Here is a 72,089-nt window from a genome sequence, read left to right as displayed (position 1 = left end):
GCCCATCGGGTGCGCCCGCTTGCCGAGACTCCTAGGGCCTCTCTATGTGAGTCTGCCCACCGTACGCATGAAGCCGTCCCGTGCCAGCACCCACCTCGTCACACATGGGTATTCGCCTAGGCTCAGGGGTCCTGCCTTGCGGGACCCATCCCGAGCCTCGTGAATGCCCTAGTGACACATGGGTACTTGCCTAGGCTCCAGGGAGACCCATCCTTGAGCCTCGTGAATGCCCAAGTCATGCATGGGTACTTGCCTGGGCACCAAGGGTCTCGCCTTAGGAGACCCATCCCCTAGCCTCGTACATGCCTATTTCAAGGTGTCATACATGGAAATTGGGTCGGGATAAAAGAAATATGATTCGACACTTATTAAAATATGAAGAAACCTAGAGAAGATATTTAGGTAAGCGGGACCACTTGGCATGAGATGAATGTACAAGCACGGGATGTACGACCTTGAAAAAGGGCAAAGGCAAGACTCTGACATCTGTCTCCTACAAGTAGTGGAGGTACGGGTTTGTACAGAGAGTGGATGCACTACATGCATATCTATGACTATGTACCAGGCCGACACCGTAACCTTCTGCCCCACCACAAGCTGTGGCACTACCCTGACAATGTAACTATGTACCATTTTGCCCCCTGGGACTACAATGTATGGGGAGTCTTTAGAGCTCCAGTATAAATAGATCATCACCCCTCCAGAAAAAGGGTTGGAAAATTGATATTTTGCTATCGCTGTGAAGTAATATACAATTTTGACTCCGTTGTAGTTCTACTTATTTACTCTTTCAAGTTTTCTCCATCTTCTTCTAAAATACCTTTGGCATTACAGTCTTAGTTCTCTAACCTTATATCGTTAACGAGATTTCACCGTCAACAAGTAGTAGTAGTAGTAGTAGTAGTAGTAGTAGTAGTAGTAGTAGTAGTGGTGGTGGTAGTAGTAGTAGTGGTGGTGGTGGTGGTGGTAGTAGTAGTAGTGGTGGTGGTGGTGGTAGTAGTAGAAGTGGTAGTGGTAGTGGTAGTAGTAGTAGTAGTGGTGGTGGTGGTGGTGGTGGTAGTGGTAGTGGTAGTAGTGGTGGTGGTGGTGGTGGTGGTAGTGGTAGTGGTAGTGGTAGTGGTGGTAGTGGTAGTAGTGGTAGTAGTGGTAGTGGTAGTGGTTGTGGTAGTGGTAGTGGTAGTGGTAGTAGTAGTTGTAGTAGTTGTAGTGGTAGTAGTGGTAGTGGTAGTGGTGGTGGTGGTGGTAGTAGTGGTAGTGGTAGTGGTAGTAGTAGTAGTGTGAAGGCCAAAAATTGACTAAAGCCATAGTCAACTCTCAAGAGAAAAATTGAGGGTTACCCTCACTATCCTCGGGCAAACCAAGTAACCCCAATTCTTACCCCACACGAGACCCATGTGTCATAGGAGGCCTTAGCGGAGGTTCCTAGAAAGACACAAGTGTCTCGCTAGGCGAGGCTGCCAACCATGCGCGCGCGTCTGCCAAGGACCCAAGTGCCACTCTATGCGAGGCTGCCCATCGTGTGCGCGCGCCTGCCGTGACCCTTAGATCCTCGCTATGCGAGGCAGCCCATTGTGTGCGCGCGCCTGCCGAGACCCCTAGGGCCTCGCTATGTGAGGCTGCCCATCGTGTGCGCCCGCCTGCTGAGACTCCTAGGGCCTCGCTATGTGAGGCTGCCCACCGTGCGCATGAAGCCGTCCCGTGCCAGTACCCATCTAGTCACACATGGGTATTCGCCTAGGCTCAAAGGGTCCCGCCTTGCGGGACCCATCCCGAGCCTCGTGAATGCCAAAGTCACACATGGGTACTTGCCTTGGCTCCAAGGGTCTCGCCTTGTGAGACCCATCCTCGAGCCTCGTGAATGCCCAAGTCATGCTTGGGTACTCGCCTGGGCACCAAGTGTCTCGCCTTGGGAGACCCATCCCCTACCCTCGTACATGCCTATTTCAAGGTCTCATACATGGGAATAGGGTTGGGATATAAGAAATATGGTTCGACTCTTACTAAAATATGAAGAAACCTAGAGAAGATATTTAGGTAAGCGAGACCACTAGGCATGAGTTGAATGAACAAGCACGGGATGTACGACCCTGAAAAAGGGCAAAGGCATGACTCTGACATCTGTGTCTTACAAGGAGTGGTGGTACGGGTTTGTACAGAGAGTGGATGCACTAAGAGCATATCTCTAACTATGTACCAAGCCGACACCGTAACCTTCTGCCCCACCACAAACTGTGGCACTACCCTGACAATGTAACTATGTACCATTTTGCCCCCTGGGACTACAATGTATGGTGAGTCTTTAGAGCTCCAGTATAAATAGATCATCACCCCTCCAGAAAAAGGGTTGGAAAATTGATTTTTTGCTAAGGCTGTGAAGTAATATACAATTTTGACTCTGTTGTAGTTCTGCTTATTTACTCTTTCAAGTTTTCTCCATCTTCTTCTAAGATACCTTTGGCATTACAGTCTTAGTTCTCGAACCTTATATCGTTATGAGATTTCACCGTCAACAAGTAGTAGTAGTAGTAGTAGTAGTAGTAGTAGTAGTAGTAGTAGTAGTAGTAGTAGTAGTAGTAGTAGTAGTGGTGGTGGTAGTAGTAGTAGTGGTAGTTGTAGTGGTAGTGGTAGTGGTAGTGGTAGTGGTAGTAGAGCTAGCAGTGGTAGTGGTAGCAGTGGTAGTGGTAGTGGTAGTAGTGGTAGTGGTAGTCGTGGTGGTGGTGGTGGTAGTAGTAGTAGTAGTGGTAGTGGTAGTGGTAGTGGTAGTGGTAGTGGTAGTGGTAGTGGTAGTGGTAGTGGTAGTGGTAGTAGTGGTAGTAGTGGTAGTGGTAGTGGTAGTGGTAGTGGTAGTGGTAGTGGTAGTAGTGGTAGTAGTGGTAGTGATAGTGGTAGTGGTAGTAGTGGTAGTGGTAGTGGTAGTAGTGGTCGTAGTGGTAGTAGTAATAGTAGTAGTAGTGGTAGTGGTAGTGGTAGTGGTAGTGGTAGTGGTAGTGGTAAAGGTAGTGGTAGTGGTATTGGTAGTAGTGGTAGTTGTGGTAGTAGTGGTAGTAGTGGTAGTGGTATTGGTAGTGGTAGTCGTAGTAGTTGTAGTGGTATGTGTAGTGGTAGTGGTTGTTGTAGTAGTGGTAGTGGTAGTGGTGGTAGTGGTAGTTGTAGTGGTAGTGGTAATAGTGGTAGTGGTAGTTGTAGTGGTAGTGGTAGTAGTGGTTGTGGTGGTGGTGGTGGTGGTGGTAGTTGTAGTAGTAGTGGTAGTGGTAGTGGTAGTGGTAATGGTAGTGGTAGTAGTGGTAGTGGTGGGAGTAGTGGTAGTAGTGGTAGTAGTGGTAGTAATAGTAATAGTGTAGTCGTAGTAATAGTGGTAGTGGTAGTGGTAATGGTAGTAGTAGTAGTGGTAGTTGTAATTGCAGTGGCAGTGGTAGTGGTAGTGGTAGTGGTTGTGGTAGTGGTAGTGGTAGTGGTAGTGGTAATGGCTCATAAATGTATAGCCGATCCTAGCGCACATGAATCTCAGCAATGCAGATCGCATATCCTACTTTTCGTCTCTGCTTAAGAAAGATGCTAGAATATGGTGGGACTTAGTTCAGCAGACTCACGACGTCGCCACCATGACATGGACCAGATTTGTGGAGCTGTTCCACAAAAAGTATTACAACTCGACAGTCATCACCACTAGTGTCGAGGAGTTCACTAGTCTGAAGTAGGGCAATTTGACGGTAGCGAAGTATGCTCGACAGTTCGACAAATTATCCAAGTTTGTACCATAGTTGGTTCCTGACTTTCTGAGGGTGACCAAGTTCGTTAGAGGACTTAGACCAAAGATTGAGTTAGGGGTTAAGCTAGCAAACCCAGGAATCACTACTTACGCCGATGCTTTAGAAACGGCTATAGAAGTAGAAAAGGCTTCAGGCGAATGTTAGTAAAGAGGAAGCTAGTAAACCTGAGCCTAAACAATAGAGTCAACCTCAGAATGGTTAGAACAACAACCACAACAGCCATCAGTCTAGCAACAACAATAGTAATGGTCAGAAAAGAAGGCATCCTGACAATAAGCAGTCCGATAACGATAAAAGGCCACGGACGAACAATGGAGCTAATAGGCTGAGTTATGTAGAATACCCACAATGTGCTAAGTGCCAAAAGAAACATCCTAGTGAGTGTCGTACAAACACCAAAGGATACTTCAACTGTGGTCAGGAAGGTCACCAAAGGAGGCAATGTCCCTAGCTCAAGCCAGAGGAGAAAAGGGACAGCAATATGGTTCCTTCTAGAGTCTTTGCCTTAACCCAGGGAGAAGCTGATGCTAGAAATAAAGTGGTCACAGGTCAGATTCTTATCCTCGATAGTATATGTTCTAGTATTGTTTGATTCGGGAACAACATACTCGTATATCTCGTTAGGAATGATAGAGAAATTAGACAATCCTTGTAGAACTAGGTTTGTGACATAGTTGCCTTCAGGTGAAGTAGTCCTATCATCAAGGATAGTATGGGGCGTACTGATCAAAGTTGAGGATGTAGAACTAGAAGGAGACCTGATAGAGTTAGAGATCAAATAATTTGACGTAATACTGGGCATGGATTGGCTAGCAAGACATGGCGCAACCATCGACTGCAGACGTAAGCAAGTGATGTCTGAGACTCCTGACGGTCAGAAACTATGCAATATGGAAAAAAATTTAGGACTACGTACGCCGCTTATTTCATCTCTCAAAGCTCAAAGGATGATAGAAAAAGGATGTCACACATTCTTAGCCAACATCACAGATGTGGTAAAGGAAACACCTCTAAAGGTTGGAGACGTCCGCATTATAAAGGAATTCCCAGAGGTATTTCCTGACGACTGCCAGGATTGCTGCCGACCCATGAGATAGACTTCACAATCGAACTAGAACCGAGCATCGAGCCTATTTCAAAGGCACCATACCGGATGGCACCGACCGAACTCAATGAGTTAAAGATGCAGCTACAAGAACTCTTAGACTTGGGTTTCATTAGACCAAGCCATTCACCCTGGGGAGCACCGGTTCTATTTGTGAGGAAGAAGGATGAAAGTATGTGGATGTGCATAGATTGTGACGAGTTGTATAAGGTGACAATTAAGGATAAGTACCCGCTACCCCGAATTGATGACTTGTTTGATCAACTTCGAGGGGCAACCATGTTTTCAAAGATTGATCTACGGTCCGGGTATCACCAGCTCAAGGTACGGGAAGAGGATATTCCTAAGACAACTTTTAGAACTCGTTATGGGCATTACGAGTTTCTAGTTATGTCTTTCGGTCTTACCAACGCTCCAGCCGCATTCAAGGATTTAATGAATAGGGTCTTCAAGGATTACTTGGACAGATTCGTCGTAGTGTTCATCGACGATATCTTGGTGTACTCAAAGGACAAAGACGAGCACGAGGAACATCTAAGGTTGATCTTGTTACGACTAAAGGAGCATCAACTTTACGCCAAGTTCAAGAAGTGTGAATTTTGGCTTTCACAAGTAGCATTTCTCGGGCACATAGTATCCAAGGAAGGAGTTGCTGTAGACCCAACTAAAGTATAGGCTGTGAAGGATTGGCCAAGACCAAAGAACGCGTCTGAGGTAAGAAGTTTTCTGGGACTAGTAGGTTATTATTGGAGGTTCGTAGAGGGCTTTTCTAAGATAGCCACTCCGTTTACCAACCTGACCCAGAAACAACAAAGGTTCAACTAGACAAATAAGTGTGAAGAGAGCTTCCAGTTGCTTAAGGATAATCTATGCTCAGCACCAGTACTTTTTGTACCGACACCCAATGATAAGTTTGTGGTCTACTGTGATGCGTTGAAGCAAGGGTTGGGTGGTGTGCTGATGTAGAATGACAAGGTAATAGCCTACGCCTCAAGGCAGCTGAAGGAATACGAGCAACGCTATTCAACACACGACATGGAGTTGGAAACGGTGGTCCTTGCGTTGAAAATCTGGCTCCATTATCTTTATGAAGAACGGTGTGAGATTTATACGGACCACAAAAGCTTAAAGTATTTCTTCTCGCAAAAGAAGCTCAACATGAGGCAGCGTAGGTGGTTAGAACTAGTAAAGGATTATGACTGTGAAATCCTATACCACCTGAGAAAAGCAAACGTAGTTGCGGATGCGCTAAGTAGGAAGAGCTATGGAAGTCTAGCGGCATTATCTGGGTTAGAAAAGCCGCTACAGCAGGAGCTGATTAGTGCTAGAATAGAAGTAGTCATCGGTAAGCTGGCTAACTTGTCTATCCAGTCAAGTTTGTTAGAAGAAATACGAATTGGGCAAGGGCATGATGACACATTGGTAGCACATATGGAAGCAGTTAAAGAAGGAAAGGCCACAGATTTCTCAATGTAAGGGCAGGGGTTATTGAGATATAAGGATTGGGTACGCGTGCCAAATGATCAAGGGATTAAGATCAAGATTTTAGAAGAAGTACACAATACGCCATACTCAGTTCACCCAAGGTCGACCAAGATGACTCATGACCTCAAGGCATTGTATTGGTAGCCAGGAATGAAGAAAGATGTAGCGGAGTATGTGTCTAAATGCTTAGTATGTCAGCAAGTGAAAGCAGAATACCAACGGTCTGCAGGCTTATTGCAACCGCTTAATATTCCATAATGGAAATGGGACGACATAGCCATGGATTTCGTGACAGGACTACCACAAACAAGTAAGCAGCACGACTCAGCTTGGGTAGTAGTAGATAGACTAACCAAGTCGGCTCATTTCCTGCCTATCAAGACTACGTACACAGCAGACCAATACGACTGCATGGAATCCCTAAGACTATAGTATCTGATAGAGGATCGGTGTTTACATAGAGATTTTGGGGAAGCTTGCAGCAAGCTATGGGTACCAAGTTAAGTTTTAGTACAGCATTTCATCCTCAGATAGACGGTCAGTCCGAGCATACCACACAGATTTTAGAAGATATGTTGCACGCTTGTGTACTTGATCATGGAGTAAGTATTTGCCGCTAATAGAATTCTCCTACAACAATAGCTACTACTTAATAATCGGGATGGCATCCTAAGAGTTGCTTTATGGAAGAAGGTGTCGATCGCCGTTTCATTGGGATGAGGTAGGAGAAAGGCAACTGTGGACCCGAAGCTGTTAGAGAAGCTCAGGATGCGGTAGCGCTGATTAGAAAGCATGTGTTCGTTGCTCAGAGTCATCAGAAAAGTTATGCGGATGCCAAGCGGCGTGATGTGGAATTCAAAGTCAGAGATCAAGTCTTCTTAAAGATATCTCATATGAAAGGTCTGAAGCAGTTTGGGGAGAAAGGCAAGCTTAGTCCTAGGTTTATATGTCCTTTTGAGATATTGGACAAAGTGGGAGCAGTCCCAGGTTTATAGGTCCTTTTGAGATAGTAGTATTAGTAGTAGCAGTGGTAGTAGTTGTAGTAGTGGTAGTAGTGGTAGTAGTGGTAGTAGGTAGTAGTGGTGGTAGTGGTGGTAGTGGTGGTAATGGTGGTAGTAGTGGTAGTAGTGGCAGTGGTGGCAGTAGTGGTAGTAGTGGTAGTAGTGGCAGTGGTGGCAGTAGTGGTAGTGGTGGTAGTGGTGGTAGTAATGGTGGTAGTAGTGGTAGTAGTGGTGGTAGTAGTGGTAGTAGTGGTAGTAGTGGTGGTAGTAGTGGTAGTAGTAGTAGTAGTAGTAGTTATGGATTTTGGTTCAAAATGGGACTTAGTAGAACACTTGTAGCAATAGTTATGGATTTTATAAGTTTAACATATAGTTTAGAAATATTAATTATAACATAAGGTTTAAGTTTTTTAGTAGTTATGATTATTATAGTATAGTATAGGTTTATGATATTAGTAGTCTTGTTTGTGGAAACGGGGGTGATTTCATAAGAATAAATTGATTATGATATTATTAAAAAGTGTTATGGATCGAGCCTACATAAAGCCCAAAAGCCCAAGAAGATTTTGGGCTTAGTAAATTCAAATTCAACCTAGGGAATTAGAGTTTGTTATTTTATGGTTAGTTAAGATATTTGTTGATTAGGTTGTTATTTAGATAATTAAATTGATTTTCCGTAACTTTAAGGTACTGTAACTTCTGACCTATTTTGACCCATTTATATTATGAATTTCGAGAAATGGTATTTGTAGAAAGTTGTAGATAATTGAATTATCTTTCTAACGGTATAAAGATAATCTAAATCGGAATCATAAAGCTCTATTTATGTAGATTTTACTACGGATGAATTTAGAGTTACGAGATTTAGGAAGTTAGAATTATGATTCTATTTTATTTAAATTTAAATTTGGATTATAGTTAGAATGAAATTAAGTATTTTTTTTTAAATAAAAGAAAGATCTAGAAACTCTAGAATCTTCCAGAACAACTAAGAGCATGACACTTGTCATAATCATGTTTATTTAAGAATTTAAGTATTTTTTTAATAGGATAGTTTCACTCCTCAAAATCTATAAATATTACCTAGTGCTCAGCCATTTTTTCATTCTTCAAGATGTGTTCAGAGCCTTCAAGCTGCTAGGATTTCTATAGAGTGATACACTTTGGTTTTGGGGAATAAATGCTTTATCATCTTAAGTTTTATAAACACTTGGGTAGTGAGATAAAGTGTGTTTTTGATATTGAAGTTTAGATCGGTTCTAGTTCATCCAAGGTAATATTATTCATAAGTTCTATTCTTTATGATTCCTTAGTTTTCCTTAAGTTTCTTTCTGATCCTAACTTTTGTTTATGGTTTCGTGGTTAGGTGTTTAAGTTCTTAAGCATTAAGGTTCTCGGTAAGTTTCCCTCTTTGACGATTTATTTTTCTTTCATCTTCTTTTCTATAGATACTCATATGTTTTTATGTTGGTTTTAGGAGTGTTCCAAATCCCGTCCTTGTTCTCAAATATCCCGGTATTGGTAAGGAAAATAGGATAGATTTTATGTTTTTATATGTTATGATATGTTTTTGTTATGATAAGTATATGATTAGTATGTTTTTTAGTCGCTTGGGCACATGACTTGCATAGACAAGCAAGCCCTGAGAATTTATGATTGGGCATATGACTTGTTAAGATAAAAAGCCCTAAGAATGGATGATTGGGCATATGACTTACTTAGATAAGGAAGCCCCAAGAAGTTATATTGGGCATATGAGTTGTTTAGCTAACAAGCCCCAATAGTTTATATTAGTCATTAATGTTGTAGTCATATGTGATATATGTTTATAGTCATATGTTTTATAGTATATGAATATGATGCAGTCTTATGTTTATGATATATGTTGTATGTTGACAGTAGATTTTCCTTACTGGGCATTAGGCTCACTCCTTTATTTTTAGCTTGATGCAGGAGAATGAGTATGGAAGGCGAAAGGAGTCTTGGCAGCTTGGCTTGTGTGTTGAGGATGAATGGAATGGATGGGCTACATGTCGATCGAGGATGATGTTTACTTTAGTCTTTTAAAATTATGCTTTGATGTAATTCCACAACTAGTTTTTTTAAAAGTTATGTTTTATGTGTTGTAAACAATGGGATCCCATACCATGTCACATTTTATTTTATAATTTACTCTATTTTGTATTAGTACAATATTTTGGGTTTTCAATAAAGATATGTCATTTCTTATGATTATAGTAGTGTAAATGTGGAAATTTCTCCCTTATGAATTCTATTCACAAGTGAAGCTCTATACTACGAGACATCCTAAAAGCTACCCATTGTCCGCACAAGGGGATAAGGACGTCACATGATGGTGAAGGAATTGGGCTAAGAGGGCCACCCTCGCTATAAGAGGGCCCTCGGCCACTTGCCAATCTGAACGTCCCCCTCGCTATGCGAGGGTCCCCGGTTGGCCATCTGCGTGCACCCCGTTCCATCAAACATATAGCCTCGCCTGCATTCGAGAGAAGAAGGTCAGCCTCGCTACGCGAGACACCCTCACTATGCGAGGGTGAGACCTTGTTGTGGCGCCCGTGCCCCGAGCCTCGCCACACCTGCACTCGGGAGAAGAAGTGCAGCCTCGCTATGCGAGGATGAGGCCTTGTTGTGGCAACCGTGCCCCGAGCCTCGCCACGCCTGCACCCGGGGGGAGGAGGGGCAGCCTCGCTATGCGAGGGTGCTGCCATGTTGCGCCGCCCGGGTCTTCAGCCTCGCTTTCATGTGACTTGCGTAGGCCAGCCTCAACTCCTAGCACCTTGGCTTGACATGGCACCTACAGGTTGAAGCCTCCTTGGCATTGGCATGAGGAGTACTTAGAGACACTTAATGGGAATGCCAAGTATGCATTGGGTATCAAATGGGGATTGATGAGGACGTCCGGGTACAAGTCACGTGTACTGACACGGGGCGTACGGTTGTGGAGAGAACAGGGGCACGGCCCTGTCATCTGCATCTGAGGAGTAGTGGTGGCATGGACCTGTACGAAGAGTAGTGGTACCACTTGGGCACCCCCGACCATACGCCAGAGCCGACAGTACTATGTCCTAGGCCATGACTCTGGCATTGTCAGGGTAGACACCACTACGCCCTGAGCCACTACACTATCAGAGTACCTGTGTACGTCCCTGTCGTCTGGGACTTGTTTGTATCCAGGGCCAATAGTGCCCCCCTATAAATAGGCCCCAACCCCTCAGGTTAAGGGGTTGGAAAAATTGAATGTATGAAAGAGACTTAAGAAATATATGATCCTGATTGTTTCTTTGGTTTTCTTCTGCTGATTCAAGTTCTTTCCATCTGATTCAAAGCTTTTTGTAGTATAGAGATTAAAGTTTTCTAACCATCAATCGTTGACGAGTTCTTACCGTCAACAGTTTGGCGCCGTCTATGGGAAGGTAAGCTCCAAGCTACTGTTCCACCATTACTTCCGGCAAGAGGAAATGCCGAGACGTTCGAAACGACTGAGGGAGCCACGAGAGGTGGAGGTCCACCTTAACGGAGTCCAGCTGAAGGCCTCCATGAAGGATCCACCTCCACCCCGGGACGTGGAGCCCCCAAGGGACCCTGAGGTCCGCGAGAATGACAGGGAGGTCTCATCACTGGCCATCCCCCCCGGTGAGAATCCTCCAAGGACAACTACCGCACCACCCGAGAATGCCAACGAGTTCCCGCCTCCCAAACCACCACAGATACCGAACTCCGGCTGGCAGGATCCGGGCCCCTCGACGCATAGACGTGATAAACAACCCCGGGTCCATTCCGTGAGCTCGAGTTCTAAATCTCGTTTCTATGAAGAGGAGATTTGTGAGTTTCACCGTAAGAACCAAAGGCTGGAGACCACCCTGGAGAACATGCAGGAGGTGCTGAATGGCCTGTTGCAAGGTAAGTCGAACGTGACCTTGCCCAAGAGGAAAGAGAAAGGTCAGGAAACCACTGTTCCGGTAGACGACGGGAGGACCAGACACTCCACCAGTAACACCCCCGGGAGAAGTCGCATAGCGTCCCGGACCATCGAGGCCACCCCAGGGGCCAAGGCAAGGGAACAATGTTGGTTCTCGCAACGACATCGAGGTCACCTCAAAGAAGACGCCCTCGGATCTACGAGAAGATCTCAACAAGAAGAGGGCGGATAAGAGGACTACCCCTCCTACTGTCCCCCGGGACGACAAAGGAAAGGAAGATGTCATCCCGTCCATGTTGAGAGACTCCCTGAAGAAGAGGAGGCAAGACCTCGATACAGAGATGAAGAGCCTGCGGAGTAAGATTGTCACCGCGTCTGGAGGGCAAAGCCTTGAGGAGGAGTTCGACCATGAATCACCCTTCACCAAAGAGATCCATGCCATCCGACTCCCAGCCAACTTCAAGGAGCCTCATATGACCCTGTATGAAGGAAGCACCGACCCCAAATACCACCTAGACGCATTCAATGACTTGATGAAGTTGAGGGGGATAAGTAGCAGGGCTAGATGCCACTGTTTCATAGTCACGTTGAAAGGACCCGCATACAAATGGTTTAAGAGACTTCGACTGGGATCCGTCAGGTCTTGGGAACAGTTTTCAGATGAATTTCTCCAACAACATCATGCCGTGCGTGATTATACAATGCCGGGCACCAGCCTTGCCAATGTAAAACAGGGCGAAAATGAGAGTCTAAAAAGCTACATCCACAGGTTTAACATGGAAGCAGCCAAAGTGGGGAGCTTGACCCGCAGAGAGTTAAAAATGGCCATCACTGCCGGGGTACTTCCGGGAAGCAAATTGTGGGATAATATGCTCAAAAGGGAAGCCATAGACCTAGATGACTTCTACGAGAGAGCGCAGAAGTATATTCATGTAGAGGATGGCCACGCGAACTTAAAGGCGGGAAAGTGTGAGTCCCCTGCGAAGCCCCCAACTAATGAAGGGTCGAATGGTGCAAAGAAGAAGAGGGCGCACGAAGGGTCAAGGGATGATCAACATAGAAAGCCCAAGCGGGGAAGCGACCATTGGCAAACGGCTTATACTTTCTATACGGGCCTGACGGATACAAGGGAGCATATCTACCTCACCAACGAGAAGCGGGTTCCCTTCAAGAAGCCCCCACCAATGAGGAAGGATCGGTCCCAGAGGGATCCAAATAGATACTGTCAATACCACAAGGATATTGGTCACACCACAGCAGAGTGTATTCATTTGAAAGAAGAAATTGAGGAGCTCATCCGCAGGGGGCACCTAGGCCGATATGTCAGGAGAGAAAGGCCAAAGTCGGAGGACGAACCAGTGATATCTAAGACGCAAAGAGAAGCTCCAGAGATCCAGGGAGAAGTGAGAACTATTTTCGGAGGTCTGGGGTTTGGGGGAGACTCCCGGAAAGGACGAGATAGGTACACTAGAGAAGCCAGGCGAAGTCCACCACCCTTTGTTATGAGTTTGGAACAACGACCCCTGAAAAGCTTCAATTTAGAAAATGACTCGATCACTTTCACTGAGGAGGACGCGCACAATGATCCGCTGGTGTTGACAGTTCAGTTGGCGAATATGCGCGTCCATCGAGTACTAGTGGACAACGGGAGCTCAGTGGACATCCTATATCGCCCTGCCTTGGAAAAGATGGGACTGGGCATTCGTCATCTGAAGCCCTGCCAATCATCCCTATACGGATTCACGGGGGACTCAGTGCAACCCTAGGAACTCACCATGGGGGAGCAACCCCGGCAAACTATAGTCATGGCTAACTTTGTCGTAGTAGATTGTGCATCAGCTTTCAATGCGGTATTGGGGAGACCATCCCTAAGAGAATTGAAAGCCATAACTTCAATATATCACTTGGTTGTCAAGTTCCCAACTCCAGGAGGGGTATCTAGTATGAAAGGAGAACAGAAAGAGGCAAGAGAGTGCTACAACACCTCACTCCGTGCGCCTGTGAAATCGCGGGATCCAATGGCTATGGTGGTACATGAGGAGCTACGTGTGCCCGCGGGGGGTCCGCAGGAGCTGGACCCTCGGGTCGTGGATGAGCAAGAGCAGAACCAGTGGAGGAAGTTACGGTGACGGAGGAACCATTAAGAAAATTGAAGATAGGGAGAAGCCTGCAAAATGACGTGAAGGAGGAGTTGATAAAATTTTTGAAGGATAATCTAGACGTATTCGAGTGGAGTCATGAGGATATGGTGGGTATAGACCCCGGTGTGATGTGCCACCATCTGAATATCTCCCCAGAGGCGAGGCCCGTCAGGCAGAAGAGGCGGGTGCTAGACCCAGAAAGATACGCAGCATTAAAAGAGGAGGTTGACAAGCTGAAGGCCAACGGGTTCATCCGTGAGTCTTTCTACCCTGTGTGGGTGTCGAACCCAGTACTCATGCCGAAGCCAAATGGAAAATGGAGAACCTGCGTCGATTTCACGAACCTGAATAAAGCTTGTCCTAAGGACATCTTCCCACTTCCAAGGATAGATCAGCTAGTAGATGTGACGGTAGGACATGAATTACTGAGTTTCATGGACGCCTACTCAGGATACAACCAGATCCCAATGAACCCAGCAGATGAAGAGCACATGTCATTCATTACAGACAAAGGGCTCTACTATTACAAGGCGATGCCCTTCGGGCTGAAGAATGCGGGTGCCACTTATTAGAGGTTGGTGAATAAAATGTTCGCTAACCAAATAGGGAGGAATATGGAGGTGTATGTGGATGATATGTTAGTGAAGACCAAGGAAACAACAGTGCTCAATAAGGACCTTGGTGAGATGTTCGACACACTTAGGAAATACCGGATGAAGTTGAACCCCGTCAAGTGCACCTTCGGTGTGTCCTCAGGAAAATTCTTGGGCTTCATGGTCAATTCCAGAGGCATTGAGGCCAATCCTGATAAGATAAAGGCACTAATAGAGATGAGCCCGCCAAAGAATAAGAAGGAAGTACAGTGCCTAACGGGAAGGGTGGCGGCCCTTAATAGATTTATCTCAAGGTCCACCGATAAGTGCCTCCCCTTCTTTGACATCCTCAAAGGGAGCAAAAAGTTCGCTTGGGATGAAAAATGCGAGGAAGCATTTGTCAAGTTGAAGGAGCACTTGGGGAAGCCACCCCTGTTGGCAAAACCTGAGAAAGGTGAGAAGTTATACCTATACTTGGCAGTGTCTGAGCATGCCATCAGCGCAGCCTTGGTTAAAGGAGAGAAGAAGCAGCAACAACCTGTGTATTATATCAGCAAGTGTTTGGTGGACGCGGAGAACTGATATCCGAAGATCGAAAAAATTGGCCTACGCGTTAGTTGTGGCTTCGAGGAAGTTGAGGCCTTACTTCCATGCACACACAATTGAAGTCCTGACGGATAGTCCTTTGAGGCAGGTCTTACATAAACCTGAGACCTAAGGGAGGCTGATGAAATGGTCGATCGAGTTGAGTCAATTTGACATTGTGTATACCCCAAGAGCTTCCATCAATGGACAGGTGCTGGCGGACTTTATAGTAGAGCTCACCCATCAGCCGAATGGAGAAAGGAATGAAGAAGGGGAACAGCCTGTTATAGAGGAAGAGCGAGGGGGTTTAGAGGAATGGAGTTTGCATGTTGGTGGGGCGTCTAATGAAGGAGGATCCGGAGCGGACATCATGATGACCGGGCCCAAGGGACACAGAATGTATTGCGCAATCCGGTTCGGGTTTGAGGCCTCCAATAACGAGGCAGAGTACGAGGCGCTCCTGGCTGGCCTACGTTTAGCCCAGGAGCTGAGAGTGATGCACCTTCGTATCTTCAGTGACTCTCAATTGGTAGTGTACCAAGTAAAGGGGGAATACCAGGCGAGGGGACCCAAGATGGCAGCCTACTTGGAGAGGGTGAAGGGCTATCTGGGACGGTTGGTGGCATATAACATAGAGAAAATCCCCAGAGAAAAGAATACCCATGCAGATGCACTCGCGAAGCTGGCGTCTACCAAGGATGGTGATATTTTGGAGTCGATACCCGTGGAGTACTTACCCAAACCCAGCATCGAAGGCGCGGACGTGCATATGATTAGTGTCCCAAGGGAGTCGTGGACTGAGCCGATCAAAAGGTACCTGGAAGAAGGAACCTTGCCTGCAGACAAAAATGAGTCCCAGAGGTTGGTGTACAGTGCCGCTAGATACACCCTGGTAGATGGGGTCCTTTACAAAAGAGGATTCTCAATGCCACTCCTGCGGTGTGTAGAAGAGGAGGAGGCATTGAAAGTGTTACAGGAGATACACGAGGGAGAGTGTGGCAACCACGAGAGCGGACCCTCCACAGCTAGGAAGGCCATGAGACAAGGATACTACTGGCCCTCCATGGAGAGAGATGCGCATGACTTTGCCACGAGATGCGACAAATGCCAGAGGCACGCCAACTACCCTCGGAAACCCCCAAGTGAACTGACCAGCATGACCAGTCCCTGGCCCTTCGCTATCTGGGGGATAGACTTGATCGGCGCTCTTCCTACAGGCAGGGGTGGAGCGAAATACACGGTGGTGGCAGTGGACTACTTCACTAAGTGGGTAGAAGCAGAACCCCTCGTGAAGATAACCGCCAAACACATCACCTCTTTCGTCAACAAATTCATTGTTTATAGATATGGAGTACCCTACAAAATTATTTCTGACAATGGTACCCAGTTCGAGGGAGGAGCTTTCAAGGAATATTGTAGGGAAAGGGGCATAAGGAGGAGTTTCTCCGCGGTCGTGCACCCACAGGCCAATGGACAGGTGGAGGCCATAAACAGGGTCCTTAAGAAGAACTTGAAGACAAGGCTAGAAAAGATGAAGGGAGCTTGGGTAGATGAGCTACCAAATGTGCTGTGGACTTACAGAACCACCCCACGCACGACCACTGGGGAGTCCCCATTCTCCTTGGCCTACGGATGCGAGGCCATACTCCCGGTTGAGATGCGAGTTGAGTCCCACAGGGTACAGGCATATGGAGACGAGGCCAACCGCTTAGCTTTGGCCGAAAGCTTGGACATGCTTGAAGAGAAGAGAGAAAAAGCACAAATGAGGGTGGCAGTATACCAACAGCGCGCCACAAGGTACTACAATTCGAGGGTGTGAGAGAGAACTTTCAGAGTTGGCGACTTGGTGCTGAGGAAGGTACTCCCTAACACGCGAGACCCAGGAGCAGGAGTGCTGGGGGCGAACTGGGAAGGGCCCTACCAAGTTGCTCAGTGCATACCCCCGAACACCTATAAGCTGGCGCGCATGGACGACACCGTCATACCTCGAGCGTGGAACGCGAAACACCTTAGGAAGTACTACCAGTAAGACTTCCACTCCCAGCGCAGGCAGTAGCTGTGTTTAGTTTGTTGCAGGTCAGGCTATCTTAGTAGACGAGAATCAAAGAGGTTACCTAGATAACCTCACAAGTAGACGCAAGCCTTTTATCTATTTATATATCGTTGTAATCTGACTACTATGAATGAAACTGTTTTCCACTTTGTATGTTACTTACTTCTTTATGTGAGTATCAACTAAAGTCCTCGCCAAGAAAAATCTGACCAGGTACTTGGGGGGTAGGATGACAAGAGTAAACAAAAAAAAAATCTCTTATATTCAAAAGGATTAGCTACCCTTATGAATATCAAGGGAACGGTTTAAAAGGATGACCTCTAACGAAAGGCCGACACCCCAAGAGGTGAGGCTATAAGGAGGGAACCACCCGATAAGTCTAGATCGGCCATCAAGCCAGCTAGCCAAAAAGGGTCTTACAAGGGACCCTTGAAAAAAAATAGTACTATGTATAAGGACGAGAAGGATGCTTCTCGCAAAAAGTAATAAGCGCGCGCAAAGAATATAAAAGGACCCCAACCGCCCAACGGGTTAACGTGTCCTTACAAGTATAATCAAGGTGCACCAGAAAGATTATCGCCATCAGATTAGAGAAAAATATGTAATCCACGAACAGCAGTAATAAGAGGGACTTACCAGAGCCCCTTAAGTTTGATAAAAAAAAAAAGGAGAAAAAGAGAAGAAGTGGCTTCAAGCCTTGGGGGTATTTATAGGGAAAGTCAATGCTCCCTAGCCATTGGATCTATCTCCCTATGAATGGAGGAGATCAAGAGTATGGGTAACCTTGGGATCCGCGATTGAGGATGATTGGTCCTTATGCAATCTTAGGAATTTTCATGGATCCCCCAAGTGTTAGGTGGTTGTTGTGTTTCTTTGGACACTATAAAGAAATACAACTCCAAGCCTCACTTCGTATTTCTTCGGGCGACGTGGTGAAACTTTCCTAGGCTAAGTCCCCCAAGGTTGGTCGTACATGTCAGGCAAAAGAAATAGAGAGAGTCTACAAACACACTTAAAAGTGTACTTATAGACTCGGGGGGAAGTGTAAATGTGGAAATTTCTCCCTTATGAATTCTATTCACAAGTGAAGCTCTATACTACGAGACATCCTAAAAGCTACCCATTGTCCGCGCAAGGGGATAAGGACGTCACATGATGGTGAAGGAATTGGGCTAACAGGGCCACCCTCGCTATCCGAGGGCCCTCGGCCGCTTGCCAATCCGAACATCCCCCTCGCTATGCGAGGGTCCCAAGTTGACCATTTGCGCGCACCCCGTTCCATCAAGCATCAAGCCTCGCCTACATTCGAGAGAAGAAGGTCAGCCTCGCTACGCGAGACACCCTCGCTATGCGAGGGTGAGACCTTGTTGTGGCGCCCGTGCCTCGAGCCTCGCCACGCCTGCACTCGGGAGAAGAAGTGCAGCCTCGCTATGCGAGGGTGAGGCCTTGTTGTGGCAACCGTGCCCCGAGCCTCGCCACGCCAGAACCCGGGGAGAGGAGGGGCAGCCTCGCTATGCGAGGGTGCTGCCATGTTGTGCCGCCCGGGTCTTCAGCCTCGCTTTCATGTGACTTGCGTAGGCCAGCCTCGACTCCTAGCGCCTTGGCTTGACATGGCACCTACAGGTTGAAGCCTCCTTGGCATTGGCATGAGGAGTACTTAGAGACACTTAATGGGAATGCCAAGTTAGCATTGGGTATCAAGCGGGGATTGATGAGGATGTCCAGGTACAAGACACGTGTACTGACACGGGGCATACGGTTGTGGAGAGAACAGGGGCATGGCCCTGTCATCTGCATCTGAGGAGTAGTGGTGGTATGGACCTGTACGAAGAGTAGTGGTACCACTTGGGCACCCCCGACCATACGCCAGAGCCGACAGTACTATGTCCTAGGCTACGACTCTGGCATTGTCAGGGTAGACACCACTACGCCCTGAGTTACTACACTATCAGAGTACATGTGTACGTCCCTGTCGTCTGGGATTTGTTAGTATCCAGGGCCAATAGAGCCCCCCTATAAATAGGCCCCAACCCCTCAAGTTAAGGGGTTGGAAAAACTGAATGTATGAAAGAGACTTAAGAAATATATGATCCTGATTGTTTCTTTGGTTTTCTTCTACTGATTCAAGTTCTTTCCATCTGATTCAAAGCTTTCTGTAGTATAGAGATTAAAGTTTTCTAACCATCAATCGTTGACGAGTTCTTACCGTCAACAAGTAGCTATGTCTAGTAGTTTTAATGGTCCAAGGTTTTAGAAATAGTTGGGTCATTACATTGTTCCAAAGTCTTTTTTAGCATTTTTGTTTTCCATCTAGATATTTTTTGGGTGGGCGAGTTTTGAAGTTTTTTGCTTGATCTATCTTTATTTTAGAGTTTGTCATGTTTATCCTTTTTTTAGTATTTAACTCTCATGAATTAGTTTGACTTATATTTATTAGGCTTGCTTGGTTTTTTTGTATATTGGAAATGGTACAAAGGGGAGATAATGTTGGTCCTTCTAAATGCCCTAATGATGTTGGCCCTTCTTTAAATTTGCGTCGTTCTCGGTACCTGTTAACAATGAAGCACCTAACATTAAGGTATTTTGGTTTCTTTAGTTTTATTAGTTTTACTTTTGTTTTTGTATTATTTGTCTGTATTTTGGTTTGGTTATTAGTTTGTTTTGTTAATTAGAATTATTCTCATATATTTTTTCTTTGGTATTCATATTTTTTATTTTATGTTTATGTGTATCAGGGAGGTAATGTTGGTCCTTCATCATCATGTTCATGTGCTTCTGGTGGTTTGCGTTCTTCACCCCAAAGTAAAGAGTGATCAAATTTCAAGAGCACAACTGCTGGGACAAAGAAAGATCATGGGAGTAGAGTTAAGGTACCTGTTTCCTTTGATATGGTTTCCATGTTTATATATCTGTTTTTTTATAAGTTCCAAGTTTCTATGTGTTAGGTAGTATTTTCTTATGCAATCCTTGGTTACTTGATATGGTTTTCCTTGTTTATATATCCATTTTCTTATAAGTTCCAAGTTCTTATGTTTTTGGTAGTGTTTTCATATGCGGTCGTTGGTCACTTTATATGGTTTTTCGTGTTTATATATATATTTTATAAGTTCCAAGTTCTTATGTTTTTTGTAGTGTTTTCTTATGTAATCCCTGGTTACTTTAGATGGTTTTCCGTGTTTATATATATTTTATAAGTTCCAAGTTCTTATGTTTTTGGTAGTGTTTTCTTATGCGGTCCCTGGTTACCTTAAATTGCTTTGCTTTACTTGTTTATGTTATTTTAATGTTAAGTAATCAGGTACTTTATGTTGTCCACTAATATTTTGTTGTGTTTTTTATATTTCTTTTGGCTTTATACGTACATGATGTTTAGTGTTTATTATAGGTATCTAGTTACTTTGTTTTATTTTATTTTTATTTTCTCCTTTATATGTACATAATTAGATGTTTAGAGTTTTGTAGTGTTTTCTCATGCAGTCCCTGGTTACCTTGAATTTCTTTGCTTTACTTATATGTGTTATTTTCATGTTATGTAATCAGGTACTTTATGCTGTCCACTGTTATTTTGTTGTATTTTTTTTATTTTTTATTTTGTTTGTCTTTGTAGGTATACATTTACTTAATAATATTTAGTATTTTTTTTAGGTTCCCAGTTACTTTGAAATGGTTTTATCTGTTTAATTTATGATTTTCAATGATAAGTATCTAGTTACTAACAAGTTGCCATGTTTTTTGCAGGATGCCCATTTTAGAATTAAACATGAGAGGCGATTTGGGAGTAAAGTGCAACAATGGAATAAGACTAGTGTTATAAGTGAGATTAAGTCAGTTCTAACATCGAAATAAAAAGCGATGTTTTGAAGAACACCATTTGGTCATTTCTTGGATTTTTCTGATATTACATTTCAGGCTCAGTTATTTCACAGTGTTTTGATTAGGGAGGTTCATCAAAAAAATGAAGATTATGAGTTTTGGTTTAAGTTGGGTAGTAAAGTAGTTAGGTTTTCAACTAATGAGTTTGCCCTCAAATCTGGCCTGAAATGTGTGGGTAATGTTGATTTTATCATTTTTAAAGAGGTTGATTTGGGTCTTAGGAAATTTATTTTTCCTTTGTATGAAGGTAAACCTGGGAAAGAAGAGAAACTTAGGAAAGATGAGGTTTCATCTGCTTTCAATGATAAAGAATTGAAGAAGAAAGGTGATGAGGTTGTTGTTAAGTTGGCCATTGTTCATTTGTTAGGTAGTTATTTGTTTGGAACACAGCCTAAGACTAGGGCTGACAACTCTTGTTTTCTTTGGTTGATACTCATTTTGATGAATTGAAAAAGTTTGCATTTGGGAAAGTTTTGTAGCAATAGACTAAGTGTATCATGTGATCAGTCTTGAAAGATAGGAATGCCATTTATAATTTTGTCCCTAGGAAAGCAGATGAGGCACTTGATAACCATAGTTATAAGTGTTATGGTTTCTCTATTGCTTTCCTTATATGGATTTATGAGACCATTCCTTCTTGTTCTCAATCTTTATGTCAGAGGGTTAATTCCTTGTTTATAAGGATTTTGAATTGGACAAGAAAGGAAAGTATGTCGTACTAGTATCTGGTTGATAAAGTGCTTTTGGAGGAAGAGGTAACAGTTTCGTTCTTTTTTAGTTTTTTTCCATGTATTATTTTTAATTATTTTGGTTTTTTATTTGGGTAAATGGTTACTTATTACAACTCTCGTTGCAGTTTGTTTAATATATTTTTTTCATTCCTGTAGTATGATGTTCATGTCATGATTCCTACCAATGAAGAAATCAAACTACCTATTTTGAGAGGATTGTCATTTGAGAGTATATTTTTTTCCAACAAATCCACCTGTTGATGATGACAGTCCATTAGATATTCGTGAGGACCTTATTGCCATTGAATCAAAATTGGTTGAAGTGCAAGATTCCAAAAAGTGTATAATGCTTGAAATTTCTTAATTAAAGAAATCTTTCGCGGCTGATTTTGAAACTGCCATAGCTTTGTTGGGTGATATTAATGCATCTAATCCTACTAGTAATGATAATGGGGTGCAGAGTGTGAAGATCATGTGCATGCTAACACTTCTTCTTAGGTAATTGGTTACTATTGTCTATGTGTTTTTACTTCATTAGGTTCGTTTTGCTTCTCATTTTTATTAATTGTTGTTGTTTGTATTTTTAGGATTATTTTTATGACCATTTTTCAGGAGGTTACCAAGATGTTGATATTGGTGAGGAGTTGGGGGCTAACTTGGTGCATTTTGTTTAGATTGCTTCACAATTTGTTACTCCTGCTAAGGTGTATTTTTTTTACCATGTATTGTTTAAGCAATTGCTTTTTTTTTTCCTTGTTTTGTTGTTTGTAATGAAGTATTGGTTCTTTATTTATTTTTTCCAAGGGAAAATTAAAGGTGACTCAATTGTATGCTCAAGTCCTTAAACTCCCACATTTCATGTCTCTAAGGAAATGTGGAGAGTTATTAATGAATCAGTTGAGACCACTTAAAGACAATAGTTGTTTGGAGGATGAACATAAGTGGTCAATTGTGGTGTATGATGATGCATAAGTTGTTGATTAAGGGCTGATTTTGGGAAAGAAAAGGCAAGCGAAGCCAAGTGGCGTAGTAAAGTCTCATTTCCTAACAAAGTTTGGATCTTCTGAAGATGAAGTGAAACAAAAATGAAAGAGGACCATATTGGATAATATATGTCCCTTTCCCAATGATCTTGGTCATAATCACATTGAAGAACAACTTTCTGAGTTTCACTCTTGGATTAAACATAATTTGAAGAAAAGGAACAAGTATGTATAACTATTACTTATTGTTCAACATTTTTTTCTGTCGAATATGTTTGTTTAATTACTTAAACTTTTCTTTTGTTTTTTTTATGTATTGTACAGGTTCAAAAAATATTATGATAATATGGTGGACCCACCAATTAACTTCACTTTCATCTTTATTACTGAGAAGACTTGGTTCCATAGCCTTTATTACTTTGGGCAATTCCTTGATTCATTAGTAAGTTTCTTCCTTTTATTTTATTTATTTTTCAAGTTGGATTATTTTTTTGTTTTAAAAAAAAAGTATAGTGATGTTATCGGGTAACCAATTTCCAGACTATTTGCTATGTTGTAATGCATTGGGTAACTAGTTACCCAAGTTGTATAATTGTGTTGTGTTGTTGATGGTAACTTGTTACCCTTGAGTTTAATTTTTTTTTTGGCTGTAATATTTGATTGGTTACTTGATATATTATCTTATAAGCATGTATTTTTTTGTACCATATTGATGTGATGATGTATTACTTGAGGAGAAAAGTTCATTTGTGTAAAGGTTTGAAGAGGTGAGTATCTACCACTGACAATTGTTTTGGGCAATACATAGTTTTTATGTATGAATATTTGAAAAAAAAAAAGCAGGTAGTGATGCATTTAAAGTAGATGACAACTGTGTTGCTTTGAAGATAATGAGGGCAGAATCCATGTGTTTGTACCACTCATTGGAATTTTCTTGATGATGTTGTTATGCATGTTAATGTAAAGGCTCTTATGCACTAGATTATGTTGCACTTTGATAGATAGCAGAGATGACTTGCGGTGTATGATTCAATGTCTGGTGCAAAGCATGAGAATCATATTTTACCTGTTGTTGAAGAATTTCCTATTTTGATTCATCTTCTGTTGGAGAAGATTTATTTCTATGATCGTCAAGATATAAATATTGATGTTAGTTCTTATGATGTGCCGGAGAATGATGGTTTGAAGTTGACTATTGATAGAGGCATTCCTCAACAGATTGATTGGATAGTTTTTTATTATTTGATTTTAGTTTTTTTTCTGTGTGTCATTTTATTATATGCTCTTAGTTTATTTTTTATTTTTGTGTGTTTCCAAAATGCAGTGATTTTGGGGTATTTTCTCCTTATTTTTGTAACGACCCAAATTTCCTAATAAGGTTTAGGACCTTGATTAGGAGGCCGGGAGGGCCATAATTGATTTATTGTGCTATTATATGATTATATGAATGATTATGTGGGTCATATTATTATATGATGATAAAGGCATGCATGGGGTTATATACTTTGTTGTGAGGGTATTTTGGTAATTTGGCTCATTGAGAGCGTAATTGCATACTTGTGTCTATATTGGTAGGCTAATGTTGAGATCACATTATTATGTGGATATGTTTGCAGCTTGTGACTCGAGGCGATCCTAACAAGTGGTTTAGCGGGAAAGTCACAGCGGGGATTTATTCCCGGCTTGGGGTGAGCCTGGGGATGTATCTGGGAATTTGGAGAATATATTGGAGACGATTTGATATTGAGAAATATAATTGGTGATTAGTTGGGTATCGGACAGTAAGCGGTAAATATTAAAGACACTAAATGAATTAGCGGGAATTGGGAATAATGACCAAAATGCCCCTAGAGTGATTTAAAGGCTTAGTTATTATTGGGAGGGCAAGGTGGTCATTTGGCTTACTAAAGGATAGGTTATATTCTGCTTTATAATTTCAGTGGAAGTTATAGAGAGACTCAGAAGCTTAAGGAAAAGAAAAGAAGAAGGAAGGAGAGAAAAGCAAAACACTTAGAGTTATTACTCTCTCTCTTTCGGCTGGGTTATCTCTTCACCATTCTTTGTGAGTTTTGGAGCTGGAATTCCAGGGTAAGCTCAGGAAGGAGCTTAGGGTTAAATACCTTGGTGAAGCTAGAAGAACTAGCAGGGTTTAGCCAGTCAATTGAGGTAAGTTTCAAGGTTTCCTGATGTGTTTTTCTGAGTTTTAATGAGATGGTTGCTAAGCTTGAGTTTTGGATGGAATAAAGGGATATGAACTTGAGGAGTTGAAGGGCTTGAGGCTGGTTGGATGCTAGGGATAAATTAAGGTCGAAATCCTCCATAGAAGGTAACAAGTTTTGGCTTTGATGTTCTAAGTTTCTAAGTTTCTGGTTGAATCTTTCAGTTCTTGGGTTCAATGTTTGTTTTCCTAGTTTGATGATGCATGTGGTTAAGTATTGTGTTATTGAGTTGTATGGGGTGAGATATAGGTGATGGTAGAATCAATTTGGTGTATGGTTGAGGGTTGGAAGGGTTCCAAGGGGTTTTGGTTCGAGGAAAATCGAAGAAAGGAAAACAGAGTGTTGCTGGTCTGTGACTAGCGCTGTAGCGCTAGCCTTTGGGCGCTACAGCGCTAGGCTTGGGCTTTCTGGGCGTTTTGGTTCTGCTTGTAGCGCTATAGCTCCCTCCTTAGAGCGCTGTAGCGCTACCCTGTTTCCAAAAAGGGGTTTTTGAGTTTTTCCTTAGGGTTTTCGCCCAGGGGCCGGGGTCTGATTCCACCACCCCGTTTGGTGGAATTAGGGCTTCCCGATGGTTCGGGGTTGGTCCCAAGGCTAGGTTTTGGATTTGAAGTTTGGTGGTGATTCTGATCTATGGCTGTGACTAGGTGCGCGCTAAGGTTTAGACGGGATCGTGCTTGAGGATCAATTGAACGAGCTAGCGAAATCTAAAGGTAAGAAAGCTGCACCTGATTATGTGGTTAGGATGGGACTAGGTGTTCCCTATGTTTGTATGCATTGTTATGTGAATGTGATTAACCATGTGAACATGATGGGACTAAGAGCTCCCTATATTTGTATATCATGTCATGAGATGGTATTATGCCATGGGACATGTGATAACCGGCCTAAGGGTGTCGGAATCAATATTTGCGCACAGGGCGCGGCTCAGCCACTGGTAGTTGAGGCATCTTATTTATCACTGAGCTCGGTTAAGCTGGCCGGAGTCAGTGGGTATAACACTGGGGGTGACCTAAGTGAGCCGAAGACAGTGGGTTAAAGAGAGGGTGCGACCTAAGGGCACCGACCCTGAATATTATTTGATGGATGTGATAAACTGTTGATTATGAATGTGAATATTGTGTTATGGATATGATTTGTTGATTGTCTGGATGACAAATTGTTAATTTGTTGAGTGTTATCACTAATTGGATAAATGTTATGAATTGCCAAATTCGTGGTTATGCGATGTGGAATATTTGGTTATTGATGTTGATTTTGCTATGATATCATGCTCTCTTGCTGGGCCTCGACTCACGGGTGCTACGTGGTGCAGGTAAATGCAAGGGTATGCTAAGTCAACCATGAGTTGGAGAGCTCTGGGGGTGAGGTGTACATTGTCAGCTGCTCGGCCGCCACGGTCGAGGAATTGTACAGGGACTGTAACGCCCTGGATAGCCAGGACCGCTACACTGTGTGTTTATAAAGTGCCAGACTCGCTAATCAAGTCATTAAAGTGAAAACGTGTTATTGAAATAGTAGAGGAACTAGGGTTAAAAGCGTTTTGGTCTCAAAAGATACATTTTCACTGCTCAACATTGTTTATGTACATGGGATCCCAAAAATGACAGTTTAAAAGCCATACTACAAAAGTTACAAAGTTTATATACGTTAACAGCCATACTAAGGCAAAATGAGCAGTTAGGTGATCTCCGTCCTGACACACTCCTCGATCGTGGTGATCGAGCGGCTGGCTATGTACATTTCACTTCGGAGCTCTCCACCTCAGGACTGGTCCAGCTTGCTCTTGCCTTTACCTGCACCACGTAGCACCCGTGAGCCAAGGCCCAGCAAGAACACATAGCAACAATAGAACATGCACATTTAGCTGTCAAGTCAATCTCACATATGGCATCTCATAAACTTCAAGCATATCAATAGTCAAGTATTTCATATACAAAGCATATCAGCTCATATAACACAATGCACAAATGATAACCAGGGCTAGCGCTCGCAAGCTGCTCCCTCTGTTATCCTATTATTTCTGGCTCCCAGTGGCCAATTCGCGCCCCGTGCGCTAGAAATCATGAACGGTACTCTTAGACCGCTTATACGTGTCCCTTGGCATAATACCAACGATGACACAAAACAGTTCTCGGGAGCACTTAGTCCCATCACAATCATACACTCGGGTGCAGTGTTCTTACCTTTCAATTTACTGATTTCCGATGCCACGTAGCCACAAGCACGGTCCTCTACCCCGAGCCTCTCCAAATTCCTAATAAAAACACAAATATAATATTCTTTGTCATTAACCAATCCAAGACTACCTTCCCGGTACCTAATCCACACTCTCGGAACCCCCAAAACCTTAGAATAACACCCCGGAGGCATCCCCCGAACCCCCAGAGCAAAGACCAAAAATTGCAAAATTTAACTCCCTGAAATTTGCCTTGTGCCGCGGCACCACATTCCTTGTGCCGCGGCACCCACCTCCAGAGACCCCTAGGCCGCGGCAAGCAAAAGCCATGCCGCGGCACACCATCGCAGACCCAGATTTCTGGGTTTCCCTTCGCATTTTCCCGAGCTCCAACCTCTCCAAATCACCCCAAACTCTATCCTAAGCCCCAAAACCAACTCTAAACCCCTAACAAACCTCACAACAACTCAAAGACATCATGCCCAAGCTCACTCACACCTTCAATCCTAAAATTCACTCTTGAATTTCCCACTTGACAACTCAAACCAGAGAAATTATGAACTGCTTGAACTCAAGCACAACCCACACTTCAAACTCCCTATACCTTAACAAAACAAACCTAATAAACATACAGAGACCTTACCTTAAGTGATAGGTTCAACCTCCAGCTCTTGACCTCCTTCCCCCTTGGTTCCCAATTCTCTGAAATTACATAAAACCAGCCACCAACTCATCTCAATTCACCTTCCTTAACTAAAATTCAGACTTTAAACTTGGATATAACATAATCAAAATCTTACCTCTGAGTTTTCTTGGCCTAAGCTTGGTTGATAACTTCAAACATCCCTTGATTCTCCTTCCAAGAGTTTAGATTTCTACTTCTCCTTTCTATCTCCTTTTTGCTCTTATTCTAGGTCTCCACAATTCAGCATAACCAACTCCCAAAGTGTTACACGTATATGATATTCCCCCTTTAGCTGAAACTCATCTACTAACTGCCAAAATACCATTTTAACCCTCCATTAATATCACTTACTAACTAGACCTCAAGGGCTTATTTGTCCTTTCCCTAACTTTGCAATTCTACCACTTCCCCAATAAGACCTGTTACTCTCTATAGTTACTAACGGTTACGCAGGTTACCAAATCACCAGTTACCATTATCTAGTTTCCTAGGACCGTCTTGGCACGTGCATCACGTTTGTATCACATCACCCACACAGTACAATTCACATATCATAATTATCACATAATATAATTCACATAGTCATATAACATGCTTAAAATCATAATCATACATCTTAATCATAATAACCACACATAATTCTCATCTTGCCCTCCCGGCACACTAATCAAGGCCCTTAAGCCTTATTAGTGAATTTGGGTCGTTATAGGGACGGAAACCTAAAATGTGTATTTTGCCATTAGAGTGGCTTGAATTATTTATAACTTTTGGAATTTGCTGTAACTAAATCATCTAAACCCTGTTTTGAGTTTCCATGTATTAAACTGTCATTTTTAATGAAAATAGCCTGTTTGTGACCAAAATCTTTTATTCCTAATCTGTTGATGACGTTGGATTCACGTTTTGTTTAAATGACCTGATTAGCAAGTCTTGCACTATTTTAAACACATAGTGTAACGGTCTTGGTTATCTAGGGGGTTACAATTTTCCTAAGCAAATAGTCCTTGGAAAGGAGAACGAGATGCCTAAGAAAATTGATGTCCGTCTCCTTCGCCAAGATATTGCGGTCAGCCTGTACTTTCATGGCAAAAAGAAAGAACTTGAGGGCTGGCTACTTAACTAGTGATGAGTTCAGTGAAAGGTTTTTGGAGAGGAAACAAAAGAGAATGAAGGATGCTGCATAAGCTTTAGTGATGCTATGTTTTTTTGTTTTTCATTTTTCTACAACGGTTATTAAATGATGGACAATTTCTAATTTTACAGTTAGTTATGTTAAATTTCTACTTATGTAAAACATGGGGATTCTTAAGATCATTTTATATATCAGTTTAGCTTTTGTTAGTTCATTTGTTGTTTTTTTTTCTTACTTTTTTTAATTCAATTATTAATATATGTTGTATATAACACTTTAAAACAGCTAGCTAGTTTTCACTCTGTTTTGTATTTTTTTTTCTTAGTTTTATGGAATTATTTGATGGTAACTAGTTACCCAAATGGGTTGTTTTGCTAATTTACCACGGATATTTGGGGTAGGAATGATTTGAGGGTAACCAGGTACCCACGATGTTGTTTTGCTAATATACCTAGGGCAACTGGTTACTTAAGTGTTTGATTTTTTTTTAAGGTTTGTTTTGTTAAAGTAAGGTAACCAGTTTATTTACTTAATATTAGATTTCAAGAAGGGCTTTAAATGCAGCAGATATAGGCTAACAAAAATGTGGTTATTTCAATTTTTTTATCATTCTCATGTGCTTGTTTTGCTTTATTTTATTTTTTTTATCCTTTTTTTTTTTGAGATTTTTTTAAAGCAAAGTAGCTTTAATATTCTATATAGGGAGTTTGTGATAGAAGAAAGTAAAGGTTTTAATATTTTTTGGGCTTTAGATTGTTATGGTGGCTAATTTGTCTTGTATTGTTATATCAGGGTAACCAGTTACCTATATCGTTGTTTTGTCAGTATATTTGGGTAACTGGTTCCCTTCTTGTTTGATCTCTTTTCTTTTGTTGGGTAACCAATTACTTTCTTTGCTGGTATATTATGTTGATGGTGGCATAGATAAATAACAAGCAAAAAAACTCAAGAAATTAGTTTGAAAGGAGTTTATAACTTTGTGTAATCAATTAATGTGTTTAAATTTCAAACAAACTTATTAAAATACTCAACAATACTAGATGAATATGAAAGTCACTCTTTAATCAATAAAGGTATGATAGTTTTGTTTCGCTTTAAAGTATGAAGCTAGGTCTTTTGCTTTTTCTGTTTGTGTTGACTTCTCAATTGGATGATTCTTGCATGTCTTCTTGTTATTTCCTGGTTGCCCACATTTCTCATAGTTGATTATTACTTTTGGTTCCCCTCTTGATCTTGTTCTTTTCTTTCTTGGTCTTCCTGCAGGGATTGTTGCTTTTGGAGGTAGCACCACTATGTCCAAGTGTTGTGGGAGATTCCATTTATTTTTATGAGGCAAATGATGAACATTTTCTTGATATAATGCTTTCAATGTTTTTGTTTTGTAGAACTTTGCATAGTAATCATAGAATCTCAAGTTTCTCCTTGCAATTACAGCTACTGCATGTCGACAAGACATTTCATCTTCTTGAAACCTATTGCAAGTAGATGTTCTATTCTGTATATTTACTGTGAAATTGACCCCTTTGGCATCACAAACTTGGGTATTCTATTGGATTGAAAGGCAAGACCTAAAATATTTTTGTCATGAAATAGAATAAAATAATACAAATTTAAACTAAAATGATTATTGAAAGTAACTAGTTACACTTTTGTTTAACTTAATGCTTTTTGTGCTGCTGTTATGGAAGATAATTGGTTACCATCCACTGGTAGATTAAAAAATAGCAAGAAAAACTTCATTTTCATACCTCATACTTCATTTTTGAAACAAAGTCATGCCTCAACTCATTTTCTGTTGTTGTAGAGACTTTTGTGAATGTTCCATTTGCATTATTTGAATTGGTCCAAACCCATTTTTGGACCAAGCTTCTATGGCATTCAAGAAAGATATCAATGGGGAGACCTCTTGCAACTTTTAGTGCAGAGTTGAGTGATTCCGCGATGTTGGATGACATCATTGTGTATCTTTTTTATGGCAAGTATGATCTTGCCCATGTTTCATACCTGACCTTCTCTAAGTAGGGTCTAATGCGTCTGTCAAGTCTATCAAGACCATTCATGAAACGTTCACAATCTGTTTTTATGTATGCCTTTCCTACTAGAATAAAATTCATTTGTAGCTCTTCTCTAAGGCTTGCACACTTGCTTTTCAAATTAGTGAGCAAGTGAAACATACAAGCTCCATGGATAGCATTTGTCTATGCTCTTGTGTCTGTCAGAAATAATAGCCAATTCTGTGGAATTTAAATATTGAAAAATAAAAACAAAAATTAGATAATCTTCATTTTGTTTGTTCTAGCAAGGGTAACCAGTTACATTACTCAATATTAAAAAACATAACATATATGTGTATATCTGATCGGGTAACTAGTTTAATTTTCTATGTAAACAAGAGTATTTAATTTGAAGCTAGCATACCTTTGGGTTCTCCATAGGTGTCTCTCAATTTGGAGAAGAACTAAAGTCATGAATTATCATTTTCAGAGTCCACTATTCTTAAGGCCGCTACAAAAATGTTGTGGTTTGAATCTAATGTTGATGATGAAAATAGGGTACCACTATGTGCATTTTTCATAAAAGTTCCATCAACAACAATAATAGGTCTCAAGTACTTCCTTCCCTTGATTGAGATAGATAATGCTATATATAGGTATTTGAATTTGTCTTGTTTGTCTGTGAGTAGGTGTGTGATTGTTCCTGGATTTGCTTGCTTCAACATGTGAAGATACATTGGTAGCTTTTGATATGAATCATCAGGGTTCACTTTTACTAGTTGCCAAGCTTTCTCTCTTGATATTCATGCTTTTGTGTATCCCATGGTTACTCCGAAGTCATCATTCATGTCATCCATAATGTCATTCAGAGTGTAATTTCTTTTTATTGATTTCTATTTGTTCTTTATTAATTCACCAATTACGATGTTTTTTGGTTGCCTATGGTCCTCCATAACAACTTCAACAAAGCAAGTGTATTTTGAAATGCATATTCGTACCTTGAATAAATCTTGGTCTCTGTACTTAGATGCTTTCACAAACCAGCTGCATGTGCCATCTGCATAGGTAACTAGGTACTCTCTCGATTCTAATCTTTTTGTTTTGAACTCGAAGTTATGAAGCATCACATAGTAGCTAAGTGTTGATTTGGTTGTTTTATTGTCCTTGTGAACTTGACCTTGCTCTATTGTGTTGACCCTATGATCCATTATTACTATTTGGATTTCCTCTAACTTCTTTTTCCTTTTGTATTGTTTTCAATTATGAAACCTGCTACTTCTTCAGCAAGATTAGGTATGTATGGCACATTGTTGTCCTCATTGGTTATGCTTGACATTCCTTCTTCAAATAACATATGTTCATTTATGGAAGCTTGGTTGGCTTGCATTAATAATGTCCCCACCTCCATTTCTTCTGTTGTATCTAGTTGATTTGCTAGTAGAAGAAGGTTGTTTTCATTGCATGATTCTTGAACAATAGTCACACACAGTGGTAGGTCTGTTATCATTGCAGCAACTTTTTTTTATTTGTTTCTAGGTAGAACAACACTGAGTTGTATGTTTCTAACTTCATTGGTGGTGTTCATTTGGCTACTTGAAAAGAAACTTCAATACTTGCTCTTGTTTCCTTAATCTTTTTTTTTATCAAATCCACCAAGTTACCAAGTGAACAATTTGGTGGAATTAATATCCTAGTCATTGTGTAGCCTTGATACTCATTATTTTCATTCCATTTGCCACCAAATTGAACCAATGAAGTACAATTGTCCATATCTGCAAATTTTGACAATAATTAAGAAGTTAGTAGGGTGCAAGTCGAAAAGGTAGCTGGTTACCTTGTTCTTACTGGTTTTTTTAAATAGTTATACATTTGGTGAAATCAACTTTTAGAACAAAATGATTTATATTCAAAACACAAAATAAAGATATTCATTTCTAGTTTTTTTTTCTTTATTCATAGCAAATTATATATTCGTTTAATTTTAATTTAAATCATGCTTTTATAAAATTTTAAGAATGAGGAATTTTTTATCCTAATTTTCTTACCTTTTCTTATGATTGGATTTCTTTGAAAAATTGGTGATATAATATATGGAGTTCACTGCACTTGCTGGATATTTGCACTAGCTGATCTAATTTCTTGTGTATATTCAGTTTTCTCTGTTATTTTTCGGCTTCTTGAGGTGTTGGTGGCTGGAAAGTTGAGTAGTTTTTAGTGATTCACAATGTTGCCAAATATTTCACAGACTGGAGATGTGGTTTGGATCTGCGATTGATGAGTTTCTGAAACTGAATTGATCGGCTTTTTCTCTTGTGCAGGTGGTCGGAGAGTCGCCGAAGGTTGTTCCAAAGCTTTCAAGTTGTTCTTGAATCATCAAGAACTTGTTGCAAAGTTGATCGAAAGTGGAGAGTTGCTCTTGTGCAGCAAGTCGGATGTTTGAGGATTGATTAGAAGTGGAGAATTGAGGTTTGATCGATCAATATTTTGGGAGAAGATTTTGTGGACTTGTGTTTTTGGAGTTAATCGGAACATTAATTCTGATTTTTCCCCTGTTTTTCCTACTATGTTTTATTTTAAATTTGGGTTGCCTTATTTGGTTAGTCAACATGTGTTTTTCCCATAAATTCCTAATTTTACTTTAATTTTCCCATAAAAATTGGAGAAAGTAAAATCCTCATATATTTGCACAGTAATGGTATAAATCTCATATTTATAGATTTTTAATTGTAAAAAATATCATTTTTGTATGTAATACAATATATACTATTGAAAAATTTGTAGTGAAACTGTTTAGGTAGTTGTTTTTGTAACACTTAAATATCTATGTAAAACTTATGACAACAATACTACCTAAGTAGTTGATTTTTGTGCGGTTGTTAGTCCTTCCCTTAATATGATTTGGACAATAAAGCATAGCCACTTGGTGTCGACACAAATTTTTCGTTAGTTTAAAGTGTAGGGACTAACGGTGGCAACAAAATCAATTGTTTAAGTAGTATTGCTATAAAAAAAATTAACATAGTTATTTAAGTGCTACAAAAACAATTACTTAGAGAATTTTATCCCAAATTTTCTAATTTTACCAATGAGGTGTGGTCACGTGAGCTCATACAGGTTTCTAGTTAGTTTTAATATGGGCTAACGACCATAACATAATTAGGTACTTAGGTAGTATTGTTTGTTAAATTTTATACATATGTTTCTAAGTGCTACAAAAACAACTAATTTGGAACCGTCTCCACATATTTCCCTAACTATATACTGAATATACAACAAACTATAAGAATATATCTTGCAAAGATAAAAAAAGACATAACTTTATAGAAGATATACTGTTACAAATTATGTTTTATACAAAGAAATATTTTATTACTCTTATTTGTAATTTGAGATCATTCTCAACTCTTCTATTGCCAAAAATCTAAATCCCTTTATGTATTTTTGTTTTAAAAAAAACTTCTTTTAAACGGTCTTTTTTCTTCATATATATGATTTTTAAAAAAACATATTACTTATATATGGGAATTTATTTTTTTCCTAAAAAATATGAGAGCATGTAACTATTACATTTGAAATTTGGGAATTTGGCTCCCATATATAAACTAATTTTCCCATACCCAATACTGAATTAAAACAAAAAAAAATCAATTTTTTCCATCATACAAAGTTGGGAAAATCCAAATTCTTCTCCTTTGACTCTCCTCGTCAGATTCCTATAGCACCAAATTTTATTTATTTATTTATTAAATTTTGTGCTTTATTTTATTTAATTGTTAAGTGTTGTGAATTATTTTATTTATTTGTTTAAATTAATTATTAGAGTTGTTTGGTAGAATTTTATGAATTTAATTGTTAATTGTTTATTTTTTTTTATTTTGTGATTAATTGAGTTTTGGTTGAATGAACCAAGATGCATGGTAGGTAGTGATACACCCTAGTGATTGAATGTGTGAATGTGCATGGTTGCATGGTGCACTTGCATAGAATTTTCTACACACTTTATAGTTTCCCTTTATTAGATTTATTTAGTTTATTTAATTAAAAAATGAATAAAAGAAAGGGTAACAAGGGCTAGAGTGGACGACAAGGTGGGAAATGGAGGGAAATGTGAGTTGTCTTGTTTATTTTTCCTTTAATCAAATAAATCAAAAATAAAAGAAAATAGACACAATTAGGAAACTTACTAATTTTTCCCTCGGGCTATTATGGGCTAGGTTAGAATAAAGAGGGAAGGAAAAAGAAGAATAGCATTATGCTCATTGGAACCGTCGGCTAGGAGAAGAAGGAGAGGGAGAGAGTGTGCATGAGAGCTAGAGAGAGAAAGAGAGAAAGAAAGAAAGAAGAGAAGAGGAAGAAGGGTAGATTTTTTCCAAAAGACCCCTAGGTATGTGTTCATGTTTTGATTTATTTTTCTTTAGTCTTGAATTCCCTTCCTCTTGAAAGAATCTAAGAGAATAATTGGTGGTTTTTCTTTTCTTGATGTTCGAAACCCCTAGGGAAGTAATTCAAGGGTAGTGGCCAAATTGGGTTCTTTGATTTCTATCAAAGGAGGTAAATGAACCTCTATTCTTGATTTAGTTCTTATTTTTGTAACTTTTTAGATATATATTCAGGGTATGTGAGTATAGGATTTATTGTTGATGTATGGTGATTGTGTCAATCTTTTGTTATGAATAATTATTTTGATCTTAAAATCATAAGCATGGTGGTGTTGATGTTATGTTGCCTAAGGCTTTCCTATAATTTGATATTGGGTATGTTTTGGCTTAAAGGTTATGTGCATCCTAATTCTAGCACTAGTCTTTTATTCAACTCGTGTACAATTGGCTAGTAAAGGCACAGAAAAAAATGGCCAATGAATCCGTGTATTCTCCACGAAGACAGCATGGTCCCCAAAGTGATGGCACGAGCTGGGGTGTATAAAGCGATAAGCATGAATTTATAATATGTATAAGGAATAGCGTCAACGGCACGAGCTAATGGTGTATTCAGCTTGGGGCACGCTAAAGACCTGGTGTGTCCTTGGATTCCTGAAAACCCGGACACATTATATAATCGTGCATGGCCAGACATGGAATGTCCGCGGATCCCTGAAAACTCGGACACGTAATATAATCATGCATGGTCATGCAGGGCTTGTCCGCATATCCCTGAGGATCCAAGATCAGTTTTATTTCCTAATTATACCATGCCTTAGGATAAATTGGAATATTTATAATAAGTGTAATACACATAAAAATAGATGTTAAGTCACGTGATGACCCCAAGACCTGTCCAAGGATTTTCTCTATAAATACTGAGATCTTGGATAAAGGGAAGGGGGGATTTATTCTGTAATACTAAAATCTCTATCAAAATTCAGAGAGAGAAACAGTAATAACATAGACTCGTGGACTAGGTGGATTTTAACCATTGAACCACGTAAAATAGACGAGTGTTCTTGGCAATTTCTTTTCGAGAATTCTTGAGAGTCCTTTTCTTATTACGGTTTATCATTAAGAACTAATTCATCCCATTTATTTTTTTAATTCATTGTTGGTGAAAAACCGCGTCAACAGTTTGGTGCTTTCATTGAGAGCTAAAAATTAGTGCTTTCATCAAAATCCCAATCAAACTTCATCATGGTGGTCACTCGATCGAGGCATGGCAATGAGATGGAACAGCCTGGTGGGCAGGAGGCTCACCATGCCGTTGTTTCCAGTGAGCATAGCCCTGAAATCCAACAATGATCGGGAAAGCAACCGATGGGCCACAACGACACTGGGAGTTCGGCATCATTGCCGTTGAATCTGAACCCAAATTACTTGACTGCGGTAGAACTGGAAAACATGCACTTAAGAAGCCATTTGGCCAAAGAAAACAAGAAAATCGAAGAGGTTTTGGCTTGGCTACCCCCTCTTGCAACTGACGTTAATGTCGGAAAGAGGCAAAGTGGGTCTCATAAGTCCTGCAGGAATGACCGATCCAAACCAAGTCGATCAGGCAGAACTGCCACCCCAAGTTCTGCGCCCATGGCACAAGATCACCAAAATGCTCAGTCTAATGGCCCTCCCAGGGGTCATCGACAAGTCAGTCGGTAGGTTCAGACCTCAACCCCAAGTTCAGTACCACCGTCGTATGCGCCTGGAAACGCCCATTGCAACCCACGGGGAAGGTTTGGGGAAAGCTTGCAAAGATAGCACGTTCCAGCCAACTCTCCTGCGTCACGATTAGATCACTAGACTCAAAGAGTTAGAAATGGTGGAGCAGAATGACCGCTGGCTAATTTAGTTCGTCCTGATGGGACAAGAATTGCCTCGCCAGTCAGGCATCCCCCATCACCCATAAGACATCAAACATCACCTTGTTCTGTGCAAAATGTTCCTACTTATGGGGAAAGCAGGAGAAATCCTCCTCCCGCTACCCCTACTTATGCCCCGCTGATGCGCGTCAATGATCCAGATCCTCAGCCTCAAACACGAGCACTGGGTATCGCTAATGGGAGTTACTGGACTAGGAGCCATTGAAGTGCCAGATCCAATGCAGACTTGAGAAATCACCTGAGTTCGGCTCAGAGCCCTCGGTTCGATCCACAGCCTGATCAGCGAGATTGCCTAAACTCACAGAGGAGACATTTAGTACAAAACGAAGGAGACAGTTACACTCATCAAGAGGGAGGTTCTTTTGAAGTAGGTGATAAAGGGAATGTCCCACTGTTGACGCGGTTCTTCAGCAACAGATAATTAATAGAATAAAGAGTGGGATTAGTGCTAAATAATGAACTGTAATAGATGAATGATCTCTTAGTAAAATTATAACTCGAATACTTTTTTAGGTGGTTCAAAGGTTAAAATCCTTCTAGTCCACCAGCCAATATTATTGATATCTCTCTGATATTCCTTACAGGGTATTTCTTTACAAATTAGAATCCAACCCCTTGCAACTCCCAGGGTCTCCATATTTATAGGGAGAGGGCACCTAGGGGTTGGCAAGGGAGGTCATCCCGTGACCTTCTTACCCATCATGTCACTTCTGTGACATTCATGATTAATTCCTAAAACCTGACAATGAAGTGTGGTCTAATCAATAGGTAAGGGGGATAATGGGCCGCACGGCCCAACCCAGTCGTGGGTGCCTGAACACGCACATTTATGCTGCGTGTCCGAGAATTCAAGGATGGATCAGACACGTGATGTCTGATATATGAACGTTTACATTGCGTGGTTGACTTTATAAAAGGTCAGAGGTGCCAACTCAAGCTCGTATCTAGAGCTTGATGCAGTCTCAGCTCGTGGTGTCCATACTTCTGACTCGACTCCTTAGTAATCTCATTAAGCCTTTGGTTACCTCGACCTAAAGAGGTAGGATCTTATAACAGTAGCTCCGGGTACATGGCATCCACATGGCTGATATAATTATGCCCTTTCTCAGCTCGCTAATAGCCCGTGGATATTTAGGGCATACATTTCCCCCCCAAGCCCCTGCTCGTGGCATATGACGTCACCTGGGGCCACAGTGGGGGCTTTTAGGCTTCTTTGTGGACTCTTCACACTTCGCCCATTACGCTGGCGTCGAATACGTGGAGCATCGTGGTTGGTGACGGTCCGTCTTCCGAGAACCGCATTAAATGGCCTAGCTTCGGCCGCCGTTTCGTCTTTCAAGTAGTGATCCTCGTATCCTACATCAAGACGATCGAACGGCCCTCATCCTTTGGCCTTTTACGTATATAAAAGGTTGGCCACCTTTCGCATGAGCCACCCTTTCATTTGAAAATTTTCTCTTCTTCTTTTTTCTTCTCAGTCTCAAAACCCTTTCTTTCTTCCGGTCACTGTTCCCAGCGTTCCAGAGGTTCAGACATGAGGGCTCTTTTGTGACTCCGGTACCAGCGATCCCAACAGGATTTCAGCCCAGATGACCCTTTCAGTCTCTTCACAGCAAAACATTTCTGTAAGTCTTCCGTTTGTGCATGTTTTAAATGTTTTCCTTCACTGTTGCTTAGATAAACTTTCTCTTTAATCGCATGCAGTAGCTTGGTATTTTATGCGTAGGTTTTTATCCTAGGGGTGTCGACCGTAGGAAAAGCCACTTAGGAGCATGACTCAAAGGATACAATTTCTGGGGTGATTTTCTGGGTAAAATTTTTTATGCCTGTTTGGAATAACCAGTTCTTTGGGTGCAAAAACCGGGTAGCTTAGGGGACACGCTTCACAGGCGGTTTTGCCTACTGTTGCCTACTGAAACTTTCCTTCCAAGGAAAACTTTTACTGACCCTCTTGACATACGGATTCTGAGTAATCGGGGACCCATTGGGAGCACATGCGCGTGTTCATAGAACCGCGTGGTCTCACTCGCCACGGGCTGAGATTACCTCAGCCTGTGTAAAGGAAACACTTCGCGCTAGATTCTTTCTTATGCTTAGATCGCCCTTTCTAAATTTTCTTCTTTGTTCGCTAGGCGACCAGATGGGACCTAAGAAGAGCGCACCCAAAAAGAGTGCTGGCAGCTCGTCTTCCTAGCAAACCAACAAAGGAAAGGAGGTGGTCACGGACTCCCCTATCCCCAACTTCGGTCCAACCGTGGAGAAGGAGGTCGAGGTGGGGCCCGACGCCTTTTTCGAGGCCGAGAGGATCGCCTCGAAGGTCACCACCCAAGGGAAACTCAACAAAATCTTGTTTTCCCATATCATTGAGATAGGGAGGGGCGCCCTAACTGCCCGACCTCCCCTTGAAGGCGAGCAGAGATGCGCACCGCTCGATGAGGAGCACGCTGCCTGGAGCGATGAGCATCTCAAGGCCGGGGCCTTCCTCCCACTTGACCAGTACTTCACGGATTTTTTAAATTACGTGAAGCTGGCTCCCTTCCAGCTCCCTCCTAACTCATATCGTTTGTTAGTGGGGTTGAAGTATCTATTCCTGAAGCAGGAATGGGAGGTCCCCACGCTGGCGAACATCCTCTACTTCTTCTGCCTCAAAGCCAGCCCGTCGCAGCGGGGGCGAGGCGACGGGTTCTACTACCTAACCCATTTTCCAAATTCAGTTGCGGTTATCGAGCTGCCCAGCCACCCCAACAACTTTAAGGATCAGTTCTTTATGTCAAAGGGGTTTCACAACTGCGAACACCACTACTTCAACCATCCTCGTAAGTTCCTTCTATCTCAGCTCGTAAGTTGATTGCTAATTAGTATCTTTTCATTCCTTCCTGACTTAGAAACTATCATGCAGCCATTTTCACGAGGACGGCCAAGTCAGTCACCCTTGGGGGTCAATATGAGACCTTGGCGGGGCTTCCCCCAAGTGAAAAGGATTATCGCCAGCTCGTGTCCAACGAGACGATGCTGGCGTGTAAGTTAATCTCTCCGGGCCAGACTCTGGCCTTGAGGAGACCACAGACCATCCCCGCTGCTCGCGAGATGGCGCCCATCCCCGAGGAGGAGGCCGCGGGCGAGGATGAGGACGAGGTGCCCCTCATGCGACGGAAACGGGCTCTGGAGGTCACCCAAGAAGTAAACACGGAGAGGGCTCAGTCCAGGGCAGTAGCCGACCCCTCCAGCCAAGGTAATCCTTATTTGTTTAGGGATTTAGATAGGGCCACTGCCGACCTACGGCTTGCTCGGTTTAACCCCAGCCAACCCATTGATCGCCACCAAAATGACCCAGACCGCGACATCACCCTACTCCAATGCGTCGACCAGCTCATGATGTGTTATGACATGAGCCGCCCTAGGGGTACTATAGTTGTAGATAATACCTTGGCCTTTAGGTCGGCCTTTTTCGAGGAGTACGAGACCAATCTTAGGTCGTGGCCCTCTCTCCTGGAGGGTGTAGTAGCTCCGGGTCTTAGGCAGTACGTAGAAGAGTCTAGTCCTGAGGCAGATTCAGACCCAGAGCCTCTTCTATCTCGTGAAGTTGTTACCTTAGACTCCCCCGCCAAAGCTCCAGGGCCGGAGGTCGTGACCATAGATTCCTCCTCTAGCTCGGATGGTAGGACCCCTTTCAATACATACTTAAGCTCTGCTTTCTTTTTTTGTTGTTTTGCACAAATATTTTTACATGTATATTAATGCTTTGCTGTCTTTGTTTCAACAGAGGAGATGTCGCAACCCGGGAACAATGATTTGTGAGCCATGTTCCCTAGAGGAAACCCTTCCTCTGGGGCTTCCGGACCCATGGTGAAGAGGCTTCGGATGGTGAAGAAAGCCATCGGGACTACCTCCAAGTCTCCTGCAAAGGGGAAAAACCAAGCCTCAGCTGATCTGGAGAAAGTGCCTCCACCCCCTCCTGCAATGGAGAAGATGCCCCCGCCTCCTCCGCGAGCTCCCGTCGGGAACCGGATGTGCCCACTGGGACCTTGTCAACTATGACCCCTGAGGTGCGCGTCCTGGTCAACCCTCGGGCCTTGGAGAAAATCCCTGATGTCTTCAGGGGGACGGTCTACGAGACCGTGACCTACATGGTGGACCACTGTTACAATGCCACCTCGAGGGATCTACGGGAGATCGAGACAAGGAGTCCCGAGAATGTGATGGATTCTTCATTGGGGATGACCCTCACGGTAAGTTGGCTTTGCCACTGGTACTCCTTGTTTGTTTGTATTATTATTTTCCCTAAGGCACTTGCCTTATTATCTTTTGGTCTTGCAGGCGGCTCTGGCCCTCCACCGGAGCATATCTCGATCCAAGGCTAGGATCAAGGAGATCAGGGGCGAGCACCAATCTACTCAGGTCACCCTCACGACTACTCAACAACAGGAAAGGGACACCAAGGCGGCCCTGACAACCGCCCAGGAAAACGAGAAGGTCGCATAGGCCGCCTCGGTCGCTGCGTAAACCGAGTTGGAGGCATCCCATACCAAGTTGCAGGAGGCCGAGGCCACCAAGGCCGCCCTAGCCATTGCGAAGATCGAGCTCGAGGAGGCCAAGGCTGCCCAGGCCGCATTGGACACCGCAAAGGTTGAGGCCGAAGAGGCCAAGGCTGCTCTGGCGGCGGAGAGGGCAGCTTCCAACTCCTCCATGGAGGCTATGCTGTACCACTATTGGGTCTTCAACCCGAATGGTGACTTCTCCTTTCTAGGGCCGGATGCATGGGAGTCCTTCTTGGAGAAGTTCAAGGCTTACCTTCAACAAGAGGCGCCCTCCGAGACCAGGGAGACTTCCACTTCCACCGAGCAGGATGGCGAAGGGGTGACCTCATCAGAGCGGCCTGGCGGGGCATAGGATTTTTCTCCTTTTCTTTTGTCATTCACTTTTTTTTGTAACTTTATATTATGAGGTTTTTTAACCTCGAGACAATTGATTTCTTCAACTTTATTTCAATTGATTTACATATTTTTGCCTCTATCTTGTTTCTCTTCTATGCATTTGGTAATAATCTTAGTTTTTGTTGGTGTTGTGATTGGCATCTTATGCTTTTCTAGGAAAAAACATGCTAATCAACTTGAACCATCTTCTAAGACAAGTCCTGGTTGTATCCAAGAAATTAATTTAAAATCTTAGTTCGCGTTAATTCTTTATTGATATCTCGTGCTTTTTAAGAAAAACATCGATAAATCAATTTGAGCTAACTTCTACGTTTTAGGACCTGGTTGAATCTAGGACATTAATTTTGAAAACTTAGTTTGGGTTAATCCTTTATTGATATCTCGTGCTTTTTAAGGAAAACATTGATCAACCAATTTGAATTAACTTCTAAGTTTTTTAGGATGACCTGGTTATATCCAGGATACAACTTAGTTCGCGTTAATCCTATATCGATATCTTGTGCTTTTCAAGAAAAACATCGATCAACCAATGTGAATTAACTTCTAAGTGTTTTAGGACGGCCTGGTTATATCCAGGATATTAATTTTGAAAACTTAGTTCGGGTTAATCCTTTATTGATATCTCATGCTTTTTAAGAAAAACATCGATCAACAAATTTGAATTAACTTCTAAGTTTTTTAGGACGGCCTGGTTATATCCAGGATACAACTTAGTTCGCGTTAATCCTTTATCGATATCTTGTGCTTTTCAAGAAAAACATCGATCAACCAATGTGAATTAACTTCTAAGTTTTTTAGGAAGGCCTGGTTATATCCATGATACAACTTAGTTCGCGTTAATCTTTTATCGATATCTCGTGCTTTTCAAGAAAAACATCGATCAACCAATTTGAATTAACTTAGGACGCCCTGGTTATATCCAGGATACAACTTAGTTCACGCTAATCCTTTATCGATATCTCGTGCTTTTCAAGAAAAACATCGATCAACCAATGTGAATTAACTTCTAAATTTTTTAGGACGGCCTAGTTATATCCAGGATACAACTTAGTTCGCGTTAATCCTTTATCGATATCTCATGCTTTTCAAGAAAAACATCGATCAACCAATGTGAATTAACTTCTAAGTTTTTTAGGACGGCCTAGTTATATCCAGGATACAACTTAGTTCGCATTAATCCTTTATCGATATCTCGTGCTTTTCAAGAAAAATATCGATCAACCAATTTGAATTAACTTCTAAGTTTTTTAGGACAGTCTGGTTATATCTAGGGAATATGCCCCCCAAGTAACTAGGGAAGGGTCTTTCGTGGTTACTTGACTTTAAATCCACAAATATACACAATAATGTAAAAAGATTTAATTCTCATTACTTTATAAACAAAAGATGACATTTCTGATTAAGCCTTACAAAGGTATCATTGATAATATTTCTTCAAATGGATAGCGTTCCAAGTTCGTGGGACTGCTTCTCCATTAAGCTGAGCTAACTTGTAGGTTCCTTCTTTTATGACCTCGGTTATTTGGTAGGGCCGTTCCCAGTTCGGTCCCAATACTCTGTCTTTGGGATCCTTACTGGCTAAGAAGACTCTTCTGAGGACCAGGTCGCCAACGCTAAAGGCACGTTTTCTGACCTTTGAGTTGAAATAACGAGTGATCTTTTGTTGATAATACGCGAGCTGTAGCTGTGAATCTTCTCATCTTTCATCACTCAGGTTGAGGGACGCCCAGAGCAATTCATGATTGCGGTCCTGGTCAAATGCCTGGACTCTATGCGAGGCTACCTTTACTTCGACAGGAACGACTGCCTCATTCCCGAAAGCCAGGGAGAAAGGAGTATGACCCGTCGACGTTCAATGTGAGATCCAGTATGCCCAAAGTACCTGGGGGAGCTGTTCTGGCCAGACTTCCTTGGCTTCGTCCAGTCTTTTCTTAAGGCTTGCCTTTAGCGTCTTATTGACGGCCTTGACCTGCCCATTCGCCTAAGGATAGGCCACGGAGGAGAAGCTTTTTACAATGCCATGCCTCTCACAGAATTCAGTGAAGAGGTCACTATCGAACTGCGTTCCATTATCTGATACGATCTTCTTTGGCAGCCTGAATCGGCAGATAATGCTTTTGACCACGAAGTCGAGGACTCTTTTTGAAGTGATTGTTGCCAGGGGCTCTGCTTCTGCCCACTTGGTGAAGTAGTCAATAGCCACCACCGCATAATGGACTCCTCCCTTTCCAGTAGGGAGGGCGCCAACCAAGTCAATTCCCCAGACCGCGAATGGCCACGGGGACGAGATCATCTTCAGCTCAACTGGGGGAGCTCGAGCAACTGTGGCGAATCGCTGGCACTTGTCACATTTTTTGACGTAGGAGATCAAGTCCTTTGACAGAGTGGGCCAGTAATATCCTTGCCTTAAGATCTTCAGAGCCAAGCTTTGCCCCCCAGTGTGATCTCCGCAAAAACCCTCGTGCACTTCCTACAAAATGGTCTTCGCTTCGCCTGGCAGAACACATCGTAGGAGAGGTAGAGAGTGTCCACGGCTGTATAATATCCCTTCTACCACTGTATACCTTGGAGCCTGGTAAAGTACCCACCTTGCGTCATTTCGCTCTTCAAGTAACTTTCCTGCTATGAGATATTCGAGGATGGGGGTCATCCAGGTCGGTCTGGCGTCGATCATCTCGACCTCCACCCAGACTTCCTCTAAGCTCGGTTTCTCCAAGAACTCTACTGGCACTAACCCCAAAGTCTCCATCTCTCCAGAGGTAACGAGCTTTGCGAGGGCGTCCGTGTTGGCATTCTTCTCCCGAGGTATCTGTTCGATTGAGACACGCTCGAATGCAGACAACTCACTCTTTACCTTGGCCAGGTAAGCAACCATCTTGGTTCCCGTGCTTGGTATTCACCTAGCACTTGGTTTACCATGAGCTGGGAATTTCTGTAACACTGAACGAAGCTGGCCTTCAGCTCCTGGGCCACCCTTAGCCCGGCCAGTAATGCTTCGTATTAAGCCTCGTTGTTGGACGCTTTGAATCCGAATCTCAACGCTGAGTGGAATCGATGTCCTTCTGGGGATATCAAAATGATTCCAGCCTCGGAGTCGTTCTCGTTAGACAAGCCATCTTCGAAGACCTTCCATGAGGCCTGGACTAAGGAGGCCTGGGCTATGGCGGTCTAGGTTGAATCTTCCACAGGATCTTCTCGGAATCCTGTGCATTCTGCCACAAAATCAGCCAGGGCCTGGCTTTTTATTGCAGTTCATGGTGTGTACAAAATCTCGAACTGGCTGAGCTCAATAGCCCACTTCAACAGACGTCCTGATGCTTCAGGTTTTTTCAAAACGTGCCTTATAGGTTGATCGGTTATGACATGTATTGAGTGGGACTAGAAATACGTCTTGGGCTTTCAGGAGGTCGTAATGAGACAGAAAGCCATCTTTTCCATCAACGGATACCGGGACTCAGCTCCGAGAAGCCTCTTGCTGATGTAATCGACTGGCTTCTGAGACCGGTCTTTTTCTCGGACTAATACGGCACTAGCTGCATCTTCTGTGACGGCTAGGTAAAGAAAAAGAGGCTCTCCTGCCGTTGGTTTGAATAATACGGGTGGCTCGGCTAAATGTGCTTTCAGGTCGAGGAAGGCACGTTCGCCCTCCTCGGTCCATTCGAACTTCTTATTCCCCCGAAGCAGGTTGTAGAATGGCAGACACTTGTCGGTAGATTTAGAAATAAACCGATTAAGGGCCACCACCCTTCCTGTCAGACCTTCAATTTCCTTTCGCGGCTGAGGTGAGGGCATCTCGAGCAGTGACCTGATCTTATCTGGGTTTGCCTCGATCCCTCTGGTATTGACAATGAACCTTAGGAATTTCCCTGATGCGACCCCGAAAGTGCACTTCTGCGGGTTAAGCCTCATGATGTATTCTCTCAGTATCTTAAAGCATTCCTTCAGGTCAGAAACATGGTTATCGGCAGTTTGCAACTTAACCAGCATGTCCTCAACGCACACTTCCATGTTCTTCTCGATCTGGTTGGCAAACATCCTATTTACCAATCTTTGGTATGTAGCACCGGCATTCTTCAGCCCGAAGGGCATGACCTTGTAACGATAAACGTTAGTCGGGGTCATGAAGCTAGTGTGCTCCTAGTCCATTGGATTCATGGCGATCTGATTGTAGCCCGAATATGCATCCATAAAAGACATGAGCTCGTGCCCCGCCGTGGCGTCCACTAATTGGTCGATACTTGGCAAGGGGAAGCAGTCTTTGGGGCAAGCTTTGTTCAGATCAGAGAAGTCAATGCAGGTCTGCCATTTCCTGTTGGGCTTCGGAACCAACACAAGATTGGCGACCCAGACCGAGAACTTAGCTTCTCAGATAAAGCTGGACTTTAAGAGCCGGGCTACTTCCTCTTCTAGGGCTTCAGCTCGGGTTGTTCCTAGGCACCTCTGTTTCTGGGATTTTGTAGGCACACTTTTATCCAAGTGGAGGGTGTGCATGATGACGCTCGGACTGATCCCCACCATGTCCTCATGAGACCATGCGAACACGTCCAGGTTCTCCTGCAGGAACTTAATCAGCCCCGCCTTCCTTTCGTCGTATAGATTCTTCCCGAGCTTTACCATCCACGAGGGATTTTGTGGATCGATATTTACCTCCTCGAGCTCTTCGATAGCTTGGAGCTCATATTTATCCTTGCCTATTCTAGGGTCGATATCATCACTTAAGATGATATTTTCCCCTTTGGCATTCTGAGGTTTTTCAATCTCAGGATTAGGCACAAGTTCTTGAGAATCCTCATTTCTGCCCTGGACGGTCATCGTTAACTGACCGAGTTTTAATTTTCCCTTCATAGAAATGTTGTAGCATTCCCTGGCAGCAAGTTGATTGCCACAGACCGTGCATATCCCCGAGGAAGAGGGGAATTTTAATGCGAGGTGGCAGATGGAGGTAATGGCTTCAAACACTATTAGTGTAGGTTGACCCAAAATGGCATTGTACGCGGCGGGATAATTGATGACCACAAACTCGAGGAGTTTTAAGATTGTTCGAGGTCCCTCTCCCAAGGTGATCACCAGCTCGATCATTCCTATTGCCGCCGATCCTTCTCCAGAGAATTCGTATAGCATCATGGAGGTGGCTTTCAGCTCGGTGACAGATAAACCCATCTTCTCCAGCGTAGACCGGAACAGTAGGTTTACCGAGCTCCCATTATTGACCAATACTCTCCTAACCCTCCGATTAGCGAGCTGAACGGCTACGACCAGAGGGTCGTTATGAGGGAACTGGACGTGGCTGGCATCTTCTTCAGTAAATATGATTGGTTGCCTCTCCAATCATTGCTGCTTTGGTAGATGTTGCTCAGGGACGAACTCCACTCCATTATGAGCCTTAAGTTCGTTGATGTATCTATTTTGGGTACCTCTGCTCATGCCAACCAGATGGGGACCTCCAGAGATCGTGGAGATCTCTCCTCCTATCATGGGAGGAGGGACGTTCTGATCTACCCGAGACCCGAGCTGACTTATTGGGACTTCTGGAGCTGGATGACCGGCAGAACTCTATTCCGTGCATACTGAGCCAAAGGTCTGGCTCTAATGAGAGTCTCGATCTCATCCTTCAGGTGCCTACAATCATCGGTCTCGCTTACCCTTCTGGTGCTTCAACGGTTCCGGCTTCTTCCAAGGGAGGCGAGCAGAATTTGCTAGGAAGATGTTCTCCCTAGAGTGGGTGAGCTCGGTATAAGTCGCGTAGACTGGCTTAAATTTTTCTACGGACTTGTTCTTTTTTGGGCCGTGCTGGTTGCCCTCGCTGCTCCCCTTTCTCTTGCCTCCACCAAACTGGTTATTCTGTGTAACGGTCTGGGTCGCTGCCACGACGTCCGTTCCCACTCCAGCGGGCTACTCGGGGGTCTGGCTGGTTCCCGCGGCTGATGCTCGCGCCTCCTCTAGGTTTATCCATCCCTGGGCCCTATTTAGGAATTCATTTACGGTGCTGACTCCCTTCCTCTGTATCTCTTCCCAGAGTCCTCCTCTGATGAGGATCCCAGTCCTCAAAGCCATGACCTTGGAGCTGTCATCTGCGTCTCTGGCCCGAGCAGCGACGTTCGCGAATCTGCTCAGGTAAGCCTTCAGAGACTCATCGGGTTGCTGCCTTACGTTTGCCAGGGTATCGGCCTTGACGCGGGCAGCCGGGGAAGCTTGGAATGCTCTCTTGAAGTCAGTAGAGAAAGTTTTCCACGAGCTGATTGACTGCTTCTTACTCTGTTTGAACCATTGTCTGGCTGGCCCAGTCAAGGTGGAAGGAAATATTAGACATCTCAGCTCAGGACCAATGTTGTGGGCCATCATTAGGGTGTTGAACATACCTAGATGATCTGACGGGTCCCCGTCTCCATTGAACTTGGACAAGTGCGGCATATGGAAACCAGGTGGATATGTCGTTGCTGCTATGCTGGGGGCGAAGAGCTCAAGTTCGTCCCCTGAATCATACTCATCTTTTTCTTTTTCTGATAAGAGCTTCCTCATCAGCTCCTCCATCTGAGCCAGACGCTCAAGGGTTTTGTCCTGACTTCCTTGGTTGTTCCGGGGCTGTTCAAAAGCTCTGGATCCATTGTACGCGTTTGGCGGGTTATTTTCCCTCCTATCTTGAGATAGGTTATATGGGACGTTCCCGCTTTCGCGTACTTCAGAAAGGTCTTCCCTTTGGCGAGCACGGCTGCCGTTTCCCACTGGGTCTCCCCTTTGAGAGTTTAGATGATCTCGGAGGTCGCCCCTCGGGGCAGCCTGAGGACTTTGCGCTAAGCTCAAGCGTTGGTGCAGGTCTCCACCGGAGAGGTCACTTCGACAGCTTCCGGTCCAATAGGTCCCATTTGAGAAGCTTGGAGCCCGCCTCTGGGGATGAGGATCCGGGACTTCTCTGGGCGCCCGGCTACAATGGGAAGGTCCGACGGAAGGAGGATTTCTCCTACTACTCCCATGAGCCGGAATGTCTCGGATTGGCCGGGGAGGAGACAGGTATCTTATTGGTGAAGGAGGATGCCTGACTGGGGATGCGATCCTAGTCCCATCAGGACGGATCAAGTTAGGTCACGGCCGCTCCGCTCTACCTTCCTTCGCGTCCTGTGCTCGGCGGTCTGAGCTGGGTGCAGGACGGCTAGTCGGGGTGGGCTATCATTGTGAGCCCTCCTCGGATCTCCTTCGCGAGCTTCCTCGAGCCCTCCTGGGTGCACAAGAGGGGGGAAGTGAGCTAGGAGTTGAGGTCTGGACCGATCGGCTGTATTGCTGCTCGGCCCTAGGTAGTTCCTCAAAAGTGGCTTCCCGGTGGTGCGATGTGGGAGTAGAATTTGATGTTGGGGGTCTGACCGACCGACTGGGCCTGGACTGATTACCCCGATGGGACTTATGAGTCTTGCCTTGCCTCTTTCCGACGTTAGCGTCGGTTGTAAGAGGGGGTAGTCGGGCCAAAACCTCTTGAATCTGCTGGTTAGCTTTCGCCAGATGACTCCTCAACTGTGCATTTTCCATTTCCACCACCATGTAAAAATCTGGGTTCGGATTGGGCGGCCGGGGAGCCGAACTTCCAGTGTCATCTTGGCCTATTGGCTGATTTTCCGGCCGCTACTGAACCTCAGGGTTCTGATCATCGAACATGGCGGCATGATGGGCCTCCTGCCCATCACGTTGGTCCGCCTCGTTACCATGTCTTGAGCGAGTGACTACCATGGTTGGGTATTTGCGATAGCACCAATCTAACAGCCTCTCAACGAAAGCACCAAACTGTTGACGCGGTTCTTCGGCAACAGATAATTAATAGAATAAAGAGTGGGATTAGTGCTAAATAATGAACCGTAATAGATGAATGATCTCTTAGTAAAATTATAACTCGAATACTTAGGTGGTTCGAAGGTTAAAATCCTTCTAGTCCACCAGCCAATATTATTGATATCTCTCTGATATTCCTTACAGGGTATTTGTTTACAAATTAGAATCCAACCCCTTGCAACTCCCAGGGTCTCCATATTTATAGGGAGAGGGCACCTGGGGGTTGGCAAGGGAGGTCATCCCGTGACCTTCTTACCCATCATGTCACTTCTGTGACATTCATGATTAATTCCTAAAACCTGACAATGAAGTGTGGTCTAATCAATAGGTAAGGGGGATAATGGGCCGCACGGCCCAATCCAGTCGTGGGTGCCTGAACACGCACGTTTATACTGCATGTCCGAGAATTCAAGGATGGATCAGACACGTGATGTCTGATATATGCACGTTTACATTGCGTGGTTGACTTTATAAAAGGCCAGAGGTGCCAACTCAAGCTCGTATCTAGAGCTTGATGCAGTCTCAGCTCGTGGTGTCCATACTTCTGACCCGACTCCTTAGTAATCTCATTAAGCCTTTGGTTACCTCGAGCTAAAGAGGTAGGACCTTGTAATAACAGCTCCGGGTACATGGCATCCACGTGGCTGATATAATTATGCCCTTTCTCAGCTCGCTAATAGCCCGTGGATATTTAGGGCATTGACCCACCAAAAATCTCGAACTTGGAGGGGCAACAATCCGCCGAACACGTACGGTAGGACGGGAGCTGTTGAAAAGCCCCATAATAACAAAGGAATCAAAGACCAAACCCTCGAAAGGTTAGCCCAGATGGAGGATCTGATGAAAAGACTCCTATCAGAAAAGGAAAAAGATGAATATGATTCAGGGGATGAGCTCGAGCTTTTCGCCCCAAACATTGCGGCAACTGCATACCCACCGGGTTTCAGGATGCCCCATTTATCAAAATTTGATGGAGATGGAGATCCATCTTACCATTTGGGGATGTTCAACACCCTGATGATGGCCTGATCAGGCCTAATATTCCCCTCGACTCTGATCGAGCCGGCTAGGCAATGGTTCAAACAGTACAAAAAACACTCTATCAGCTCGTGGAAGAATTTCTTTGCTGATTTCAAGAGAGCTTTCAGGGCTTCTCAGGCAACTCAGATTAAGGCTGACTCCCTTGCAAATGTAAAGCAGCAGCCCGGAGAACCTTTGAAAGCATACCTGAGAAGGTTTGCCAACGTTACTACATGAGCTAGAGACGCCGACGAGAGTTCTAGGCTCATGGCAATGAGGACGGGAATCCTTGTTGGAGGCGACCTATGGTAGGAACTATAGAGAAAGGGAGTTAACACTGTGGATGAGTTCCTGAACCGAGCTCAAATGTAGATTAACCTAGAAGAGGTGCGAGCTTCTGTTGAGGAACTAGCCAAGCCCCTGTTCAACCTGTTGGAGTGGAAACAAATGTGGCTAGTGCTACAACTCAAATTGTTGCCCAGAATAACCAAGGGGGTAATAAAAGAAAGGAAAATGGTGAGGGTGACCAGAGTGGGTTAAAGAAAAAAAAATCCATGGAGAAGTTTAAACCAGTCTATGCAACTTATACCGACCTCACAGATACTAGAGAGCGCATCTTCTTGGCAAATTCTAGTCGCCTTCCGTGGAAGAAACCTGAGCTATTGAAGAATCAAAGGGCAAAGAGAGATCCCTCGAAATTCTGTCAATATCACAATGATATCGATCATAATACTGATGACTGAAGACAACTAAAGGATGAGATCAAGACTCTCATCAGGGCAGGACCATTAGCTCAGTACACCTGAAATCGAGTGACTTCCAGATAGCCCGCTGGACAAAAATTCCAATAGCTCTGGAGGCTCCAATGAATCAAAATGGAGCTCAAGTGAATCAAGACAACCCCCCTCCGATAATAGGAGGAGATATAGCAACCATTTTTGGAGGTCCTCATCTGGCAGGCACGAGCAGAGGTGCCCAGTAGAGGTATATCAATGAGCTAAAATCCCGCAATGGAGTGGAATTTGTTCCGGGGCCGCGATCATCAAAGCATCAGCATTTGGAGAAGCAACCAATCACTTTTATGGAGGAAGATTCTAGTCATGTCCAGTTCCCACATAACGACCCTCTGGTCGTAACGGTCCAGCTAGCCAACCAGAGAGTTAGGAGGACACTAGTAGATAACGGGAGTTCTGTGAAACTACTCTTTAGATCCACCTTAGAAAAAATGGGGCTGTCTGTAGCAGCCCTGAAGGCAACTTCCATGATTCTGTATGGATTCTCTGGTGAGGGGTCAGTGGCCATTGGGATAATCGAGTTAGTGGTAATGCTGGGTGATGGTCCAAGAACTGTCTCCAAGCTCCTGGAATTCATGGTCATTGATTGACCAGTGGTCTATAATGCGATCTTGGGCTGACCTGCGTTGATGGAATTAGAAGCCATAACCTCTATCCATCACCTAGCAATTAAATTCCCCTCCTCTGTGGGAACATGCACTGTTAGGGGCGATTAGCTCGCTGCCAGGGAATGCTATAACATTTCCGCGAAGGGAAAATCACAACCCGGGCAGCAAACAATTACAGTACGTGACAGAAGCGAGGAGTCCCAGGAGACGGAAGCTGCTCCCGGAACAGAAGAACTTCAAAACGTCAAGGATAGAGACATCACCCCAAGTGATGATATCGACTCGCGAATAGGTGAGGAAAAGTAAGAGCTCTAGGCTATCGAGGAGCTCGAGGAGGTAAATATAGATCCCAAGGATGCCTCGAGAATCGCTAAGATTGGTAAAAATCTCGATGATGGTAGAAAAAAGGAGCTTGTAAAATTCTTGCAGAAAAATCTAGATGTATTCGCCTAGTCTCATGAGGACATGGTGGGGATTAGCCTGAGCGTGATCATGCACACCCTGAATTTTGATAAAAGCATTCCCGCCAGGTCCCAAAAACAGAGGCATCTGGGAATAGTCCGAGCTGAGGCGTTGGAGGAAGAAGTAGCTCAGTTATTAAAGTGCGGGTTCATTCGTGAAGCAAAATATCCGATTTGGGTCGCGAATCCTGTCCTGGTCCCGAAGCCAAATAGAAAGTGGCGGACCTGCATCGATTTCTCCGACCTGAACAAAGCTTGTCCTAAGGATTTCTTTTCATTTCCAAGAATTGATCAGTTGGTAGATGCCACTGTGGGGCACGAGCTTATGTCCTTCATGGATGCGTATTTTGGATATAACCAGATCACAATGAATCCTACAGATCAGAAGCATACTAGCTATATTACTCCAACAAATGTATACTGTTATAAAGCTATGTCGTTCGGACTAAAGAACGCTGGGGCTACCTACCAACGGTTAGTTAGCAGAATGTTCGTTGGCCAGATCAGAAAAAATACGGAAGTGTATGTCGATGACATGCTAGTCAAATCCAAGACAGCTGATGACCATGTGATCGACATAAATGAATGTTTCGAGATCCTGAGGAAATACAATATGAAGCTGAATCCTCAGAAGTGTACTTTCAGAGTGGCATCGGGAAAGTTTCTGGGATTCATAGTTAATACAAGGGGGATAGAGGCAAATCCAGATAAAATTAGGTCGCTATTGGAAATGCAATCGCCCAAATCGCGTAAAGAAGTCCAGAGCCTAACTGGAAGGGTGGCAGCCCTAAATTGGTTCATTACAAAATCCACTGACAAGTGCTTGCAATTCTATAATTTGCTCTGAGGAAATAAGAAATTTGAATGGACTGAGGAGTGTGAACAGGCGTTTCTCGATCTAAAAACACATTTGGCCGAGCTCCCAGTACTGTCTAAGCTAGTGGCAGGGGAGCCCCTATTCCTTTATTTGGCTGTGATAGAAAATGCAGCCAGCGCCGTGTTGGTTCAGGAAGAAGACCAGGTTCAAAAACCATTGTATTATATAAGCAAAAGACTTCTCAGAGTTGAATCATGATATCCCCTGATGGAAAAGATGGCGTTCTGCCTGATATTAGCCTCCAGGAAGCTTAGGTCGTACTTCCAGTTCCATTCAGTCCACGTCATGATCGACCAATCTCTAAGGCAGGTATTGCAAAAACATGAAGCGTCGAGATGTCTCTTAAAATGGAAGTCAAACTCAGTCAATTTGAGATACTATACGTACCACGGACCTCGATCAAAAGCCAGACCCTTGCCGATTTCATTGTTGAATGCACCTGATTTCAAAAGGAGCTTCTGAAAGAATCGGTGCAGGAGTTGTGGATAATATTCGTGGACGGCTCCTCTAATGAGAACGAGTCCTGAGCTGGGATCATATTGATCTCTCCGAAGGGGCATCGATTCCATACCACGCTATGATTCAGATTCGAAGCATCAAACAATGAAGCCGAATACGAGGCTTTGCTAGTCGGGCTTAGAGTGGCAAAGGAATTGAAGGCAAGGGTCGTCCAGTGTTATAGTGATTCTCAGCTCGTGGTCAATCAAGTGTTAGGGGAATACCAAGCGCGGGGTATCAAGATGGTAGCCTACCTAGCCGAGGTGAAGAAAGAGCTATCAGAATTTGAGTGTGGCACCGTCGAACAGATCCCTCGCGAGCAGAACGCTAACGCAAATGCTTTGGCGAGGCTCGCCACCTCCAAGGAAGCTGAGACTTTGAACGTAGTACCGGTGGAATTCTTGGAAAGTCCAAGCGTGGTGGGAAATGCGATGGAGGTCGAGATGATTGACACTAGGTCGACCTGGATGACCCCCATGATGGAGTATCTTACAACAAGGAAGCTACTTGAAGAGAGAAAAGATGCGAGAAGGATACTCTATCAAGCTCCAAGATATGTAATAGTGGATGGAATATTGTACCGACGTGGCCATTCCTTGCCTCTTCTATGGTGTGTTCTGTCAGAGGAGGCTAAAACCATGCTGCAAAAGGTGCATGAAGGCTTTTGTGGGGATCATGCTGGAGGGAAAAACCTAGCCTTAAAAATATTAAGGTAGGGTTATTTTTGGCCCACTTTAACAAAAGATTCCATCTCCCATGTTCAAACGTGCGACAAATGCCAACGCTTTGCCACAGTGGCACGAGTTCGCCAGTCGAGCTAACGATGATCTCATCCCCATGGCCATTTGCAGTATGGGGAATTGATTTAACAGGAGCTTTACCTACGAGAAAGGGAGGAGTTCGTTATGCAGTGGTGGCCATTGATTATTTCACGAAGTAGGTAGAGGTCGAGCCTTTGGCAACCATCACCGCAAAGAGAGTCCTCGACTTTGTGGTTAAGAGTATTGTGTGCCGATTTGGGCTTCGCAAGAAGATCGTGTTAGATAATGGAACTCAGTTTGACAGTGATCTCTTCACTGAGTTCTGTGAAAAGCACGACATAATTAAAAGTTTCTCTTTGGTAGCGTACCCACAGGCCAATGGGTAGGTCGGGGCTATGAATAAGACCCTAAAAGTGAGTCTTAAGAAAATGTTAGACGAGGCCAAGGGAGTCTGGCCTGAGCATCTCCTGCATGTACTATCGGCGTACCGGACTTCCCACCGGACCTCCACAGGACACACCCCTTTCTCCCTGACTTTTGGAAGTGAGGTCGTCCTTCCCGTCGAAACAAAAGTAGCCACACACAGGCTACAGACATTCAACCAGGAGCGGAATGAGGAGTTGCTTAACGCGTCTCTCGACCTGATTGATGAGAAACGAGAGGATTCACAACTGTAGCTTGCACATTACAAACAGAAAATGACTCGTTAGTTTAATTCCAAGGTCAGAAGACGTAGATTTGGTTTAGGCGACCTGGTTCTCTGAAGGGTCTTTTTGGCGAACAAGGACCCTAAAGACGATGCTTTAGGTCTTAACTGGGAAGGGCCCTATCAGATTGTGGAAGTCATGCATGAATGAACTTTCAAATTAGCTCGACTTAGTGGGGAAACAGTCCCACGGACCTGGAATGCCATGCACCTAAAGAAGTATTATCAATAGTGATACCATCCATCTATGTAAGGCTTAGTTATAAAAGCCATTTGACTGAGAAATGAAGGGATCATCATGTATTTCTTGTTTTTCATATAGTTTTAAGCTTTTCCCTTCGCAAGATTATTTAAATATCAGTTCGTGTGATAACATTTGTCTAAGTAACCGAGAAAGTTCACATTCTGGTTACTTGGGGGGCATATAACCCGAGATTGATTAAAATTAGATATACGAATTAAGGATGAGTTTGAAACATTTAAAATCATGGATATAACCAGGTACAAAACTATCCTGGATACAACTGGATCCTAAACTTAGAAGTTAGTAAAATTGATTAACCAGTGTTTTTTTTTTAAAGAAAATATGAGGTGTCAATAAACCTAGCACGAACTAAGTTTAAATCATTTAAAACCCTAGATACAACCAGGTCCTAAACTTAGAAGTTAGTAAAATTGATTAACCGATATTTTTCTTTTAAGAAAACACGAGGTGTCAATAAACCTAGCACGAACTAAGTTTAAATCATTTAAAACCCTGGATACAACCAGGTCCAAAACTTATAAGTTAGCGAAATTGAAAATTCGATGGCTTTCCTAAAAGCTCGAGATATCAGTAAACCTAACGTGAACTAAGTGTGAAATATTTAAAATCCCGGATATAACCGGGTCCGAGGCCTGACACTTAACTGGTATGATATAAATCAACACATCAGGTTCGAATGTAACCAAATTCAAAATATCTATCCCGATCTAATAGTCGAGTCCTAAAATCTCGAATGTGCAAATATAAGAAAGCATAAACATGAGATAATTAAGGAAAAGATAAAAATTAGATATACGAATTAAAAACAAAATTGTCTCGAGGAAAAAAAAAAGCAATCGTTTACAAACACAAAAATAAAAAAAAACAGATTGGAGCTCCGCATTAGACTCCTCCAAGACGCTCCAAGGAGGTGACCTCCTCAACATCCTGCCTGTCCACAACAGAGGCTTCCCCCCGTCTCCGATGGCTCTTGTAGGATCCGAGCCTTGAATTTCTCAAGATAGGGCTCCCACAGCTCAAGAGCCATGAAATAAAAGTTTCCATCCTCGTTGAATGCCCAGCAATGGTACAACATATCTTCCATGAAGGAAAGGGAGGCCACCTTCTCCTCCTTCACCGTAGACTCGGCCTCTTGCAGCTTTGCCTTGGCCTCAGCGACCTCAACCTGAAGAGTGGCCAAGGCGGCCTTCGCGGCCTGCTCACTTTCTTGGGACGATGCAAGGGCGGCCTTGGCATCATGCTTGCCTTTTTGCGCGACTACAAGGGCAGCCTGCTCACCCTCTTGAGCTGTGGTCAGGATGGTCTTTAGGGCCTGGAGCTCGATCTGGAGCTCATCATTCCTAGCTTGAGCTCGAGCTATGCTACGGTGTTGAGCTAGGGCCGCCTGCAAAGTACAAAGGGGATAGTTAGGCGCATACTGGGGGGCGAAATTGAAAAGGAAAAATTTCACTAACTTAAAGGAGAAGATCTTACATTGAGGTTCATCCATAGAGCTGACTCCAGGACATTCTTTGGGCTGCGCTCCTCAATCGTCCTCAGGTCCCTTGGGTTAGCCTTGTAGACATGCTCCACCATGTGGTTCGCAGTCTCATAAAGGGTCCCACTGAAGGTGTCGGGGATTTTCTCCAAGTCGTGGGGATCCATGGGAATATAAACATTGGCGGCAGGGGCAGCAGGAGTTGGGGGATCGGCTTGTATGACCTGATCCCGAGTAGGTGCAAACCGAGGAGGAGGAGGAGGGGAAACCTTTTCTCCATCACGGTGGAGGTCGGAGCTGCTGAGCTCATACCTTTCCCCTTAGCAGGGAACTTGGATTTGGTTCCTACCATAGGAGTCGTTTTCTTTGTATGTCAGGGCCTCTTTACGACAGGACCCGAGCTGGACTTCCTGCCCTGGAAAGTGTTGCGGAGATCGGGAGCTCCGGATTGCTCCATTTTTTCGTCAGAAAAGAATAAGAAGGGAGTTACAACATGGATAAAGTTAGAAATTTACAAATATATATATATATATACAGTATAATAAAAAGTCCTACCCTCCGGGCCGGGGGAGGATCACGACCTCCGGCCTCAGGACTACATGGGGAGATGGGAAAGCTAAGTCTACAATTTCCTGAATTAGGGGAGGTTCAGGCTCAGCTTATATTTCGGGGCTGGACTCCTCTACGTACTGCCTAAGTCCAGGGGCAAGAGTACCCTGGAGCAGCGAGGGCCACGACCTAAGATTGGTCCCATACTCTTCAAAAAAAGATCGACCTAAAGGATAGGGTATTATCTACGACAACGGTGCCCTTAGGATGGCCCATGTCATGGCGTAACACTAAGTAGTACACGCATTGGAGTAGGGTTATATTACGGTCTGGATCGTTAGGGTGGCGATGGACAAGTTTGTTTGGATTAAACCTAACTAACCTAAGGTCAGCGGCAACCCTATCTAATTCCCTATAGGGGTATGGCTTACCTTGGCCAGAGGGGCCGGCTGCTGCCCCCGATGAAGCTCGCTCTTACACAAGGTCCCAAGCAGCCTCGGGAGCCCACCTCTTTCGCACGAGAGGCACTTCGTCTTCTTCTTGCTTCTTGCCTTCAACGGCCTCGGCGTCCCCTTCATGGGAAGGCGAGAGCTCGCGGGCCACCGGGAGAGTAGCCCGTGTTCTTCTCAAGGTCAGAGTCTGGCCTTCGGGGATTAACTTACATGCCAGCATCGTGTCATCGGTCACGAGCTGGCGATAGTCCTTCTCACTAGGAAGAAGCCTACACAATGTATCGTATTAACCCCTGAGGGTCACAGATTTATCTGTCCTCGCGAATATGGCTACACAAAAATAATACTCAATTAGTATATACACAAGGAGTAGGTCCAGACACAAAGAGAATAATTTCACGAGCTAAGAAAGGAAATGAGAGTTACGAGGATGGTTGAAGTATCGATGTTTGCAGTTGCAGAACCCATTCGACATAAAGAATTGATCTTTATAGTCGTTGGGGTGGCTGGGGAGCTCAATGACTGAGGGCGAGTTCGGGAATCGAGTAAAGTAATAGAACGTGTCACCTCGCCCTCGTTGCTCCGGGCTGGCCTTGAGGAAAAAAAAATATAAATAATGTCTGCCAGAGTAAGGACCTCCCACTCGTGCTTTAGAAAAAGATACTTCAACCCCACCAATAGTCGGTATGAGTTCGGGGGGAGCTGGAACGGCGCCAACTTCACGAAGTTGAGGAAGTCGGCGAAGTAATGGTTCAGAGGAAGGAAGGCCCCCGCCTTCAAGTACTCGTCGCTCCAGGCCGCGAAGTCATCCTAGAGAGGCGTGCAGCTCCTTTCCCCTTCATACGAAGGTCAGGCGATGAGGCCCCCAAACCCGACCTCTATGTTGTGGGAAAACATTATCTTATTGACCCTTCCTTGGGTCGTAATCTTGGAGACGATCGTCTCTGCCTCGTAGAAAGCATTGGGATCCACCACGATCTCCCTCTCCACCACAGGGCTGAAGTGGGAAAGGAGAAACTCAGAGGCGATCTCCTTCCCCTTGCTGATTTGCTGGGCAGACAGACCAGGAGCGTCTTTCTTTGGTACGTTCTTCTTTGGTGCGCTTTTCTTGGGCGCCATTAGATCGCCTAACGAACAAGAAGGATTAATCACTTAGTAGGCGACCTAATATTTTATAAATATTATGACACGAATGAGTGGGGAAGAAGGGTATCCGTGATATACGAGATGAGTTGGTCTTAGCCTGTTGCGTGATCACACGCGCTACCCTATGCTACGCGCCTCGGTTTCCCAACAGACCCCTGATATTTTGAAATCCGTGTGTCAAAGAATCTGACCGCTACTGACCTTGGGAGGCGATTTAGAGAAAAGACCACTCAAGGAGCGTGTTCCCTAAGCAATCTAATTTTTGAACCCTAACCTTTTATCTTCTACATCTCAAATGGGTATTTCCTAATAAACTTACCATGAACTACCCAAATCTACCTAGAAATTGCCCAGTTTTGTGATATCATTATTTTGGGAGGGGTTCCAAACCTTCTCTATAAGCCTAAGATTGGAGCCTATATGCCAAAAATATCAATGAAACACCCTAATAGTGACTACAGAGAAGCATAAGTGGACATGGTAAATAGAACTCAGAAGGCAAACAAAAAGGGAGTTTAGGTGAAGCCATAAAACTTATAGTGTGGACGTCGGTGAGAGAAGTGTATTCCGCAAGGATGGGAGTGCTCACTCCTGAGTAGTTGCATGGCTTGGTGTTGAGAAGATCTAACAACAAAGAGTGTTGGGGTTTTCTTTTCTCTAAGAAAGAAAGAGGTTTGCAGATGCAGAAGATTGAAGACAAAGAATTTTTTTGAATAAAAGGTGGTGAACTGTAGGAATTTTCTATCCCTTTTATATGTAAATGGCATAAATCAACGTGAGCCACCCGATTTGGCCAGTGCAAAATCCGAGGGTTGCGGTTCGAAAGACGAAACGGTGGCAAAAAGTTGACAAGATAATTATTGCAGTCCTCGGAACCCGAACAGACACCAATTATAGTGTTCCACATGCCCAGTACTCGAGTAGTGGGCAAGCATGGGTAATTGCAATGGATGTCTAAAAGTCCCTACTGTGTAGGTCAGAAGATGACATCATAAAACACGAGCAGGGACTTGGGGGGCAAATGTGCATCCTAATTTCAGCACGAGTCTTTTATTCAGCTCGTGTACAACTGGCAAGTAAAGGCAAGGAAAAAAATGGCCAATGAATCCGTGTATTCTCCACGAAGATAGCACGGTCCCCAAAGTGATGGCACGAGCTAGGGTGTATAAAGAGATAAGCACGAACTTATAATATGTATAAGGCATAGCCTCACCGACATGAGCTCATGGTGTATTCAGCTCGGGGCACGCTAAAGACCTGGCGTGTCCTTGGATCCCTGAAAACCCGGACACGTTATATAATCGTGCATGGCCAGACATGGCATGTCCACGGATCCCTGAAAACCCGAACACGTAATATAATCGTGCATGGTCAGGCAGGGCATGTTCGCATATCCTTAAGGATCCAGGATCAATTTTATTTCCTGATCAGACAATGCCTTAGGATAAATTGGAATATTTATAATAAGTGTAATATAAATAAAAATAAATTTTAAGTCACGTGATGACCCCAAGACCTGTCCAAGGATTTTTTCTATAAAATACTGAGATCTTGGATAGAGGGAAGGGGGGATTTATTCGGTAATACTAAAAACTCTGTCAAAATTTAGAGAGAAAAACACTATTAACATAGACTCGTGGACTAGGTGGATTTTAACCACTGAACCACGTAAAAAAGATGAGAGTTCTTGGGAATTTCTTTTCGAGAATTCTTGAGAGTCCTTTTCTTATTACGGTTTATCATTAAGCACTAATTCATCCCAATTATTTTCTTAATTCACTGTTGGTGAAAAACTGCGTCAACAGGTTCTATGTGTAAGCATGCAAGGGTTTTGTTAATTTTGGCTTGTGAGATTTCGGCCTAGGGGTGGTTATTCAAGCATGTTAGTTCATCTTTATGTGTTCATGTCAATTGTAATCTTAGAAATATGATAGGTTGTTTGTGAGATTTTAAATGGGTCTATGATAATTTGTTTTCTTTTGGATTACTTGAATGATAGAAACATGCTAGGGTTGTGTTTAAATTTTGTTGATTTAACATGTACGAATAATGTATGAATTTTGTGAGGCATGATGAAAATGATGAATTTCTTGACTTGTTAGGCTTGCTGATTTTTGTGTTTAAATGGTTTAGAATATGATGGAAATAATGTTTTTGTATGCTTAAATGAATTTTCAAGTGCTATGATGTTTTTAATAAATTAAAAGGAATTTTAATATACATTAAAAGGAAGTTTTTACTCAAATAAATACCTACAATTTTTTTTTTTATATTTTAGAGAAAAATATGAGATTTTAATTTCAAGATGGTAATTTTTTTTAGAGTTTAATTGTTGCTGGAATTTTTGGTAAAAATATTGGAAAGTCTTTAAATTGAAAAAAAACTTGTGTGTTTGTGAAATAATATAACACATAAACTATGTAAATATTAAAAGTTGTATTTTTAAATATAACCATGACTGTTCATTTTAATAGATATGATTTTCTTTATTTTAATTAAGAAAAATAATGAGATTAATTCATTTGTGATTTTTAATAACTTAAATGGTGGCTGAAAGTTTAGTTTAATAAATTAAAATTAATTATTTGATTATCACATATGAATTTATACTACATAAAATTAAGTCTTAAAATAATACAAGCAAAATTTTATTTTTCTCACACCTACAATTTATATTTTTCTCAAATAAATTTTATAATTTTATTAATTTAAATAAAATTGTTATTTTCTAAGGAACATGATATTTATAAGCATTATAAATCATTTCAAGCCTTTGTTATTTCTATGTAATTTAAAAATAATTGGTGGATTTATTATATTTTTAAATGGCTAAATAAATTATTTTTATGAAAATAAAAATAATGTCTTAAGAGGTTTAAGCAACTTAGGGATTTAAAAGAAATAAATAATGGTAAAAAAGTATGTTGTTAAATCCTTATTTTGAAAATGATAGAAATAAGTGCGTAGGAATTATCGTTTTTAACGTCACTTTTGAACAACATTCCCACGTATGCGTGTCGCATGCAAATGCACTTTTACGTTTCAAAATGTGTCTAATATTCAACCATATGATTTTTACTTAAAAATCATACATGTAAAATAGGTATAAGTTGCACTATTCTTTTAGTGATTTTATGTATAAATATGCATGTTTTGAAAATATGTGTAGTGTTCACCATGTGTGCATGACCATGCGCATATGGAGTATATGAGTTGGTCACAAGAAAGTCTTATGTGATGCTAAAGAATACTATTTGATCATGGTTATAGGCTTGTTGTGAAGTTTGTCAATTTTTGCTTTGCTCGGACCTAAGGTAAGGAAGTTAGAGATAGAATTCTATTTGTTTATGCTATGAACGGTAAGATTGGATTGTATGAGGATGCATTATATATATGATGATGTACCATGTATGATGTAACAACCCAAATTCCCTAATAAGGTTTAGGACCTTGATTAGGAGGCCGGGAGGGCCATAATTGATTTATTGTGCTATTATATGATTATATGCATGATTATGTGGGTCATATTATTATATGATGATAAAGGCATGCATGAGGTTATATACTCTGTTGTGAGGGTATTTTGGTAATTTGGCTCACTGAGAGCGTAATTGCATACTTATGTGTATACTGGTAGGTTAATGTTGAGACCACATTATTATGTGGGTATGTCTGCAGCTTGTGGCTTGAGGCGATCCTAACAAGCGGTTTAGCGGGAAAGTCACAGCGGGGATTTATACCCGGCTCGGTGTGAGCCTGGGGATGTATCTGGGAATTTGGAGAATATATTGGAGATGATTTGATATTGAGAAATATAATTGGTGACTAACTAGATGACGGGAATTAAGTGGTAAATATTTAAGACACTTGAGGAATTAGTGGGAATCGGGAGCAATGACTAAAATGCCCTTAGAATGTTTAAAGGTTTAGTTATTACTGGGAGGGCAAGGTGGTCATTTGGCTTACTTAAGGTTAGGCTATATTCTGCTTTTTGATGTTAGTGGAGGTTGTAGATAAACTTAGAAACTTAAGGAAAAGAAAAGAAGAAGGAAAGAAAGAAAAACAGAACACTTAGAGTTATCTCACTCTCTCTCATTCGGCTGGGTCATCTCTTCACCATTCCTTGTGGGTTTTGGAGCTGGAATTCTAGAGCAAGCTCAGGATGGAGCTTAGGGCTAGGGACTTTGGTGAAGCTTGAAGAACTAGCAGAATTAAGCCAGTCAATTGAGGTAAGTTTTAAGGTTTTCTGATGTGAATTTCTGGGTTTTAATGAGATAGTTTTTAAGTTTGAGTTTTGGATGGAATAAAGGGATATGAACCTGAGGAGTTGAAGGGCTTGAAGCTGGTTGGATGCTAGAACGATTCTACAGCTGAGGTAAGGATTAATTTGAAGTTTGATGGTTGAATTTGAGAGTTTTCATGGCTGGTTTTGAGTTTGTTGGTTTGAAATTTCAGAAGTTGGAATTGGGATTTTGGTGAGTCTTAGGCTGGATTTTTGGTTGGGTTGTGTTGTCTAAATCATTCTAATGTTGTTATTATTAATTGGTTTTGAGTTGGGGGCTTTAGGATGGCTTTAGGTGAGGTTTAGAGATTGAAAATGGTGGTTTTTTTCTGGGTTCGAAGGGTCGGGCCGCGGCATGGTTCTTGGTGAGCCGCGGCCCTTCGAAGTTGTCACATGCTGAGGAAGGAGGGCGGGCCGCGACATGGCCCAAGGAATGCCGCGGCCCTTACCTGTTTTTGTACCTTTGGAGGTTCTGTTTGGGGGCCATGCCGCGGCATGGGTGGCCTATGCCGCGGCGCTTAAGGGATTTTGGGATTTTGAGAATTTAGGCTTGGGAATTTAACCTAGGGTGCTCGGGGTTGAGTCTTTTACCATATTTGGTGAAGTTCAATGTTCCGAGGACTAGAACTTGGTTTAGAAGCTCATTTAAGATTGTTAATGGTATCCTTTATCTTGGTGGTGACTAGGTGCTAAGCTGGGGCTGAGGGATCGGATCGCGCTCAAGGAGCATCGCTTATAACTAGCTCGTTTGAAAGCCAAAGGTAAGAAAGTTGCACCTGATTATGTGGCTAGGTTGGGACTAAGTGTTCCCTATGTTTGTATGCATTGTTATGTGAATGTGATTAACCATGTGGACACGATGGGACTAAGAGCTCCCTACACTTGTATATCATGTCATGAGGTGGTATTATTATGCCATGGGACATGCGATAACCGGCCTAAGAGTGTTGGAGTCAATATTTGCGCACAGGGCGCGGCTCGGCCACTGGTAGCTGAGGCAGCTTATCTATCACTGAGCTCGGTTAAGCTAGCCGGAGTCAGTGAGTATTACACTGGGGGTGGCCCAAGTGAGCCGAAGACAGTGTATTAAATAGAGGGTGCGACTAAGGGCGCTGACCCTGAATATCATTTGGTTATGATCGTGAATATTGTGTTATGAACGTGATTTGTTGGCTGTTTGGATAACAAAATGTTAATCTGTCGTGTGATATCACTGATTGGGTAAATGTTATGAAATGCTAAATTCCTGGTTGTGCACTGTGAAATATTTGATAAATAATGTTGATCTTGCTATGTTATCATGCTTTCTTGCTGGGCCTCAGCTCACGGGTGCTACGTGGTGCAGGTAAAGGCAAGGGTAGGCTGAATCAACCATGAGTTGGAGAGCTCTGGGGGCGAGGTGTACATTGTCAGCTGCTCGGCCGCCATGGTCAAGGAATTGTACAGGGACGGAAACCTAAAATGTATATTTTGCCATTAGAGTGGCTTGAATTATTTGTAGCTCTTGGAATTTGTTATAACTAAGACGTCTAAATCCTATTTCGAGTTTCCATGTATCAAACTGTCATTTTTAATGAAAATAGCCTGTTTGTGACCAAAATCTTTTATTCCTAACCTGTTGATGACATTGAATTCACACTTTGTTTAAATGACTTGATTAGCAAGTCTTGCATTATTTAAAACACACAGTGTAACGGTCTTGGTTATCCATGGCGTTACATATGAAATACTATTTTTATATGATATTATGAATGTAAGAAATCGTGTATTTTTCCTTCTCTTTGGTATGACTGGATTTGCATGTATTTCTGTATGTTGTATGATATGACATGGTTGTTAGCATGTTGAACGCGGCACAACAAAGGGATTACTAAGGATATAAAGACGTAACCCGAGTTGCTAAGGATATAAAACGTAACTCTTAGGGCGGACGCGCTGAGGTTATTCAAGGACTAGAGTATCCTGTTTACCTCTAGATAGGGGGTCATGTTCACAAAGATATGATGATGGCGCTTATGATGATAATGTTATGATAATGATGCTTTTGATGATAATGTTTATGATGTATAACGACGTATGAATGCGAATATGTTTTGTTGTGTTTGTTAGAGAATATATTTTATTGCTAAATGGAAATGGTAAAGCCAAAATACAACTCTATGCAAAAAATCCAATGGACAAGATGATAGATAAATAGGTTTACAATCAATGACCAACAATACAAGTAAATGTAGAAATGAGAGAAAGAAGAGAATTATAAGAACTAGAACTCTAACACAAAAGATACCAATATATATGTAAATAGAAATAGAAGAAGAGGATTACATACTCAATACAAGAATAATACAAGAAGAACAACAGAATGAAAAGATCAATGAAATAACAAACTCTCACACAACCAACGTGTAGAGTAGTGGGGATCACCAACTTGAACAAGGTTCAAAACCTTTGTCCAAAAGCTTATTTCCCCCTATTCACTAAGCACTAAGGGATCTCTCTAGGAAATAGCTCTCTGGAATTATCAAGCCTCTATGGTGTATTTTCCAGCCAAGTGCTTTGTGGATGGAAAATGGTGTATCATACAAGTGAGCATTAGGCTCCTATTTATAGAGTTTGAGATACCCCTTTGAATTTCAAATTCCACCAACCCCCGTGGTTGTTACCAATGTTTAATTGGATATTTATGGATTTAAAATGGAGATTTAGGAGTTAGTTTGGATGTTAGAACCGTTCAAATTGGAAACAACTGAAAAAACAAGTTGGTTTTCAGCCTCACTAGCCACAGCCAGGACTATAAGTGGTCGCGGCCACTGGCCTCTGTCCCCCAGGTCGCGGCCAAGGAATGTCAGTGGCCGCGGCCACAGGCTATTTTCAGCACAAAAATGTCAATTTTCCAAAACGTCCCAAATCCTTTCCCACATGATTTTGTAACCTCCAAACACCTATTAGGAGTTAAAAACATGTCTCCAACAGCCATATTTCATCATAGCTTTGTGAAATCCAATCTCAAATGTGTAACATACAATCTACACATTATTGGGCAATATTTAGAAGTTACAAATTTGTAACTGAATTTGTAAACACCAAATATGTTACATATTTGGATATTCACATGTATCTAAATATTGTAACTCTCTATTATATGTTACAATATGTGACACTCTTTGTCACATTTATTTAATCTAAAACATTATATTATAAAATAATATAACAGTGTTTTCTTGTGTGTTTTTTATACTTCCTTATTGGGATTTTAGCTCACCCCCTTACTTTCCCTTCCAGGTAGCAAATAGGATTTCTCTTTGGCACGCGTGGTGATGTGAGGAGTTCTGACGTCAGGGTGTGTCTGGTGTGGGGGTATCCTATAGGAGACCAAACGATCAGCTTAACGCCAATTTCTAAAGAACAATGTTATGTTATTTTGGGACTTGAACATTATTTATTTTTAAAACATTGCATGAAAACTATTTGTTGTACCCTAATTTTAGCCCGAGTTCGTTCATTCAGCTCGGGTACAGCTCTCAAATGAATATACAGAGAAATGACCAAGGGAATGATATCTGCTTATTATCCACATGGACAACTTGAGTTACACAGTGGTCATACGTGGTGTTAGCCGTCCTTAGATTAACCTGAACTAAGGATGCAATGGCTATGAAGCACGAGCTCAGGATATTAAAGTAGTCGTCGAAGCACGAGCTTGGAGGAGATATTTAGCTCGTGGTAATTCTAATATATTGCATACCCGCGGATCCCCAGAGATTCAGAGTCCCTTTATATGTTTATTTATGACCAGGCTGTCATATTTAATATCCCAGATATTATGAGTACATTTACTTTGTGATCAAATCATATCCCAATATAAATGGGAAATATTTGTATTAAATGTAATAATTATGTAAATGCGTGAATGACTCACGCAGTTACCCAAACTTGTACATGGAATTCCCTTATAAATATTGGGAATATTGGACAAGAAAAGAGACGATTATTCTGTAATACCGAAACTCTGCCAAAATAGAGAGAAAAACAACAAAATATAGACTCGTGGACTAGGTGGATTTCAACCACTGAACCACATAAAAATTCTGTGTTCTTGAGTGAATTCATTTATTTTTCATTACGGTTTATTAAGCACTAATCTACCTTATTATTTCTTAATACACTGTTGGCAAAAAACCGCGTCAACAGTTTGGTGCTTTTGTTGAGAGTAAAATTAGTGCTTCATCAAGATCCCAGTTGAATCTCATCATGGTGCTCACTTGCTCAATGCACAATAATGAGATTTAACAGCATGGTGGGCAGGAGGCCCATCATACCACTATTTTGAACGAGCGTGGCCCTGAAATCCAACAACGTTCGGGAAAGCAACCGACAGGTCACGGTGACATAGGGAGTTCGGCGTCATTGCCACCAAATCCAAATCCAGACTACTTAACTGTCATCAAATTGGAAAACATGCAATTGAAAAGCCATCTCGCTAAGGAAAACAGGCAGATTAAGGAGTTTTTGGCTCGGTTACCCCCTCTTGCAACCGACGTTAATGTCGGAAAGAGGAAAAGTGGGTCTCACAAGTCCTATAGGAATAATCGATCCAAACCAAGTCGATTAGTTAGAACTGCCACCCCAAGTTATGTGCCTACAGGGCAGGATCACCATAATGCTCAACCCAGTGGCCCCCAAGTTCGGTGTCTCTTTCACAGGTCCCTAGGAATGCCTATGGAAATCCACGGGGAGGGGTTGGGATAGGCTCACAGAGAAAAAATGTTCCAGCAAACCCTCCTACGTTGCGATCGGATCATCAGGTGCAGAGAGCTAGAGACAATGGGGTAGAATAGAGGCGGGCTAATCTAGTTCGCTTTGATGGGACCCAGATTGCCTTGCCAATTAGGAATCCTCCTTCACCTATAAGACATCCGACACCACCTCATCCTACATGGGACCTTCCAGCTTATGGAGACAATAGGAGAAATCCTCCATCTGCAAATACCTACATCCCACAGACATGTGTTGAAAATCCAGATCCTCGGCCCCAGCAGTGAGATGTAAGCTTCGCAAATGGAAGTTACTGGACCGAAATTCATCATAGTGGTAGGTCCAAGGGCGATCTAAGAAATCAGTTGAGTTCAGCACAAATCCCTCGATACGATTCACAACTCGATTTGTGTGATCGTCTGAATTCGCAAAGAAGGAATCCAGCTTAGAATGAAGATGTTAGTTGTACTCAAAAAGAGGGAGGTCCATCCATAGTACGTGATAATGGGATTTCCCCACCAAACCAAGCTCGAGCATGGAGGGACAATAACCCATCAAACACGTACGATAGGATGGGAGCTGTCGAACAGCCCCCAAGTAACCTAGGGACCAGAGACCAAACCCTCGAGAGGTTAGCTCTGATGGAAGAGCAAATGAAGAGGCTTTTATTAAGAAAAGACAAAGATGATTACAACTCAGAGGATTAGCTTGAGCCTTTCGGTCCAAATATTGCGGTGGCCACATATCCGGTAGGCTTCAGAATGCCACACTTGTCAAAATTTGATGGAGATGGAGATCTATCAGACTACCTCAGAATGTTTAACACCATGATGATGGCCCACAATGTCGGACTCAACCTAAGGTGTTTTTATTCCCTGCAACTCTGGTCGGGCCAGCCAGGTAGTGGTTTAAGCAATACAAGAGACATTCTATAAGCTCGTGGAAGAAGTTTTCTTCCGAGTTAAAAAAAGCATTATGAGCTTCTCAGACAGCTCGAGTTAAGGCTGATTCATTGGGCAATGTAAAGCAGCAACCTGTCAAAATGTTGAAGGCATATGTAAGTAGATTTTCCAATGTTACTGCACGAGCTAAGGATGCCGATGACAACTCCATGTTCATGGCAATGAGGACGGGAATCCTTGTTGGGGACGACCTGTGGCAAGAATTATAGAGAAATGAGATAATAGTGTGGAAGAATTCTTGGCCTGAGCTCAAGAGTTGATTAACCTAAAGGAGGCGCGAGCTTCTATCGCAGGAACCAGCCAGACCCCTGTCCAGCTCGTTGGAGCGGCAACGGATGTTGCAACTACGGCTCAAACTGTTGCCCATAATAACCAAGGGGGAAATAACAAGAGGAAGGGAAATGGCGAGGGCGACCAGAGCGGGACAAAGAAAAATAAGTCTGGGGAGAAATTCAAGACTGTTTACGCCACTTACACTAACCTAACGGATACTAGGGAGTGCATCCTACTGGCAAATTCTAATCACCTTCCATGGAAGAAGCCAGAGTCGTTGAAGAACCAGAGGGCGAAGAGAGATTCTTCAAAAAAAATTCGATTCCATAATGACATCAAGCATAACATAGACGATTGTTGACAGCTGAAGGATGAGATTGAAACTCTCATTAAAGCGGGACCTTTGGCCCAGTACGCCCGAAATCGGGTGGTCCCTAATCAGCCTGCAGGACAAAACCCTCTGTCAGTCCCCGAAGCTCCAGTAAGTAAAACCGGAGCTCAAGCGAATCAGGTTGACCCTCCTCCACTTACAGGGAGAGATATAACTACCATATCTAGAGGAATTCATTTGGCAGGCACAAGCAGCAGGGCCCAGAAGAGGTACATCAACGAGCTGAAGTCCCATAACAGAGTGGAGTTCGTCCCGGAATAGCGGTTGTCGAAACAACAACGATTGGAAAAGCAACCAATCATTTTCACGAAAGAGGATGCTAGCCACGTCCAATTCCCACATAACGATCCATTGGTCATAACCGTTCAGCTCACCAACCAGAGGGTCCGAAGGACACTAGTAGATAATGGAAGTTCTGTGAATCCACTTTTCAGGTCCACCTTGGAAAAAATGGGGCTTTTTGTAACTGATTTAAAGGCGACCTCAATGACTCTGTACGAGTTTTCTGGTGAAGGGTCAGCAGTCATCGGGATGATCAGATAAGTGGTAACATTGGGCGAAGACTCACGATCTGTTTCCAAGTTACTTGAGTTTGTGGTAATCGACTGTCCAGCTGCATACAATGTGATTTTGGGCCGACCTGCGCTAATGGCATTTGAAGCCATAACCTCTATTCGCCACCTAGCAATAAAATTCCCCTCTACCTATAGCATTTCTATGAAGGGAAAATCATAACCCGGGCAGCAAGCTATGGTCATAAATGACGGAGGTGAGGAGTCCCAGGAAGTAGAAGTTACTCGTGGGATGGAAGAACCTTAATAAGCAGAGGATAATGATGTCGCCCCACATGATGACATTGACCCACGAATGGGCGAAGATAGGTCAGAACTCCAAGCCATAGAGGAGTTCGAGGAAGTAAACATTGACCCTAAAGAAGCTTCAAGAGTCATAAAGGTTAGGAAGAATCTGGATGATAAAAGGAAGAAGGAGTTGGTCAATTTCTTACAAGAGAATCTGGACATTTTTGCCTGGTCACATGAAGATACGGTGGGAATAATCCCGAGTGTAATCATGCACACTTTAAATTTGGACAAGAACGTGCCTGGAAAATCCCAAAAATGGATGATACGAACCACACCAACGATTGTGGTGAAACCCGACACCAAATATGGCACAGCCACCAAGAGCACACGAAATGGAATGAAGAACCGCGACCCAATGCTTAGCAAAGCACGACCCTTGGTATGAGGAAGACGCCACAAACGGGGATGGGAATCCGTTTGATAAGTCGGATTGAACGCCACAAGGGATACCCTTGATAAGTTCGGATAGTCTCTTCAAGAACTCAAGAAGAAAACTCACAAATTTTCATTCAACATAATCTGATTTTTTCCAAATGTTTTCAAGGCCTTATATAGCCGAAAATTACATCAATACAAGCCCCTTTGTCTTCCTAAAAACCGAAATATTAAAGACAAGCCTTTTGTCTTCCTAATGAAACCGAAAAATAAAGACAACCCTTTGTCTTCCTAATGAAAACTGAAATTTAAAGACAACCCTTTGTCTTCCTAATAAAAACCGAAAATTAAAGACAAAAGGACTATTGGACTCACACAAGTCAAATGTTTGACTTATCACAAAACAAAGACTAAATAAAAAACGTGATTAAAAATAAAAAAGACTCATTACAGGAAGCTAAATATTGATCAAGCTCCTAAACTGGTGTCCTCATCATTCCTCCCCTCTTGACTTGGATCAACTGGAACTTGACTTGGATTTTTAGTCTTGGTGTCCTCATCATTCCCCCCCTCTTGAGAAAGATTTGACCTCAAATCGTCACCTGCATCAAAAGGACTCAAATCAGAAACATTAAAAGTAGCACTAACAGTATACTCACCTAGTAAATCGAGTCTGTAGGCATTGTCATTGATCCTTTCTAGCACTTGAAACGGCCCATCTCCTCGAGGTAGCAATTTGGAACATCTTTGTGCTGGGAATCGCTCTTTCCTCATGTGTAACCATACCCAATCACCGGGATCAAAAACCTGCTTGTTAGCATCAAGTTGGTTAGTGTTTAAAAGAGCCTCCTTAACCTCACTTTTTTTTGCATAAAAATTATTTTGTTTTCTCTCTAATTTTCCCTCATTGATCGAACTCTTCTCTTTCTTTTCTCTCTTACTTGATTCGACCCTTTTCTCTCTTTGTCTCTTTTTTTTCTCACTCTCATTCATCTTTTCACTCTCCTTCTTTTGCTCACTCAATTTTTTTTGATCACTCAATCTTTGCAACCTCACTT

At 42.8% G+C, this 72,089-nt stretch overlaps 1 protein-coding gene across 1 annotated transcript; it reads right to left on the bottom strand.

Moving 5' to 3' along the window:
* Positions 1-29,532: 29,532 nt before the first annotated feature.
* On the bottom strand, positions 29,533-30,430 carry LOC133799888 (uncharacterized). Its single transcript, XM_062237876.1, has 2 exons — positions 30,221-30,430; positions 29,533-30,018 (listed from the first exon to the last, which is right to left on the bottom strand). The coding sequence occupies exons 1-2, from the start codon at positions 30,428-30,430 to the stop codon at positions 29,533-29,535; spliced, it is 696 nt and encodes a 231-aa protein (XP_062093860.1).
* Positions 30,431-72,089: the final 41,659 nt, after the last annotated feature.

Source organism: Humulus lupulus, chromosome 9 (genome assembly GCF_963169125.1).
Source record: "Humulus lupulus chromosome 9, drHumLupu1.1, whole genome shotgun sequence".
NCBI lineage: Eukaryota > Viridiplantae > Streptophyta > Magnoliopsida > Rosales > Cannabaceae > Humulus > Humulus lupulus.
This window is presented reverse-complemented; position numbering and strand designations above follow the sequence as displayed.

Coding starts and splice junctions, on each gene's coding strand:
- LOC133799888 (XM_062237876.1), bottom strand. CDS start 30,430: ATGATGTCATCCAACATCGCGGAATCACTCAACTCTGCACTAAAAGTT. Junction 30,019..30,220: donor TTTCAAAAATGAAGTATGAG/GTATGAAAATGA, acceptor TCAATCCAATAG/AATACCCAAGTTTGTGATGC.